General features: G+C 36.4%; 2 protein-coding genes and 2 long non-coding RNA genes across 4 annotated transcripts; 2 read left to right on the top strand and 2 right to left on the bottom strand.

Moving 5' to 3' along the window:
- Positions 1-26,378: 26,378 nt before the first annotated feature.
- LOC121645945 lies at positions 26,379-39,529 on the bottom strand. The gene is made up of 5 exons (XR_006011538.1): positions 39,458-39,529; positions 35,171-35,176; positions 28,667-28,670; positions 27,338-27,343; positions 26,379-26,390 (listed from the first exon to the last, which is right to left on the bottom strand). It is a non-coding gene; the product is annotated as an uncharacterized LOC121645945 (long non-coding RNA).
- On the top strand, positions 37,430-38,531 carry LOC121645938. The gene is made up of 2 exons (XR_006011537.1): positions 37,430-37,562; positions 38,285-38,531. It is a non-coding gene; the product is annotated as an uncharacterized LOC121645938 (long non-coding RNA).
- A 23,494-nt stretch (positions 39,530-63,023) lies between the features above and the next one.
- On the bottom strand, positions 63,024-65,862 carry LOC121641997. Its single transcript, XM_041988444.1, has 8 exons — positions 65,751-65,862; positions 65,619-65,667; positions 65,005-65,067; positions 64,633-64,692; positions 64,479-64,538; positions 64,331-64,393; positions 63,540-64,152; positions 63,024-63,046 (listed from the first exon to the last, which is right to left on the bottom strand). The coding sequence occupies exons 1-8, from the start codon at positions 65,843-65,845 to the stop codon at positions 63,024-63,026; spliced, it is 1,026 nt and encodes a 341-aa protein (XP_041844378.1). The 5' UTR covers positions 65,846-65,862.
- Positions 65,863-66,559: 697 nt separating this feature from the next.
- LOC121645932 lies at positions 66,560-70,599 on the top strand. Its single transcript, XM_041994727.1, has 6 exons — positions 66,560-66,725; positions 67,677-67,840; positions 68,257-68,434; positions 68,551-68,756; positions 69,410-69,620; positions 70,251-70,599. The coding sequence occupies exons 1-6, from the start codon at positions 66,611-66,613 to the stop codon at positions 70,367-70,369; spliced, it is 993 nt and encodes a 330-aa protein (XP_041850661.1). The 5' UTR covers positions 66,560-66,610; the 3' UTR covers positions 70,370-70,599.
- The last annotated feature ends 1,490 nt before the right edge of the window (positions 70,600-72,089 follow it).

Below are 72,089 nucleotides of genomic sequence, written 5' to 3'. Positions count from 1 at the left end.
TCAAACACAGTAGTTGACAGGTGGTAGAAATGATTTATACTTCAGCTATGGAAGGGTGGGACAAGAAAAGTTTTGAAGGGGGGGCAAGCAGGACCACTAGCCAGGAAGAGGGGTGCACAAATGAGACTTTTGTGTTTTTAGCCAGATCATCATGTTTAGCAGAGTTTCTTCATTAATATCAGCTGTTTAACTTCATTTGTCAATATCTGGTGGTTTTATGAAAGATATTATCACCATATGACCATGTGTAGATGGTTGGTGAGATGATGCTCTTAAGAATTCTGCATTGTGATCTAGAACATGGTAGAGATGATGCAGAACAACATACGGAAGTACATTACATGCATTTACTGAGCCTTGGACAACTGATGTTTACCCAAGGGAAGGTCATTTCACTGCACTGGCTTGCAGTAAAAAGGGGCAAATTTCTGGCACAGTGGCGTATAGCGATCAATCATAATTAATCATCATTGTGCTGCCACTCATTCAAATAATGAAAAACAACAAAATATGTAACCACAGTTATGCTGATGACACACAAATCTACATAACCATCTCACCAGGAGACTACAGTTTGATCCAAACTCTGATCAACTGCATCGATCAAATTAAAGACTGGATGTGCCAGAACTTCCTTCAGTTAAATGAAGAAGAAACTGAAATAATAGTTTTTAGATACAAGTAAGAAAATTTAAAAGTCAGCTTCAAATGACTAAGTTCAAAACTAACAACCAAGCTAGAAATCTGGGAGTTGTCATGGACTCAGACCTGAATTTTAGCAGTTATATTAAGACAGTTGTAAAGTCAGCCTATTATCACTTAAAGAACATGTCGATGATTAAATGACTGATGATCAGCAAGATTTAGAAAAACTTTTCCATGCATTTATCTTTAGTAGACGTGACCACTGCAATGCTGTCCTCACAGGTCTCCCTAAAAAGTCCATCAGACAGCTGCAGTTAGTCCAGAACGCTGCTGCTCGAGTCCTCACAAAGACCAAGAAAGTAGATCATATAACTCCAGTCTTCAGATCTTCACACTGGCTTCCTGTCTGTCAAAGAATTGACTTCAAAATCCTGCTGTTAGTTTACGAGCTTCTGGTTTGTTATGAACCAACCAGATCCCTCAGATCATCAGGGTCAAATCTCCTTTCTGTTCCCAGAGTCAGAACTAAAAGTGGAGAGGCAGTTTTAAAACAGAATTTAAATTTTTTTCTATTTGCTGCCTTTTATTAAAACAACTGTTAAATTCCCCACACTGGAACTTTATTTCTGGCATTTTATCCATTTTTTTCTTTTTTTTTTAGCTTTTTCTGTTTTCATTTAATATGTTTTATTTCTTTTTAAAAATTTGTTTTTAAAGCACTTGTTATTGCTTCCTGCACTCCGCTGTAATGCTTTTATTGTTGTATGTAAAGCACTTTGAACTGTCTTGTACATGAAATGTGCTATACAAATAACTTTGTCTTGCCTTTCATTATGTTGTTACAGATGTTCTAGTTGAGGTCAATAAAATGTGGTGGCCCCTTTGGCCAACTTCTTGCCACCTAATAGGGTACATAGCCGATGAAGCAGAAAAAGAGAGAAAAATAAATTTTTCTAAACTGCACTAGGTTTGCCAAAGCTGAAGATTTTGAGACATAATTCATAGTTAAATCATTTGTGACACAAGACAAAAGCTACTTATTTCAGTGGGGTCTTGCACATAATTTTCAAAAACTTTTTTAAAATTAAGTAATTTATTTGCCTCCAGTCACTATTTCTTTAAATCATTGTTTATCCAAACTAAAGAGAGACAACAAAAAAAACAGATAGGAATATTCTACAAGTAGACAAGTGAGCAAAACTAACTTTCTGAAAACTGTTTCCATTAATAATGTAGCACTTATTGATGCAACTGTGGACCGAAGTATTAACAGTGGTCCACCAGTTGGAAGGTCGGGGTTCAATCTTTCTCCAGTCCACATGATGAACTGTCCTTTGGCTAGTTTCTGAACCCCAGACTGCCCTTGGTGTGCTAGGTGGTGTGAGTGTATACAACAAAGAAGAGCACTGTATGCAAGAAATAGATTTGCTGTGTGAAAGGGAGAATGGCTCGCTGTGTAAAGGGCTTTGAGTGGTCATTAAGGCTTGAAAGGACATTATATAAATGCAGTCCATTTAACACTTGCCTTGTAGGCTCATCTCAGGCAGTGGCAGATGGGATGTTAACTGGGTGCATTTACTCGAGCACTCGTAAAATCTAGTTAATCCATAATGAAAATAACTCTAAATTGTAGCCTTATTTAAAGAATTTAGTTACCAATGTACTGTATAGTGGTACATATGTATCTTTATCTATTCATGAATTTTTACTAGTTTGATGAAATTTTTTAATTAAAGTATTTTTATTTAATGATCTTAGTATTTCTGTTGAGTGCTGCTTAGGACATAGAACTGGTTTGGTGTGCATTTGAACCCAAATTATAACCCATTTGTTCAGTGATGTGCGAAAGAAATAGATGCTCTGTGTATAGAATGGATGTGCTGTGTGACTGAATTTGTTGTGGGGGTGAATGTGGTTTGAGTGAATGATAAAATATTATTTAAATGCAGTGCGTTTACTTCTTCGTCATTACACCTTACTGGTTTACTTAGTCTGATAGTAATTTCATATTTGAGCTACAAATGAACTGGCTGACAATGCACACTATATCCTCAGATCTAAAATCTGTAGTTCCGGGTTAAATGGCAACATATACAACTTGAAGTAATTTCACCAAACAAAACAAAACAGACAAACATTAAAAAAACAGTAGACATTTGCAACAACAAATTACAAAACCCACTAACTGTGGCTATGAATTATATTAAACTCCCATATCTTTCCCAAAATTCAAACTCTGTTATGTTTTTATTGGTTTGTGGCATGAAGAATTAGTCCCAACCGGTCTTTCTAGCAAGAGAAGGCCTTTTCTTCATAGGTGTGCACGATGTACTCTACCCTCTAAGTCCTGCTGCACAGAAGCACTCCATCTGAATCCTAACACCATTTTACACTTAGACTCTGAAAGCTCCTGTCAAGGGATATAAGATTTATTTGCCTGTAATTGCCTAATTTTACCTTTCCTGCAGGCTCAGAGGGAGCTACAGCCCACCAATAGACAGCCTAACCTTGCCTACTGAGGAACAGTCCAAGGATGTAATACTGTCAGCGTCACATAGTCCTCACTGGTGATTTATCATCATGCCTTTCGCTTGCTCCCTCCTTCCCTGCTGCACTTCTCCCCACCTTGTGCTTGAACAAACAGCGACGACTGCGCCCATTGAAGGTAAACTCTACTGAGTGTTTGCTTTACAACGCAAAGGAAGGACCTGTTGATAGAGGTAACTTGGAACTGAGACAAGAAGAAAGGTGTGTTGAATGATTGCAGTACACTCTGCATGGGTTGTTTGTCAGGATCAATAGAGTGATCTGAGCAAGCAAGCAAAGGAAGTGTCTTTGTTGTGCCAGGGTGGATTCAGGTCAACGATTATGAGTGTTTACTCTTGCGAGGCGCTTCGAACGGCAGTGCTGGTGAAATGTTTAGGAGTTTGAAAGCATAATGTCATTTCGGTACCAAGGCTTGTGTGATTACTTTCTTTTGGAAATGCAGAATCTGAAAATAAGACACTGATGTGTCCAAGTAGCACTTATTCATTTAACAGTAAACAGCCTCAAAAAAGGCAAAACAATATTACTCAAACCTTTTTTAAAAGCCCACCACAACATTTTTTTTTCTTTATAAAATCTTGCACCTGGAACAGGCTGAAATAGTAACCAAAGAGTACCCAGATGATCACGTGCTGTGGAGATGACTTCTAAAGTATGGTACATGATGTGTAAAGACTAGACAATTTTCAACAGTGAATGGGGCAGAATACACTCAATTTCCCTGCTTATCTTCTGTCACTCACTGGCCTCAGTTGGGATAAGTTTCGGCCAACTCTCTACTCTGCTTGTGCAATTTTAAGATGTTCTGAGGCTTACAGCTTAAATGCAAAATTATTACAAACAATTCAGCTTGATGTCTTTTCAACAATTTCTTCAAAGTTGCACAGAAAGAGAGGAAAAAAATACTTTAGCTTTAAGGACAAATACACAAACATGTTTTCCTGTAAAAAGGCAGAACCTAAAGATGACAGACATACTGTAGATGAGGAATTCACAGTTTGGGTGTGACATGTGTTTGTAAAAATAACCAGTCAGTGCAGAATTTTACAAAAAATGTAAAGATAGTGACCAGCAATGTAAGCTTTAAAAAAACAAGTCGGTTGGAAAATAGTCTTTAGTTTTTTACTGGTTGAGAGAAAGAGGGTTATTACACCTAAATAAACTCTGACAGGCTAGGTCTGCCTGTATGACAACAGTCACTTTTTCTCCCTGTCATATTATTCTCCTCAAAAGCCAATTCATCTTTTCAACCAGGATTTTAATTTGAATTGAACCCAAGATAAGGTAAGCATAGTATCTGGGGTAACAAGCTTGAAGTGAAAGATGCAACAGACCTTTCTCACATTTAAGGCCCCTTATTATACAAAATTCACTTTCTAAAGATTTTCTAACAGTTATATGTGTCCTCATAGTCTGTGTATGAGGCCCGAAAATGAGAAAATTCTGTCACCTCTCTCACTCGCTTGCTCCACTTTTTAGCAATTGTGTACTCAAACGGGGAAATCTGAGATCTTTCCCTTTGTGACCTCACTAAGGGAAATAACAACTACCCACAGTAATGGATACTGCCAATGACCCTCTCCCCGGCTAGCTGAGCCTGCCCTCTAAAATCAGAGAGTGGGCGCCATCGAAAGCCAGATCCTCTCCCAGAGAGGGGCATGGAGTGAATGTGGACAGGCCCCACTCATGAACATTTAAAGGTTCAGACACAGAAACAGCCCGTTCTCAATAGAGCCCACTAGAGTTACTTTTGGCTGGCATTAAGGACCAAGCCTGAATTTGGGGTATTACTCTTTGTAAACATTGTTGCTGGACCTCTGACACCATATGAAATTGTTGAAAAAATTTATAATATGGGACCTTTGAACATTTTGATTTCGTACGGCTGTAAAAGAACACTTTGCATATCCCAGTGGGCCATAACCAGTGAACAAACATGCACAAAACCAGGTATCCAGAGCAGATGCAATAAAATGGTTGCAATACCCTAAAAAATGCTGGGTTATTTCATCAACCCAACTGCTGGGTTATGAAATGTATAACCCATTTTGGGTTATTATGTGGGTTTTGGGTCATTATCTGGGTTGTTTTTGTGAACCCATGCATTGGGTTAAACACAGTTGAGTTATATACAGTCAGTTAAAATGCATCAACCCAACAAACATCAATTAACCCAGCACCTGGGTTGTTTATGCTTTGAATATCAACATGTCAGACATCATTACGTCGACTTCTTCCTTCAACCACCATGAAGCTCTGGGTGGCAATCCAACTGATCATCTTTGACTTGGCGAACGAAGAACTGAAGTACATATGGCACTCGTCTCAGGCCTTTGTCATTGTTGCTGGGGAGGCTTTAGAGCAAAGGACACTTTTAAAGGTATTTTACAAATTTGACATTGAGTACCCAAAGCAGTGTGCACAAGTTTGTGAGTTCCTCCAAAATGGAGTGTATGGAATAGATGGCGATGAGTCAAAGCCTGCTAAGTTTTTTGCGTGCAGCAATACTTGCTTGCAAGTAGACTGTGAATGTGACTTTTTTTTTTCTTTTTTCTCCTGCTGAGAGTTGAGATCTACCTTGTTAACTTTTGGGGGTGGCATGGCTCAGAAGGTAGAGTGGTTGTCCTGTAGCCCAAGCATTGCCAGTTCAACCCCCAGCCAGAGAGCTCATGTCGAGGTTACCCTGAGCAAGACACAAACTCCTAATTGCTCCTGATGGGTTGTGGTTGGTGGAAAATAAAGTATAATTTGCATAATATTTAATCAGTTCATATGGTAGAATGTACCCAGGTGTGTAATTATTTGACCCAGCATTTGAATTAAACGTGTGACCCACTTAGTTGGGTTAAAATGGGTTTGTTGGGTCAAATTAACTACTGTTGGGTTGGTCCAATAGTTACCCAGGCGTAACCCAAACTTGGGTTGTTTTTAACCCGGGATATTTTTGGGTGAACAATTGTTAATATTAATTTCTTATTATTGTTCATTATCTCTGTGCCTGACAAGTTAAATTGTCTATGGTGAGAAAAGCTTGTTTCAGACCACCGCACAGCCGTAATACACCTACAGTTACATGTTTTAAGATCCTGCAGGAATGCATGCGATTACAATATTTCTCTCACTCTCCTGCTGCAACATGGGAAATGGCAATTTTATTATTCCTATTCTCAGTTTTTAAATCTAATCAATTTATTTTAATTAAATTATGATAATCAGATTGTTTGTGTGGATTTCCACAAAATTTGAATGTTTTTAAATCCTATTGTTTACAGGTGACACTTGAACTGAATGAGACCCACTGCAGCCAGTCTGCATGCTTGTTAGATTCACTGTAAAGTGAAACAAAGCAATTTAACTTTTTAATATTTTTATATTAAAACTGTAAGTTTTCTCAATTTCTTCTTGCCTTAAAAGAAGTGATTTATAACTACCTATTTTCTCAACAACAAGGCAATTACTGGTTCATAAACTTTGGTGATCCTAAGTACTTTGCAGCATATAGTAACCAGAATGCAATTTAAAACCACCAGTGTAGGTCTGCAGGGTCTCTAATACAGTCTGCGCATTCAGACTCTGTTCATAGTAATTTCTGGATGTTTATGACTCATCATTCATCTTATCTATCTATAAATGTTGCTCAGCAAAAGAATGTTTTGGTTTCTCTCCCATATAGTCAGCTTGGCTCTTTGCGTAACGGATTGATTTCCTGGCCAGGATTAAAATAGATAAAATGCAACTATCATATGTTACTTCAGATCTTTTTATTTGGCAGAATTCTCACCACATAATCTATCTGGAAGTTGTGTCAGATTGTGTCAGATGTTGCTTTTAAGAAGCACTGCCGAAACTTTATAAACCCCATCCAAAAGAATGTTAATCCCACCCATCAGGGAATTTAGAGAGTGGACATTTTAGGATGCTCTGTCTTAATATATTATGTGTCCCGGCTCCCCAAGCTGCCACCTCAGCATGACCTCTCATTTTACCTTTATGTAGATAATGAGTTAAATCATCAGTGTGAAATGGCTAGGTTATTTTTTCTTTACAAAGCTAAATGGGAAAATTAGCTGTATAAATTAGAAGTGATGAATGACCCATTATAAAAATCAAGCACGTTGATTATAGGCTGCTTTGTCTGCTCATATCTCAGTTGTGTGGTCAGTGACTGAGCTGAACTTCTACTGAGTTTGAAACCAACATCGATCTGAAAGCAGTAACCTCACCAGTGAAGCAATAAAGCTTCATTTTACATGCTTTCATCTGGAAACAGTCATACCGTTTTAACATGTCTATGCAATGGAAGAATTAAGTTAATTTGAACAAATTCTAATTGATTAAGGTGTGAAAGTCGCAGGACTCATTTGAATCTGTATGATTAACTGAGATTTTCCTTATAATTCACCTCCTAAAAATCTTAAAGTTTCTGTCAATTTTTTAAGTCTTTGGAAAGTGCTTATCATTTTCAAGACACAAAAGTATTTTTTTAGTCCTGATTAATTCAGATCAATTCGCAAAATATCACAAAATTTAAATTTAGCAAAAACTCTGTTTACTGAATGAATATTTTTTTTAATGAATAAGCTAAAAACACAATACCATGTAAACACTGTATATACTTAATAATCTGTAATTAGATCCGGTTTTAAGTTTTTAAAAATGTCCCAGTTAGTTATAAATTTATATATAAATTTTAGTATTGTTAGTATAAAGTAATTATGAATAATAATAAATAATAACTTAAGTATGTATTTATTGACCTATAAAAGAAACCTGATCAAGCTCACCAAACTGTTATAATAAATGGTTTCAGTAGAAATGATTAATAAAATCTGGTGATAACTGCCACGAAAATTCAAGACTACAGTTCATTTTCTTTTATTAGGATACTGAGTTTTGGAAAGTAACTTGAACAGGGTGGATGAAACACTTTAATCTTGTACTGTAACTGTGGTGATGAGAGGGTCTTCTTGTCTTATCATAGTGCTTCAATTATGATTTGTGAGCAACTCTCCATCATAGAATGAGACCTGAGGAAGAGACATCACTGAAACACGTTTTGTAACAAAGAAAAAGTCCTTAAAATTGCACAGAAAGAGATGTTGCAGACTAAGTGGTGTTCCAGTGTGACATACTAGAAACAATGTCATCCTGAAACCCAATTAAAAAGCTTGCGTGTCATGTGCTTTATAAATTTTTGGCAAAAACTATCATGAAAAGCAAGTGTTGTATTTCAGTAGACAAAGCCAGACTACCTAGGTTGGAATGGATAGCACTATGTATTAACTTCTCCTGCTGTGTTTGCAGCATCACTGCAGGTGCCACTTTCAATAAAAGACATTTAAGCTTCTTTTTCTGACAGAATGTTACCTGGAAATATCGGCAGTCTCTGGGTTTGTTTTTCCAGGCTTGTTTAGAAAATGTACTTGTTTTTTTTTGCAGCCTTGTTATAGTTCACCTGCTTAATACAGAGAAAACAAAACAGACAGGCAATCTCAGATAAAATTCACACTGCCAATCATTACCACCCGCTGCCCGGCTTTGATACGTGCTGAAGCTGGAGGACCTGTCTGCAGCACTGTCGCTCTGTGATGCTTTGTGTCATTTTCTTACCTTTTAACTCTTAGAATGTAAAACTACATAGCCAAAAGACCTTTGAGCATGATTCTTGTTATTGTTAATAGCAAAATGAGTAAAAAAAACTCCATAAGGCTTTGAGATGATCCTTCCTAATCAACATTTTAAGTAACAGAAAATAAGTTTTTGCAACTTTAGCACCAAGCAAATGTTAGACATCCAAAAGAAGGATTTTCACCACTTTCTCAGACCTCTCATGTAGGTTCAATTAAATATACTGACAATTACCAGCAGCAAACATCACACTGTGTGTAAGAAAGCTTAAGGTGAAAAGAGGAGGCTCTTGAATCAGGATTATGATTCTAAACACACCTTAAAATCCATAGTTAACAACCTCAAACAGAAGGAAGGTGAATCTTTTGCCACAGGTCCTTGACGAACATCTTCAAAATATTGGTTTGGAGTAAGAAGCTCTTACAGAGCAGTAGGTCTCTTTGAAGAAAACTTTAGAGAAATTTATTAATTGACAACTGAAAGACCTTTTAATTGCTACAGCGTTTACAAGCTGTAGTGTTGTGTTGTGGTGGTATGCGTGGGAATAACAGCTTTCAGTTGTGACCACAAAACTTAAAACTTTTTCAATTTCTCCTTTAAAACTTACTTTAAATATTAAAAACATTTTGTCAGCTTTAATGTTTAACTTTTGTGGAATCAGTTAATCTTTTACTTGTGCTGCCATTCACATCACCTTTTGACCAAGGGGACAGCGTTTCCATGCCACAACATGATGCCAAAGAGGACTGTATGTTCAATAGAAAAATACTGCATGTTTTGAAAATGCCCGAACAGAAACATCAATAGAACATGAATAAATTAATAGCTATGGCCAGCTGAAGTCGGCTGAAATGGAATTGCTTCATTAATTAGTAATCAAACTGATTACTAATAGGCAATTAAAATCAGATCAGGATACAGCTGGTGTATTTTTAATGGCTCACTAAGCAGCTTCAACGAACACTGCCAACCTGATTCCAAATAGATTAAAGACATATTTATATTTAAATGCCTTATTTATACTGATGATTTTAACTCATGGCATAATTGTCTGCATTTTTTCTGCATATGGATAATTATTTTTTAAAACATGCATTTGTTTGGGGCGGCTGTCGATCAGGAGGAAGAGCAGTCGTCTACCAGCCTGAATGATCGATTCCAGACATCTGCTGACGGGCAAGGCTCTGACTCTATCGGGGTATAAATGTGTGTGATAGAGCAGTAGAAGTGGTGTATGAGTGTGTGCATGAATGGATGAATGTGACATGTGGTATAAAGTGCTTTGATTGGTCAACATGACTAGAAAAGCGCTATATAAGTACGGTCCATTTACCATTTGTATTTATAAATTACTTCTATTATTAATGAAAATAAATAAATACTAATAATTCTGATGCGACTGTGGCTACTGCACAGTGTCTGACTTCTGTAGCCTCTAAACTAAATCAAATACAGCTAATTTGGATTGACTTATATATTTTGTAGACAAGAAAATGCCAGAACATATTGGAAGGTATCATATTAATACTGACATGGTTTGTAAACTCATAATTGATTCAAAGTAACACTTGAGATGATCCATGTGTATTACATGACAGGTTTTGGGCTTGAAAGGTGCTAGGCTATATATCAAATATCAGAAGAAAATGCTTATACAGATTTTATAATACTGTTTATCAATTATCAAATGGCTGATCTTGTTTTAATCACCAGAATGAGGTCATTCCAACAGTGTCTTTACATCTGATTCTTATGTGATACTGAAAATACGAAGAAAAACCCTTTCCAGAGGTGCAGAAGAGAATCCGAGCTGTTATTAAAAAGAAATGAGAGGAAGAAAGAAAATCAAAGATAACACCTTGCATCTGATAATTGACTCCCAAGACATCGGTCATGAAGCTAATTTATATTTCACCACAGACTTGGACTTATATGCTTCTAAAAATAAAGCATCTCTACATAACCAGCACTAAAATCATGCACATCAAGTCCAGACTTTTATTAGAGATTAGATGATATCCAAACCGAAGTGAAGTATAATCAATAAACATGGTTTTCTTCTTAGGTTTGTGTTTGAGATTCCCTTTTCCATGTCATAGATGTCTCATCATGTATATAATATCAACTGATTATCATAGGACCTCTATGTGAAAGAGAAAAGAGAGAAACTTATATTTTGTGTGCATATGGTAGTCACCATATTTTTAACTTGACTAGATTTTGTTCCAAAGCTCTTTACAGAAAAAAAAACAACTTTGTGCAGCACAGTTGATTTGGGATTAACAGAGAGAGAGAAAAAAACTGTCATAATCCATAACCTTGATTTATAGACTAGATTATTGGATTCACAATTCATGCACATGGATCTGTCGCTATGTTCTCGGTTTTGCCGTTCACGCACACAGATTTGTGAACTGTCTACGTGGAGTTGGAAATGGCTTCCTGCTTTTGCGAGACAGAAACAATGCTGGTATTTGCACGCTTCAGAAAAGCTCTTGATACACCTACAGATGACAATTTTCTCAGAACAGTCAGTAGTTTCATGGATTTTCAGATCATCTTTTGTTCTGGCTCAGTTCACTTAGAACTTGGGCACTGAAAGAACACTGAACACTGCGACAAATACTTCTTTCAAGGGCGTCAAAAAACTTCAGTTTTGTCAAAGCCTCTGGCATTTACGATCTTTACAAGGTCAGCTTTGGTGTTAGTGTTTCAACACTTCATCTCCAACAATTATAAAAGCTGACAACAAAATAAATAACATCATTGTGGAGGATTCACTTACAAACAAACAAGGTTTTCAGAAAGTTGCTGGAGTACTGCAAAAGGAACGTAGCCCTCAATGACACACTTGTGTTTTTTAAATTTCTTTTTACTTGTGTTTTTAACCTCTGTTTCACCTGCTGTTTAGTTAGGGTTAGGCAGTCATAGGTTTATGAATTAAAATGACTTGATTAGGTTTGTGCTTAAAACACAACACTTGATGATGTTAATTTGATCTCTTTGTTTATTTGACACCAAGAGCTCCCGACAAAACAGCAGCATGTTACACTGTTGGGTGCTATCTACTACTGTTTCAATATGTTTCATATTTTTAGTATTTTTTTACCTCACTTTTTCACTGCACGCTTTCCATTTAGATTTTTGTTGTGTTAAGATATTTTATATAGGTGTAACCTTTAGTACTTTTAAGCAATATAGATATCAATTGTGTTGTATTTGTTTTAGCACCTCCATGCCAGGAGAAATTCTCAAACTTGGCAGGAAATTCTCAGTGAGATTCTTTTTTTTAAAAGAGAGCTAAATCACATCATTCACTATAGAACAAAACAAAACAAACAAACAAAAAAAACCCTACATAAGGCCCTTGTTGGCTCTTCCTTGTGATGAACTGCTCTTGTAAGGGCTGGTGGTGTTTGACATAATGTTTATAGTTTCTTCTCAGCATATTTGTATTAGAATTCCACTTCTGACCAATCAACCTTTTGAGTAATCCCTTGTGCTTCTGTTTCACACCAGAGTTGGTGAGGGGGGTTACATGCATGTAATTTTCAGTTTAAAGCACAGCAAGTCAAGTTAATTCTGATTTTCCCTTTGTAAATTCACCTGCTGCTGTCATACCCTTGTTGAGTTGCCCTTTATTTTTTAGTTTGGCCTTTTGTTTTGATCGTTTGGTCATTGTTTTGCCTGTATCGTTAAACCCATTGGGCTGTTTATTTCTTTGCAATTCTTGTTCTATTACCTCCATCTTTTCAGTAAGCTCAGCTCCCCTGGTGAGTTCACTACACTTAATGCATGCCAGTAAAAACACTAGGACACTTTAGCTTTCAGCTCATTTTGTTTTCTGTGAGAACTACTGTGCTATACATAAAGGGAGTAAGGAGCTGCAAACCCGGCGCTCCTTAGCAAACTCTAACTCTTTAACAACTCGGCTTCTGCAGGTTTGCCCACAGTTTTATGGTTTGTGATTTAGATTTCTTTTTGAGGCCCTCAAATAATGGTTGTCAAACCATTCTGCTAATTTCTTTTATTGATTTTAGTGATTTCTTTCTTTGATTGTCTTTTCTTAGCTGCAAATCCAGTCTTTTCCTTTTCCTGGATGAAAATGTCAGTTTTTGGACACATGAAATTCCAGTTCACTAGATGAAGGGGGGCACCTCTCCTGCTGTTTAAGGGATTGGAAACGTTTGTCCATTTTCATGTTAAATGTTTCACGTTTTGTCACCACTCCCTTCCCCCAGAGCATGGCTGGTTTCAGAAAATGGGGAATTCATGTATTCAGTTCAGTTGTCTGTTTGTTGTACTGGGATTTTTTAATAACTTAATTTTTCTCATTTGTTTTTAAAGATTTCTGAGTGTCTCAGAAATCAGTTTTCAACACCCCGGACAGAGAACTTTGGTATTTCCTGGGCTGTGATCCCCAACATTATCAGCTGAAAGGTTGAGAAACCTGCTGATTCTGACATGCTACAGGTGTAACATTTTTATCGTCAGCAGATGAAGAGTATTATGAGGAAGGTGGTGGATGAATAAATGAGTGACAGCATATTCTGCTCCCAAACCCATATACAGTATATTTTTCAGAATCAGTGGTGTCTTTACAGAAGTGCAAGTTAACCTAAACTGGATGCCAGTTTACTGCTGAAATCTTTCAAACTTCAGGTCCATGTTTAACTATGAAACATGTAGCGTCTCTTAAAGGTTGTTTCCTAACGCCACCTGGTTACAGTCAATTATAAGTTTTAAGATGGTACAGTAGATTTTTTTTTTTTTAAGTATAACACAACTTTTTGGGCCTATTGTTGCCTTTGTTGCAGCATTTTTTTAAGTGCTGCTGGCAACAGACTTAAAATAAGCAGATATTTTCCTAACAAATTTAAAGTTTCTCATTCCCTGCTTTGGATGCTTTTGTACTATTTTCAGTTACACATGGGGTTTGATTGATTTGCAAATTATTGCTCAGCTTCCCAAATTTAGTCAGCGGAAACCACACCAATCGCCTCCCACAGTTTATTTTGAATGTCTAGCTGTTAATGTGGGTTCATCTGTTGTTCAAACAATCCTTCTCTGTATCTGTTGGTGCTATCAAGGAAGGGGGCCCTGGATTGATGGTGTAAGGAAGTAGCCAGGGCTTCATGATGATTCATCATCCAGCAACTGTGATTAAAAACACAACCATTCAATAATAGCTTTGTAATATCAGGCATGGAGATCATGATGGGTGAGCTCATGTAAAATATTGCACTTCACAATTACTGTTACCAACCTGATACACTGCAGACACTCTAAATAAACTATTGAGGGACGCATTAGTTTTTTCAAAGCATGATAGAGGACAGAGAAATAAAAGTAAGTGTGTGATCTTTTGATTTGTTTCATCTTTGTGAGGAATTTAAAAAATGTTCTTAATTCATCAAATATTTTAAAACAAATCAAGATGAGCAAACATCGCGTTGCAGTCTTTCACAGGTGGTTTGTTTTGGTGTTCGAGGATTCTTTGAATCGAGCCTCATGCAGAGAATTCAGACTTTAATGACTAAGCAGGTTGAACATTTAGATTAAATAACTGATTCTGAGTGGTGTCACTGACAGAGTATTTACACGTTTCAACTGCTCAGCTTTAATAGCTCTTTTACTGACCACTAAATTTGCCTCCTGAATGAATCAGAAAGGGTAATAAAAAACTTTCAGTGAAAATCTGTGACGTCATATTAAACCCCTTCAGCTGAGTTTCAAGTATCATGGTGTATTTTATTCATACTATATGAATTGCTATTCTTTTTAACCAGCTTTCTTTAATTCACATTATTAATCAGTGAAATGAAGCAATAGAAAAAGTGTTCAGCTTTATGTGTGAAAATGTATCAAGGTAAAATGGCACCATAACAAGCCTTGCCCGTACATTGCTCTAATCCTACTCTCACACATCAGAACTAAATTTGAGCCTTATTTGGTCAGAAATCTATACATAAGGCCGGGTTTATCATCGTGTCTCATAAAAAGTAGATATGCACTGATCTGCTTTTTTGGGGTTCCGATCTGATACTGATATCTGAAATTTGGATATCGGCCGATACTGATCCGATACCAAATCAGTTTATGTGAACATTGTTGTAGTTATGGTCATTACTGCTGGTGTTATTGTGTAAGATTTTGAAACTTATAGTAACCTACACATTCCTTCTTAAAAAGGAGGCAAATGATAAACTAAATTAATCCAAAAATATTTATAAATCTTTCTAAATCAAAGACAAACTCTGTAGCTGTTTCATAATCTAAATAAAAACAAAGGTAGCTATTATTTATTATGAGTTTTTTTTTTATATTTAAGGTCCAAGAGAATGTGTTGACAGTGAAGCAGAATGTGAATAATCTGGAAACACTGGCTAATCTGACAGCGTTGCAGACAGATTGTGGTCTGCAGTATCGGCTAACAGGGCTAACTTTTGCTGAACATGGACTTTCATAGTGGCTGCTGTTCACTCTTGCTGGAAAATCATCATGGAGCCGATTTGCAATAACTTTATATTCAGTTTAGAGATCCTACAACTGAGACTGTGGCAGTTGTGAATGTTTAAAATGCCCCACAGGTTTACATGTATTAGTGAAAGCATGGCTAATGCTACGCTGTGAAATAAGCCTGTCATGCTCAGCAAGCTGCAACTATTAGCAAAACAACCCAAGCTGGAGATTACAACGTTTCCATTTACCTTCATCATGTGAGTCACATTGTCACACAGAATTGCAGGATTTTACTTAGAGGACTTTTCCAGAATTATCCTTGACAGATAGACTGGCTGTCTAGAATGATAAATTGGAGAAACTTTTCTGTGGGCTAATCACTTCAGTTTTCACTTGTCTGCTGCAAGTTTACCAGTATTCTGGAAAGCTTGTCTCTTCCCTTCTTAGCTGAACAATGTTTTACCCTGGAAACCTTGCCTGTACACATATTTTAAGTTGCCGTCTTGCTTTTACATGTTTCTAGACTGAAATATATCCAACTTAGTTACATTAAACTTTGGCAAAGGCAGCTCATTCCACATCAGACTTGTCAGAGCAGGTGTAGCCTATGCTGTGTCTGAACTAGAAACTCTGAGTAAAAACCTAAATCATACATAATAATTTCAAAATACGTGTTCTAATTGAAATATTTCATAAGCTGATTTTGCATCAACATATTTTGTTTACCTTAAACCTACATAATACATATAATTTGTAAATACGGGACCATGAAAGCTCTCTTTGTGGATTGGTCATGTGGATTCAGATATCTGATATCTGATCCATGAATCGGAGCCCAATACCTTTGTTAGATCAGATTGATCCCAACTCTAATAAAAGTGCCCTGTGCAAAGCAGTACACAACTTATAAGTGAACCATTTTGCAATGTTATTCTTCATTGTGACTCTGTTACATTTTTGTACTGTGGAGGAGCCATAACATGTTAGGAAGTGACACTGGCTTCCGGTTTCAGTGTAAGGAGTGTGACACTGTTGACCCATGGTGCATGTGAGGTGTAATCTTTATGTTATATAAAGTAAACCAGGACTTTTTAATGTTGAAGCCAAACTTGACCCTTTTGACTGTTGAGCCTCCAGACATTTTCCTTTGCTTAAAGACTAAATGGGTTAAATATCATATAGTTAGGTGAGATTAGAGACATCTTTGGCAGTCAATGCTGTTTAAATGTCAGCACTTCTCATTCATCAAACTACTTGGCAGAATTCAATTTAAAAATGTACATACTCACCAAAACATTGACAACTTACATAGAAAAATAACTTAAATAGCTTAAAGTAGATACTCATTTGATACAGCCAGTTATAATTGCATCAGTCCTTAATGATTGTATTTAACAATAGTTTTGTGTTTGCTGCTTATCTACTTTACCTGAGAGCTTTGAGAATGTGTTATTGCGACACATGGGTATATTTTTGTTACACCACTGGTTTTTAAGCAAGGTTAAATTTTTCACTGACGTGCAGTAAATGATTTTAAGACAAGTTCTCATATAAATGACTGAGTTATCCTTTAGTAACCTACAGTTTCTGAAGTACTTAAACTAAAAGAGAGAGAAACCTGATTGTATTTTTTTTGCGGGAAAAGTGATGATTTAGCTTTTTGGCTGGAGGACTGCTTCCTGTTCTGGACCACATATATGAGGAACACCACCTATGTCTAGGGGTTTTTGTCACAAAGAAACCCTCACTAAGTTATGTTCAGGCACTTCAGGATTTGAATCGTTTAATACATATTACCTCTCTCAGAGTGGAATATGACATATGTCTATTGGATTGTAAGAAAGAGTTGTGTGATTGGGCACAGCATGTCTCTCCTCACTCACCATGAAGCTGGGCTATTCAGAGTGGTTATAATGACAGCCCAAACACGGAGCCTTGTCTGGAAATAAAGATAAGACGGAGCTGGCTTGGGTGTGTGCAAATGTGTGTGAGTGTGTATTAGAGTACAAGGAGGGTTACATGAGAACAAACAAGAAGGGGAGGAGGCAAGACAGATGGACAGAGAGGAGAGACAGAGACAGATGGAGAGAAAGAGGATGAGGAGGAAAAGGAGATTGCATAATAGCACCCAAATGGCCAGGATTGCTCACTGTGGCATAATTCAAAGTATGGCACCCATCACAATTCATCTATTCCTCATTCTCTTTATCATTAATTTAGTCTGTTCTTCCTGTTTGAAAAGCAAATAAATCTAATTTATTTCCAAAACACTTTAAAAAGAAGAGTAATTCAATTTAAACAACAAAAGTTCTACCCAAAAAGGTCAAAACTAATAGACTTGACAAAGAGTCTAAATAAAAAGCAGAATGCAAATCAACCATTAAAACAAAACAGACGGCTGCTTTTGCAGTACAACGTGACTCAGTGTGGAAGTGACTGAACAATTTGTGCTTAAAGAGACTACATCTGCAAATGCTCTATAATTATCAAATGCATATTGAGTTGTTGTGGTCACTGGAACAAATTATGGTCTGTTGTGTGAACTTTAAGCTAAAGCTTTGTTATATTTTCACACCCAAAAGTGTGATAGCAGAGGTAGGAATAGTTGGAGCATTGCAAAGGCCATGTATGAATACACAGAAGACCAACTGTTTTGTTTGTCCCCATATGAGAACAAAATAAAGAAAAACAATGCTCAGTCTCCTTTTGGTTTTGTGAACTCTTCAACAGAGATTCTTTTACCAGGGTGTCAGTCTCTTTGTTTACGTAAAAGCAGCACTACACAACTTTCCGACCTTAAAACTCCATGCCTCTGAGTAGTTTTGATGGCACAATGACATTCATTAGGCACATTCCTGGAGCCATCGTTGCCCTGCAGCATTCCATGGCTGAGAAACACAACTTTGTTTTTTTTTTTTTTCCAACAACCTGAAAGCTGCATTTAGCTTTCCAGCACTGCGTCACACACCGGCAACTAAATATCAACACACTGGCTGTTTTAAACACCCATCATGGCTGATTCAGGAAAGACATGAAAAAGGATTAAGCAAAAAGGAGATTATCTGAGGAAATAAAAAAGAGAGAAAGAGACAGAGCAAGAGATAATAACAAGACTTAACACTGAATTGACTTTTACTGGCTGGAGAGAGCTCAGAGAAGAAACAGATGGTGAATTAGCCTTTGTTAGAGGGTGCCGCAGCGACAAAATCTGACAAAGTTCTAAGAATTTTTGACATCTAGTAGTAAAGATGGGCAGAGCAATTACATCAAATGCCAAGAACATCTGTAAATGGACGGTAACTGTCAGTGGTCAAAATTCTTCCAGACAAAAAATGTATTCATTTGTGAGTGGATCCAGGGTTTCAGGTGCAGCTTCAAAATTGTGAAACTAATATCGTGTATGTGTTCTGTCTTCTTCTATGTGTTTTTTAAGGCATTACTCTGCACCTATCAAACAAAAATGATTACCACAGTTTTAAAACGCAAAGGATTCTCACTTCACACACAATATGAAGTTTGTCCATTCTGTTTGTCCACTCAGAGACACCGTAGTAGAAATGTGTGTGGACACATGGCAAGTGGATATAAATGACTCAATCTAAGAATAACAACACAACAGTTATTTTAGCAAAGTGAATAGATAGCAAGAGAAGCACAGTTTTTAATGTTATATGACATTTTTCTACCATTGACCTTTGATTTTGTTACACACTGCACCCTTAACTTAAGGCGCATGTCCAAAACATTGGTGTGACTTTGCATTACTGTTTATCTTTTTAAAAACAGATCTAAAATTCAATTCCCCCATTACAGTCTGATTCTGAAAGATTGGTTTATTCTTTTATAGCGAGCTTATTTGAATTGAAAGCGTTTATTCTGAACATTGCAGTTAGAGTACTAATTAAAACCAGTATGTGCACAAAGTGAAACAAAGAACAAAGAATTGATTTCTAAAATAATAATGTTTTAAAGCTATGGAATGCCTGACTCTGTCCTGTACTGTGACGTGCTCACTGAATACCTTCCTATTACACTCTTAGGAAAATAAGTAAAAGGGTCCTCTTCAGAATGACCATATTAAAATATGGCATATTCAGCCTTCAGCCTTGTCATCCTGCCTCCTCTAACTGTCTGACACAAAAAAGAAGAAAATAAAAGTTATTTTAAACTTTTTTTTTTTTTTACTTTACTGTAGTTAAAATTTTTATTTAGTAATTTTACACGTGGTCATGAATGTTTTATACTTATTTAATGTTTTATGATCTGTATTTATTGTTGTTTTATCTCTTTTTCAACCAAATTGAGTTTGACATGTGAAATATGCTATAAAAATAAACTTGACATGGCTACTGAATGATTTGTCAGGGTGTGGATGGGGGACAGTTGGAACTTAAGCTACAGTTGGGTGAGAGGAAAAGAACATCCTGGATTGATCAACCCATTTGTCAAGATCTCAGGTTCTTTATGATAGTCTGGGATTTTGATTTTCTCTCTCCTTTCAGTTTCTGTGCATGAGTAAGGTAACGTGATGAACCAAACGCAGCTCACAATATCATGTTTAAAATACAAATATAAGAACGTAATGGTTCCTTTCAGTGGGCACTACATCTTTTTAACATAACAAAAAATACCTATGGCTTTGCATGTGCAGGGTTAGGATAGAAATTTAGTTTTATGACAGATGTGTTCCATCCCACAAATGTAGGGGGCACCCAAGAGCATAAGGAAATGTCCAGGTTCTCTCGTGTTTCTTTAATAATGATGTTACAGGTCCTTGTTGTGAATCATAATATAATTCTAATATAGTCAAGAAGGCAGAGATAATTGCTTCAGCATTTCACTCTCCGAAACAAAAGTTTGAGATCTTTTGACCTGAGTTTAGAAATTCAACAGAAATATCCAAATTAAATTTCCAGTTCAGTATGACAGCAGAATAAAGAAATCATATTAGCAATAACAACAACTACAAATATACACATCAGCTTTTTTATGATCCTTTTTATATTCTGAAACCAAGTCTCTTGACTGGTCAGTACCTCATCCTTCGGTAGGCACAAATATACTGTGGTAAAAAGCTCCTGCTGGTTTCAGGCAAAGAGAAACTGTGCAAGGCCCAGTGCTGCATGGTCAGGGCAGAGGCTGGGGCTGGACCTATAGGTGGATATTATAATTCATTCAGCTTTGCACACCAGCCAGGGATAAGCTCACCTCAAGGTCAGGGAGCTGTGAGTGGAATACTCATTGGGAAGTCTGGGCTTATTTTCACATCTCTGTAGATTCCTCTCCATCTTCTCACAAATGGGGAAAGATTCTGTGATGTGTGCTAGAGGCAGTGTGTTAGAGCTCTTGCCAGGAATAAAAAGTCCAGCAGTAAAGACCCGATGGCTGTTTTAGATGTGCTGTTTTATGTTTTTCCAGTAAAAGTGTGGTAAATTGCCAGAATTAATTAATTCATGCAAGAACCACTCGTGTTTAACTGCAAGTGAAAGTAAGTTTCACTGTTTATTTTTTTTACAAAACTAATCTTATCATTCCCTATTATTTAAAATTTTAATGCAATTTTTTGTGTCAATATATGCTTTCATTTTTTCTGTAGAAGTGGACATGTGGGAATTTCATTCGCATTGTATATTTAGAAGATATAATGAATACAAAATGCACATTCTGTAAACTCATTACAACCATGTTTAAATGTCCAAAAAATGCACACGCACAAATGAAAGGAGGTCCCATGGATCCCTGACCAGTGTGCTTATAGCCTGAAGTAAAACAGAAACAGAAAGAAAACACAAGCAGTCCGCTCTCTGGATATCCATGACAATAACAAACTGATAGCATTTACCTCTCATTTATTATTTATGTTATTGGTAAGGTTGTTGGTAATCTACATGGTAGAGAAATTCTGCAAAGAATACTGGATGTTTTCATCTGTTATATTTAAATGTAAGCAATATATATTTATTTGTTTTCTTTATGTTGGGCAGTGGTTAATAAGAATCAAAAATGCTAATTATAAACACACTAAACATTAAAATTAAACAATATAATGACAATGGCAAAGCAAGTTTATTTCTATAGCAGATTTAATGTACAATACAGTTGAAAGTGCTATACATAATACATGAAGAGCATTGCAGCGGTTTGCAATAAATAAATATAAATGAAATATATAAATAAATTAAAAATATAAATGTCGTATTTGCAGTACTTGTGATAAGTTGATTTATTTTTGTATTTTTTTAAATTTCCCCACTTATTAGGCAAGGCTATTTTTTTTTTTGTGTAGCAAAATTCAATGACAGGGTGATTCAAAGTGCTTTATAGAAAACAAGAAACATAATTTAACATTAAAAACAAAATAAAGACCCCAGGTGCAGGCTATGCAAAGATGCCCCTGAAACAATCCAGCACCACACAGCAGACAAAGAATATATGGGCTGGCATGGTGTACCGAAGCATCTGTATAGACTACGTGCTGGAAGTCTGGAAGGTGAAGGCAGCATTAGTACCAGTGGTCATTGGAGCGCCGGGTGAGCGTGTCCCCCACACTGGAGAAGTGGCTCCAACAGATACCTGGAGAAACATCAGACATCTCCATCCAGAAGAGTGCAGTCCTAGGAACAGCTATGATACTGTGTAGGACCCTCATACTCCCAGGAGTCTGGCAGAGGACCTGAGTTTGAGATGAACAGCCAACCAGCCTACCCAGGAGAGATGGGAGGTTGGGTGAGGAAAGAGTTGACATAATGTAAATGTATATACATATATATATATATATATATATATATATATATATATATATATATATTTACATTGTATCTTTTTTAATTTTTTTTTCATTTCTTTTTTCATATTTGCACAGACCAGAGGTCTGCTGTATTTTTATCTTTTTGTTTATTTTCCTGTAACTTGCCAGAACAACCAGCACAAACTTATTTGTTATGTACTGCTATATCTGGATAAAGACATTTGTTCTACATGAACAGTGCATTCGTGGATGCCTTTTTTGTGTAATTATTCACAACAGGACTGTGTTTGTCGGTATTTTTGGGTTTTAGGGAATCAAATCTTGATTACCTGCAGGGATGTTGTATTATTGTGTGTGTGTGTGTGTGTGTGTGTGAGTGTGTGCATGTGTGTGCATTTTGTGTGTTTGAGTCTGAGAGAAATACCACCTGCTGCTGATATAGTTACCTATTTTGTTTAAAGAAGTAATTTGGATTTAATCCACTGCTTTAATTTTGTACCCCACTGATTACAATTCCCCTCCTACAGTTTTACTCAGGAGAGTCAGATGATACGTATGAAAGACTAAGCTGTGAGAGTTTGTGTTATCCAGACTGCATTTTATTATTTGGATTGGAAGGTTTTCTTGGCACATGTGAAAATAAGGTGACTCGCATCTTGCTTGGAAAATTCTAATCTGGTTCCAAGCATGAATTAAGACATTTGATTTTTAGAGAATTCATTTGATACTGAAGGGGAAATGAATTATAAGATAAGCAAAAAAGAAGAAGAAACAAACAAACTAACTAAAACAAACAAAAACAAACAAACAAACAAAAAAACAAAGAAACATAATTGCTATTTATGTATGTGGTGCCCTTACCCTTGTTCTGCTGTAAGATTTTGCATTCATATTTGTCAGTGTTTATGATGTTCATGTTTTATTTGTCTTATGTTTGTGTAAAGAGTCTCCAGTCAAAGTCTTGATGAAACTGAGGAGGAAAACTGTCTGTGGTGCGTTTTCATGTTCTAGTGCTATTTCTGCCTACTCTCAGTATATAATTTGGCCATCTGTATGCCTGTTCTTCTCCTTGGGTTTATTGCTTTTCTCATTTAAGTTTTTTTTCCTAATTTAAACAACAGAGGATGTGCCACGTCCAGACAAACTTATGATTTCTGGCTGCATGATTAAAACTGGATTGTCTTGATGTGGCCCCGAGTACAAAAGAACAGGCCTACCATCACAATTAGGTTTGAGCTCTGTTTGCCAGGTAGCAGCACTGGCCAAATGGATTTGTACGAGCCAAACTGCTCTTCCTCTACTGCCACATCAGGCTGTTTGCCAGTCAGAAAGTCAGTGGACTGTCCTCTCAAAAACATTACAAATTGTTTGTTCATGCAGGCAATTTCTGTAAAATTTATTTAAGAATTCAAAGATATGTAACCTCTAGTGGTGGTGAGAGGAACTGCATGTCTGTAGTATTAACATGGTGTAATATGTTTACCAGTCACCCAACTTAATATGTACTTTCAAATAGCGTCTTTTAAAGTGCTGCCCCCTACAAGCTGCAAGTGGTAACTCAGAGGAAATGTTATTTTTGTTTTCAAATGTTTCTTTCAACAAGCTACAAAATTGTTATTTGGCAGTAGAAGAGGGAGTCGATGGCATTTTACACAATGCTATCAATCATTTATGTGTTCAAGATGAATATTTGAGACCAACCTTAGTGATGTTACGTGACGTTTAGTGATGTTAACTTAATTTCACAACTCTTTTCTGAAACTTGCAGTCACTTCCTGGTTGAGTCAATACAATAATTTTGTTAGAGGTAGAAAACTAAAACTGCGTTTTGACTCTCATGAGTAAATAACCCATGGCCTGAAATCTGACAAAGCGGCAACCCCCGGTAATAAAATGTGAAGCCTATGGGGAAGTGCAAAAAAATTGCAGTTCACATCTCATCCGTTAGGAGCTGGTGCCAAAACAGAGTCAGTCCCTAAAGACTCCCATGTTAAAAACATCAACTTCACAGTAGAAATAAACATGTTTAAAGCCTGATACAAAAAACATTTTAAGATTATTGGGTCAAGTTTATGTTCATGACAACTGTGAGGAGGTGAAGTTTTTTCTAACTCATCCGTTTGAATGTTATTTAATCTTGAAATTCGGCATAATTAAGGGTGTGTCCTTTTGATTGACAGGTATCCAATATCTGTGAAAAGAAGGGAGAGTGCAGCACAAACGCGGTTTTCAGCCGGCTAACAGTGCACCTTAGCTTTAGCCCACCTACCTCTGTTAGCTGGTTAGCCACTGTTAGCTCCAGGTTAGCTCTTAGCTACAGGCAGCTTGGAGTTTGATGGGTGTCAGTCATCCACCCCCACCTTCACAGTCCTCCTCTCAGCTCCACCAGTTTGCCCATTTTTGGATTTTCCAGGAATAACAACACGTGTGACACGCTTCAATTCAGCTCTTCAGAAACCTAGGGGTGATGTCACAGTGGTTCTGTCCATCTTTTATATATAGTCTATGCGTTTGACAAGAGAACAGAGTTAATCATTTTCAAACTCTGGCCAAGTGATGTTACTTTAACATAGCCAGGAAGTAATTTAGTCATTTAGTAAGTGTTTAAGTGTAGTGTTTTTTGACTGAACACAACTCTGAAATAAAAAAAAAAAAAAATCATTTGTCCTATCTGAGAACTCATGGCTGTCCATAATCCCATCATCCATCCATCTCTTTCCCTTCACAAGACAATTTAGTGGGTTGTTAAAAGATTCTCTGATGTACCTCCTGCTTATGCTAACAATAACTTGTGCTTTGAACTGTAAGGGGATGATTATTTATTTTAAAATGAATATTTAGAGATTAAACAAAATGTTTTTAGCTTCATTAGCGTTGACAAAAAATAATTAAATAATAAGTAGAAATGAGTTATATCAGCTGAATCAAACTAATAAGAAACATTTCTATGCAACATTATCTCAAAACAAGCTAACCGATCGATATGTCAGATATGCTACAACAGTTTTCCCATTACTGTCCTAAAACAAACAAATAATGAAAATACAATAAATAAAAGCATACAGCATACATAACTTTTTTGTAGTGTTTCTTTCTTTGCCTTCTCTCTGATAAAACAAGCTGCAAACAGTTGTAGTAAAGATTTTTTTTTGGGAATAACAATATTTTTGACCCTGCTACTTGCAATAATATGGTGGCCTAGAAGCACCTAATTTTCATCACTATCACCTGGAAAAATAATTACAGTATGCAGTGAAATTATTCCTTAAAAACAATCACAACAATTCATGGATAAAATTAAAAAGGTACCAAATGAAAAAAACATTTCACTTTCAGACTTTCAGGGACAACGGATGAAAATGTTTTTTTTTTTTTTTTTTTTTTTTAAATATGCTCTGGACCTGTCAAATTAAGTTTAAAATAAATAGACTTATCTTTCTGTCAACTTCAATCAAGAAAACAAACTACTTTAAAAGCATCACAATCAAATCAACTCTGACAGCCTGGTGGAAAGCAAATAAAATCATAAACTCAGCATCAACCCTAAATAAATACATACCATTCTGGCACAAATCCAATTTTTAACTGCACAACAACCCAAACCACTTGGCATATCAGTGGTATTATTCATCTTCACCACCTGTTTCAAAACAATCAATTTATATAATTTAAAGTTTTAAAGAAACTTAAAGTAGAAAAAAGTGTTGAATGTGATGGCAGTAAAGTTACTCATCTAATTTTGTATTGTGGCATCACAGGCTGGCAGCTGTATACACACACACACAAATAAATATAATCAGTATTTATCAAATCTTTTTTTTTTTAGAAGAACTCAGATGTCTCATCAAAATGTCTAATCCACCTGTTAGGTAAAGCCTCAGAGTTGTCATCTCCCAGATGTGTTGTTTCAGGTACGTTATATTTATGGACAGAGGCAATGTGATTGCCCACAGAAGCATCACTTTTACTGTCACTAGACGACCAATCATCATCCTCAGAAGACATATATTCTCCTCCAGAATCAGAGATGACTATTAGCTGAGAAAGTTCTTCAACAACAGTGAAATAGCTTTTTGATATGTTGCTGCTTTCTCTGTAATCCACTGCATCACAAACTATGAGAACTTCCTCATCAATCTATCTATAATCAGTCAATCTATAATCAAAGATACTCATTTCTAATAACTTCTTTTTTACCCTCCAAATTTAGTAAAGAATTTATTAAGATGACAAATTTCAGAAAATGAATATCTAAACTTTATAAACTTATATGAAATATAGACAAAGCAGCAACAATCCCAGTTTTGAAATGGGAAAAGGACCTTGCTCTCTCCCCATACTTTGAATTTTGGACTAAAATCTGCAGAACTACCTTCTGTAGAACCACAAACATAAACTTACATTTCATGCAATACAAATCCATCCAGAGATACCACATCACACAAAGGAAAATGTTTCTAATGAGGTTTTCAGACACTGATGCATGCACACATTGTACCCAGGGGAGAACTGATGATTATTTTTGTGGCTACATGCACAAATTTTGGGAAACAGTAACTGAAAAACTCTTCACCATTCTGAACTGCAGAATCCCATCATCCCCATCACTTTCTCCGGTGACCTCAGAGATGTAACCAGTCTTCCAGTTTAACACAGTGAAACCCTTCCTCATTTCTCCAACTGTCACCAATGAAATAATTCTCTTAAATTGGAAATAAAAAACTCTGTATAGATCAATCACTGGACTAATACCCTCCTAGAACATATTATGTTCGACAAAATACACAGAAACACATTCCATTGTTGATGACATCTGAAATCCATTTTTAATCTATTTCAATAAAAATAAATAAAAAAAGACATCCTGGATTGAAGCCATGAGCAGTACTACATTAAGTATTTACAGAAACAGGACTTTTAATCAAACTTATGCACTTACCACATTATATGGAAGAAAAGCTGAAATCTAAAGCAATAACCTAGGCGAGAGTGTCAGAGGAATTAGTTAATTAATTTATCATTTTATATGACGGATAGTGTTTGAAGGCTTACCCAGTCAATTCTCTTCAGCAGCATTAGAACAGAATATTGACAGATTTAACATGTTAGTGACTGGAAACTCTACAAGCCATTGATTGAAGTCAATAAAAAGGCCTTTATGGTAATTTTAATAATATTTGATAATTTAACATTCAATTACTGCTTTTATTCTTTAACACCTACAGTGCTATAAAGAAATTGGAACGGTGTGACAGCTTATTAATCTCATATTTTAATCTCAAACTAAAATAATTTATGCTGTTTTACATGTTCCTTATTTAATTAGTACAGTTTACAGTGTCTCAAAATGTGAACAAAGTTATGGCAAAATGGCTTTGAGCTACCTCTGTTGACTGTAGCATAGTTCTTGTAACACATTTTTTTAAACACATTGAGGAGTGCTGCACACTAATTGGCTTTGTCTCCGTTGTGATTCCACAGTCCACTGAAGTTGTTTCAGAAATCCAGCATCTGTTAGCAGTCAACAACATTCCAACTCTTGTGGCATTTGTTGTGAGATGCAAGCTGGTCCTGCAAAAACAGAGTTGTCGAGTTAAAGATAGCACAAAAAAAAAAAAAAAAAAAGCAAGATGCTTTGATAACTTGTGCGGTGGACACTGGCTAGATTGTCTCTGACTGCAACAGTAGAGCTTGTACAAAGTTGTTATTTCTGGAAGCTTACTACAACCTGTAAAGACACATTAATCGTATCCATATCACAGCTTTTTATTTTTTTTCTTTCTTTTTTTTAACTGTGCATTTGTTGGCTGAACCTTTTTTTTCATGAATTCTGCTTGTAAGACTATGATTGGTTCTGTTGTTTTTCTAGCATCTAGGCATTTCAGAAGCCTGTAGAGAGGCAATTCAGATTTTCTGCATTGGTATGAAGGAATATTAACCCTAATTTTCAACAAGGTACTCACATTTCAGAGCAGAAATTGAATTAAAACATGTCCTTGGTAAAAATGAAATCCCAGTTATTTAGTTGTAGGCAACACCTGTTTTATTCCATCCCCTAAATGGTTTTTTAAGCACATACAATGTCAGCGCTCCTCAGCCTCTTAATTCACAGGGGATACAGTCCCTGGCTTCTTATTCTTTCATCATTCAGGTTTGATTTATAAAGTTCAGGAAGTACCATAAATACATGTCAAGAACTGAACAGATGACAAATACTACTGCAAAGTGAAATGTCGGATTTTGCAGACAGAAAACACTTAGATGTAAATGTGTCCATGCAGTAATAAATTATGTGGCTTTATGTTATTGAGCATGTGCAAAGCTGATGTGGCTCAGAATAAAAAGCATAAAGTGACCCCTGGTGTCCACTAGGGGACAGAATGTCTCCTGTAGCGTTCTCCTCAGCTCATCCACTCTCTTCATGTCTCTTTTGACCCTCTCACAGAAACAGGCATTTCTATAAAATGCTAAGCACTGGCTGTTTAGAAAAAAAAAAAAAAAAAGATGGACACGTGATCCAACTGCAGACAGGCTGCCACTTTTTTTCCCCTTTGTTATTTCTTCAGTGTATTCCTAACATTCGGTAACACCTTTTTATCCCCAACTCTGTTTTTATTTTATATTTTCCACTTTTACAGTGCTAGATACAATTCAAGTTTTAGTACACACCGATCAAAACAAAGCAGGGAAAATTATATGTTCTTTGTTCTCAGCACTAATGATGACTTTATATCCAACAGTACTGTGAAAAAGACCATCTTATCTGCAGAATGACTATCTGCCATCATTATACCAAGCTGGTGGCATTGCTGCAGGAAGAGAGCAACACTGAATACTTTTATTTTTTTTTTTATTTGATTTTACTTTTTGATTACACAAAGTATAAACTTTGAAATTCCTTTCTGTATTATTCCCCCTGTTGTTTCTGAGTATTTATTTATACAACTTCATGATGTTAAAAAAAAAACAAAACAAAAACAACAACAACAACAAAAACATTCAAATGGTCCTGCTTTTTGCTTATGGTAGACAAAAGCAAACATCAGGTATAAAAATAAAGCTTTTGTCTGGTCTTGTCTTGGTGCTCTTTATTTTTTATTAACTCTAAACACAGATCATCCCACAATTCAACATAAATTAATCAGTTATGGGAAAATGTGATGCAGCAATGACTGGGGAAAATGCACAGCATTTTAGATGCTTTTCTTTCATGGGAAACACTGGCCTGATGAATAAAATAACAGCACTGAATGTTTATTCAAACACTTCACTTGCCTCCATTTTTTAAAGGGGCCTCACATGGCTTTGTAAATAATGACATTGCATGCCTAACCATATGATTTTACTGCCTAAACAAAACAAAGACTTTACTTAGCTGTGGCACACAGGAAAATATTTGAAACTTTAGCTTTGACTCTAATGGCAGCCCCATAAATTATTTAATAAAAACAAAACAAAAAATAATTATAAATAACTTTCTAGACTCATGTCTTTTACTCAGTAGAGGTGCAAAGGATTCCTCTGCCAGTATACTTCTCTTGCTTCCTCTTATTTTGTTTTGCAAGGGACATTTCTGTTATGCAAATTTAGTCCCAAAGGTTTGTAAATACCATTCAATGTTAGTCTGCAGGTTTGACTAAAATCTTAGCAAAAATCCTTTACATACTTGACTTTCAGAAAGTTATTTCACATAAAAGCAATTGATCTAGATCCTTTTTATAACATGTAGATGTGTTTGTTTGTGCTTGAGAATAACCTTGCCAACAGAAGTGGTAAATTACATGTTAATTCTCAGATTCATCACTTTTCTCTGCAGTTGCTTGCTGACTTCTGTTGCATTGCTGCATTCCATGGCAAATGGGATCTCGTATGATCCAATGTGTGATAAAAAAAAAAAAAAAAAAAAGTAAAAAAGAAATAAAAACCCTAAAAGCTCACATTTTCTCATAGATAACTTGGTAGGGTTTTCTAAAATGGCAGCTTACGCAATAAAAATGTTCTGTTTGTCTTGATTTTCTGACTTTTATTTCCGGGGTACATTGAATGCAGCATTTCTTTGCAGCAAAAAGGAGGCCATTTAAAATACTGTGACTGCAAACAGTAGCAGTTCAGTAACGCTTTAATTTGTGACGGAGATGTGAAGCTCACATACAGGAAACACAGCTGAGAAAGTGTTTTTGCAGCAGAAAGTCAAATGGAAAATGGTCCATTGAATAAGGGGTGTCTGCCTCGTCTAGTGTCTTGCACTGCTAACCCAATGCTAATTCTCTCTTTAGACCTCTCGAGGTCTGTGCTACAAAGCAGGATTTATTTTCTCAGTGAAGCAAATTCAGGTTTGACCAGTGTGTTTAAAAGCAGAGAGGTGGTTCACTTTTTTAAGTAGTATACAGCCATGGTAAATTACACTGCACACATAGCCTGGTCCCAAGGTGGGTTAGGTTGGAGATAAGAGATCAACATTTATAAAAGCTTCACTTACTGACCAGTCAGTCCTCTTTGAGGATGCAAAGATAGTGAGAGGTTCTCCTCACTCTTCTCTCTCCAGTGTAAACCCTTTTCCTTTCCCTGATGAGCTTCTCTTTGACAGGAAGAGATTCTCAACAGGAACAAGATTTATGTTCTCATACTGCTGCTCTACCTGCCTGTTGTTTGTGTACGTACACTGATTTTTAAAAGACACCCAGGTTATAAATTATTTCAACTGAAAACACTGAAAGAAGCCTAACAATTTTTATATTTGGTTTTAGAAATGTACATCCTGGATGTCATCAGAGCTGATTGCAGTATAAGATGAGTTAAATCACTTTAATATATTCATGTTTCTTTGTTCTTGCTTCCATGATAATTTGACACCACCAGGTTTGCAGCTGATAAATTAAGGCTAAAATGGGCGTGCATGCTATAAGAATCCACCTGCAACACATTAGTTCAATACAACACAAAAATACCCAAGTCTGACAGATGCTGCAATAATACTTGATAAGTCTAATTTTATGCATTCGCTCTAACATCTTACTGGTTTTTCTGTAGTTTTGACTGTAGAGGCTGCACTGTAGGATTATAATTTGTTCTACCTGTGAGAAACATGCCACGTTAGACCTCTTCATGTTTTCAATTGTACATCAGTTTCAGACACTGCACATTTTAAATGACTCTGCCCTTAGCTGAAGTTAGGGTGAGCTTTGTAACTGTTACTGTTACTGTGAATCCAGACAGTGAAACGATTCTGGATATGCTGAACTACAAGTCCATGTTTTTCTGCCTTCTTGTTATTTACTCTGTCTTATGTCCTTGTTGTTTTGAATCATCTTTGGTTGCCTTAACAGAACTGTGCTTGTAAAACACTGCCTGGATGCTTTACCGCCAATCTAATACAATTTGTGTCGTTCTCACTCCAACATGATTCATTTAGTTCTGCAAAAATATTTTATTAATAGACAAAATTTTGATCAATGAAATTCAATTTCTTGAACTTTCTGGCAATAATAGATTTATTAATTAATTTAGCCATTAATGGGAGGAATAATCAGTGGATTAACAGTTGCTATTCAAAGCTTTGTTAGAGAAACAAGTGACTGGCACATATAAAGACACAATATCTTCAGAATTAGACAGAAATTATCCTTTGATTTGTATTAGATGTTTATTTTACATACTCTTTCTGTGTAAAATTTAAATAGTTTAATTAATTAGAAACAATAATAATAATAAAAATGCAAATAGGTTTTTAATTAAGAGTATCTGTCATAATGACAGTGTGCGCATCTTTTGTTGTGATTAGAATTGAGACAGTCTGTGTTCCAGTGTTGAAACAGTTTTTCTAAAAATCCTGGAAAATAAGCAGTAAAATTCTCTGGTGACCAAAGTAGAAGGTGAACACATCACTGAGTTTTTTTATTTTATTTTTTTTAAACCTCTTCCTGAACTACTGTATGATTGCACACAGTTGTGCTACAGCTATTTACTGGTGCAGTTAAAAAAAGGTATATGAAATATACAATAAATCTGATTTGTACTTTTTAAGTTAATTTGTGAGTTTTACCCCCAATTCCCACCGGCGTTTAGGCTGCGCTGCGGCCTCCATGGTTGATTGCAGCCATTTGAGTTGGTTTGGCTGCGCCACTGTGTGTGTCAGAAGTGTCCCTGAAGTGCCCTGTCATGGCTCGCGCTAAACATACACATTGAGTCTATTTTTGATGGAACACACATCCAAAAAATGCATCAAACTCAGCAGTTCAGATAGGGGCAGACAGATAATCAGGCATGGAGCAGTATATAAGCTTCCGGTAATTTTCAAATGAAAAACCTGCAGTGGAGATTTACGCTCGCTGAACCATTTAAACATGCCGTCATTAATTGGTCAGGGTGTCTTAGTGTTTTTTTTATGGATGGATGACCAGATGTTTATCCTGAAAATGGAGAATCACAAGATTCACCAATTCTCCTGTTATTTCATGATCTTGCAGATGCAGCTAGGTGGACTGCACTCAAGGGCGCTCTGCACCCGACATGCTCCCAGTGTGGATTGACGTGATGAAGGTCAGATCAAAACTGCAGTGCAGTCGTAACGCACAGGCATCCGGTGGAAATTTGGGGTTAAGGTTTTTTGTGAGCCCTTTACTGGATATTTGCACTGCTCCTCGTTTACAGACCTCCAAACAGTGGTTTAAGGTTAGATGTAGGCTAATCAGGGTTGGGGTTAAACATTTAGTTATGATGGCTTAGTCCAAGTGGATCAAACTGAAATGAATTGAGTGATACTTATTAATCCCTCTAGCACCCTCCCCCTATTTTTTTTTTTGTTCAGTGACATAAATTAAAATAAATATTATATAATAAAAAAAAACAAAAAAAACAGAACAAGCATTTAAAAATGTCAAAATATGCTATACATGTTAATGACGTCTTAATATTAGTCCAACATACAAGTAGAAATTTATGTGATGGACACATTTACAAAGTTTTTTTTTGTCTTGTGCATACATCTTTGTTTTTTCACTGTGTAATCAGCCTCAGCATTAGTGTTGTGTAAAGCTTGTAAGAAAGGGAAGCTGTGATTAAAGAGGCTTTATAGCGTCAAATCTGACAAAGGTAATACCAGTCATTACTATTCAGTGGAAGACTGTGAAAAGATGGACATGATCAAAGACTGGGCCAAAGAATTACAGTACATGTACTTGTGAGTCAACAAAGCGAAATGTTCTGTTATACTATCTCAGCAGTTTGAAACTCTTTTAAAGTGCTCATCTGCTGTCAAATGTTCTGTTTGACAGGAAAATGTACAAAGTGAGGCTCAGATTAGACAAGGAAAGGAAAATAAAACCAGTTTTTGACAACACTAAATGTTTTCTTCTTACTGTGACACAAATTAAAAAGATTTATAATTCAAAATTAACCTGATTTAAGTTACAAATTGGCAGACTATGACTGATATTTTCATAATCATGAGTATTATAGTTGACAGCTCATCCAGGGAAATTTTAAAATCTTTGCAAAGCAGGTAAGTAATATAAATGAATTTCATATTTAACCAAACGAGGTAAGCCATTAGTCTTCATTACTGTCTCATTTTGTTGTATTAACTGAAAACAAATGCTAGAACAGAAATGCCACTTTAGTAGGCTTGACTGGCAACACATGCCCTTTTACTGAGGCTGAACTACATGTTTCACAAACAGGACTAAAAACTGTATGGAGCTTAAAAAAGGCACCGTAATGAAAAGCATAAAAAGCCTGCCTGCGGGGATGGGATTAACAAGGTGAATTAAAGTACAGAATGTGGGCACCATCCCACCATCTCTTCTCTATTTTTGCATCAAATGAGATCTTGCACAGCCCCAAACGCTCATTTGTTAATCCTTTGTTTAGAGGTGTGATTCAATGATGCCACTTTGGCTTTCAAGGCCACATTTTCAGAGCCATTTATGTTGATTTGTCTCTCAAGTGCCGCAATTAAGGAGCACCCTTCATTGGCAGTTTGACTTACGTCCACTTAACTGCAGTATCTGCTCTTCTGTCGCCCTTCCGTTGCTTTAGATTTGTCAAAGTAAGGCCATCAGTGCCAAGGAGAGGGAAAAGGATGAGGGAACAAGACCTGTGAATTAAGGGTGTAATCATCAATATCCAGGAGTACTGACTCACCCTAAGCTGCACAGCTATAGCACCTTCCTTCCCTCTATTGAATTTTTTGTTCAATACAGCGAGCCATTGTTTGCCAGGTGGAGACTCTCATGTCTTTCTGAACAAGAACAACATGAAACACCACACTGTTAGCTACAAGCAACAAGCAAGTCTGGCTTCTGTAAAGCAGGTGATTTTTTAAGGATAAGCTGAATATATTGAGAAAAAAGAGTGATGGACAACTGTAGGACAATAAGCTTCTTAAAAGAGTAAAAATACAACCAAAAAATATGAACACTATTTAATTTTAGATTAACCTTGTTAAGACAAATAACTTTGAGATCACAGTAAACTCATGATGAGGTGGTGTTTATAAAAATACTGCTGTTCAACATTTTTCTTACTTGTGCAACACTGGAAGCCTTGTCAGCCCCTGTTGAGCAGCCTGCTGAGGTCAGCATTCGCCACATGACAGGTCCTGTTTCCCATCTCCTGTTGGGGCATGACATTACCATATAAACTGTGTTAATGACCTTGTCATTTACACAACTTAATTACTGGAGTTGTGTCCCTGCACCATCTTCCCAAATGAATTATACATCAGAAAAGTGGTTTCAGATGAGAAGCTATAGGATTTTGTAAGTGTGTGTGGATTCAGTGCACAAGCTGAATTATGGTTTAAGCAAAACAAGTTCCTCAGCTTTAAACATTGTACAACAGGTATTATCAACTATATATATGTATGTATATATATATACATATATACATACATATATATACATACATATATATATATATATAAATTATCCCCTCGCCCTCCATGGGCGGTCTCTCATCCATCCAAGCTCGGGTCCTCTACCAGAGGCCTGGGAGCTTGAGGGTTCTGTGCAGTATCTTGGCTGTTCCTAGGACTGCACTCTTCTGGAGCAAGATGTCTGAGGTTTGTCCTGGGATCTGCTGTAGCCACTCTTCCAGTTTGGGGGTTACTGTCCCGAGTGCTCTGATGACCACAGGCACCACTGTTGCCTTCACTTTTCAGGCCTTCTCAAGTTCTTCTTTCAGGCCTTGGTATTTCTCAGTTTCTCATGTTCCTTTTTTGATGTTGCTATCGCTTGGTATTGCAATGTCAACCACAACGGCTTTCCTCTGCTGTTTGTCCATCACCACAATGTCCTGCTGGTTTGCCATTATCATTTTGTCGGTCTGAATCTGGAAGTCCCACAGGATCTTAGCTTGGTTATTCTCTACCACCTTCAGAGGTGTTTCCCACCTTGACCTCGGGGCTTCCAGTCTGTACTCCGCACAGATGTTCCTGTACACTAACCCACTTGGTTATGACGCTCTTTGTAAGCTTTCCCTGCCAGCATCTTACACCCTGCAGTTATGTGCTGGATTGTCTCAGGGGCCTCTTTGCACAGTCTGCACCGGGGGTCTTGTCTTGTATGGTAGATCTGGGCCTCTATTGCTCTGGTGCTCAAGGCCTGCTCCTGTGCAGCCATGATCAGTGCCTCTGTGCTGTCTTTCAGTCCAGCGCTGTCTAGCCATTGGTAGGATTTCTCGATATTAGCCACTTCATTTATCTGTTGGTGGTACATCCCATGGAGGGGCTTTTCCTCCCATGATGGTTCCTCCATCACCACATGTTGTATACGTACATATATATATATATATATATATATATGTATATATACCATGGTCTGGGTGAATACTCAATTCTGATTGGCTGTAGGGTGTCCATTATCACTAAAAGAAGTTCCAGTCAAATAGCCTTATTGTTGTAAATTATTGCGCTGACTAAACACTAGTTGGTAACCGTGGCAACAGAAACTCAGACACCAGGCTGCAGACACGCCAGATCATGTCTGTGACGGCGCATTGCTGTGAAAGCAGGTGCAGGCTTATTGGGCTCCCTCAGTCCAGGAAAGACAAGACTGGAGCAACATTTTGTCGTCCCGCAATGTTCCAACCAGCAGTGGTCAGGGTCCACAAATGTTAAATCTCCGTCCTTCAAACGCCACTATGGATATGCCAGTATCTTTATGAAATGTCATGATCAACAGCAATGTTGCATTTCATTTTAAATAGGTCACCGCCTGTCTTTCTCTCTTGATTACCTTACTTACATACTTGCTTGAAACAGTGAATAGTGGACAAAATTATAAAAATGATTTAAGATAGACTTACTTGCTTGATGCAGTTTTAATGATCAGAGTGAATGGTGGATAATATTTCTTGCAATAAAAACGATTTAGGAAACTCTCTGTGAACTTTGATTGTTTGACCCAAAATGTTGCATCATCCTCTGGACACACACAAGCTGTAAGAGGTGCACCCGCCCTCTGAAATGATATTCGTGTCACGTAACATTACGTTAAGCAGTCATCTCACTTTCCTCCACTGATAAGGTCTAATACAACAGCTGACCAACCGAGCTGCAGGTTCTGTGTCAGAGCTGGTTGTCTTGGCAACGCGTCACAATGAGATATTAAATAATCCACTAAGCCGCTTCTTGTCAAAAACTTAGGATTTTAATAGTAAAAAACAACAATAACATATTAATAATTGATTTAATTTTTATTTCTTTCGTAAGTGACCATGCCCCCACAGCATGGAACACTCTACAGTCCAAACTGAAACTTCTTGAAATTATTCCTCTTGGAGCTTTCCGCTCTATATTAAAGGACAGACAGAGTGAGACTATTGGATATGAGGGACGAGAAATGACAAAACAAGAAATAAATATAAAAATAAATATATACACATATAAATAAATAAATGCACAAATAAATGTATAAATGCATAAATAAATAAATATAAAAATAAATAAATATACATATAAATAAATAAATGCACAAATAAATGTGTAAATGCATATATAAATAAATATAAATACAAATAAATACATAAATACATAAATATTTTTATTCCTTTTTGTGTATTTATTCATTTATTTATTTCTACATTTTTTTATTTCTACATTTATCTATTTCTACATTCATTTATTTCTACTTTTATTTATTTATTGCTACATTTATTTATGTATTTCTGCATTTCTACATTTATTTATTTCTTCATTTCTGTCTCCGTATGTTAATTAGGTGGGCGGTTCTAACATTTCTCTGCAGCGCGATAGGTTGGAGAGGTGCGTATGCTCCCATCTACTGCTACTGCCTAGATTCGAGTGTATGAGTTGTTGTTTTGGTTGGTCAATTTGCTAGGCCTACGAATGGAAAGTTCTTTTGCAGCCGTCGCCAATGACTTAAGGTCATTGCGAATGATATCGAACAAAATGAAGCAAACGACTACCTCCAGTTTCGTTTGGCACGGATCATGGAGGATTTAGTTCAGCTCCAAGCTGAGATGGATGTGGAGGTTGACTCGGCTGCATTGGACAGTCTGGAGGAAGTTCCATGTACGTTCAGGCAAATTTTTCGTTTTAAACCAAAATCGGAAAAACGGAAGTATCGTCGTTTTTCTGTTTTTTCATTTACAATCAAAATTGGAAAAACGGATAAACAGAACCAATTTTCCTCTCCTATTACCAGAATTCAAAGACGACAAACAACAACAACCTAATTTAAAATCCACCCTGTTTTTGGATTTTGGTAATTCCTTTTTTTTATTTTTCCTTCTGAATTGAAAGATGATGACATGTTAACAGGCGGCCCGGAAGTTAGAATATTTCTTTCAAATTAAAAGCCTAGATTAACACGTAGCATTGTGCAAGCACATACGTTAACTCATACAAAACAATATTAATATGTTCGTTCGGGCAGACAGCGACCCCGAGATAATAATAATAATAACAGATAGAAATTAAAGCCTAGTGGGTAACAAGTAACCAGGATTATAATGATTGTTAACAGTGATCACAGTGCTGTGAACTATTCATAGCTATTATTCCTTGATGGCTAAGTTACGTTGAACGTCTGCAATTTATCTGTGCCAAGCCGTCATATAACATGGTGAACAACTTAATCTGCCAAAGCGGAAAATCAGCATTTTCATTCAGATTTTTTCAGTGGGTAGGTCATTTTGTGTAGTTTTCTCAATAGTAAATGTAAATGGAGTCTAGAAAAGTTGTTTCATCAGTACAGCGCAGGAAAACTTCTAATATTCTATTTCTTTACACAGCTGCTGTTACTGAATCACCACAAGGTGGCAGAGGAAGGAAATGGACTGGATTTTTGGCAGGCTACACATACTGAAGACTTTATTCCATGTGGGAATGCCAAAGATTGAACAATATACCATCCAGTCTGATGTACAAAGAAGGCTGTTGCCACAGTTTCCACAACAGTGCCTGATATGGAGCCTGAGTGAAATTAGGGTGTAATCAAGACCTGTTTCTATGTTTATGTCACCATAGAATAAGCGTGGAGCTGTCACCCAAAAAAAAAAAAAAAAAAAAAAAATCGGACCATATCACGTTATAACGTGATAAGTTTATTATAAGAACATAGCCTGTACTGTATGCAGATGTTGTTACGGCCTATATTGGAGCAAAATACATTTTATGGAAAATATACTCATCAAGCAGAAACATTTCAGTTCTTTTTGACAACGATTAATTGTTCTACTCTGGTTTATTGTTGTAAATGTGGGACAGTTATGAGAAACACGTAGGTCACCTGCCTGCGCACAGTGAGACGGTGCGTGCCTGTGTGTCTGAATTGACACAGAGCAGGCATCCCCAACTGGGGGGGCTGCAGGTTTTCAGTATGTCCATACTGCAGCACACCTGACTCAAATAATGGGTCGTTAAGAGGCTGGTGCAGAACTGGTTTATTATTGTACACAAGACCGTTATAAGCAACACGGTGCGTCACCTGCCTGCACGCAGTGAGACGGTGCGTGCGTGTGTCTGAGTTGCAGTAGAGTTTAGTTAATAACTTGTTGTCTCCTGACAATAAAAATGAAAATTATGAAGGCTATATGCACCGCTGGGACTGGGAGAAATACGTTGCCGACACAAAGACGTGGTCCTGTCTACTTAAAGGGTGCAACGTCAACAAGTGTCCTCCAAGCTTCATCAAATCTCTCCAATGAAGTAAAACGTAATCCTATGTAGTAAATTAGGAATTTCTCTGGAAATAATAAACCAGTCTTAACGACCCATTACTACATGGTTTGGAGGACACTCAACAGTTCACAGCACTGTGATCACTGTGAACAATCATTATAATCCTGGTTACTTGTTACCCACTAGGCTTTAATTTCTATCTATTATTATTATTATTATTATTATTATCTCAGGGTCGCTGTCTGCTCGAATGAACATATTAATATTGTTGTGTATGAGTCAACGCAGTATGTGCTTGCACGAAGCTACGCGTTAATCTAGGCTTTTAATTTGAAAGAATTATTTTAACTTCCGGGCCGCCTGTTAACATGTCTTCATCTTTCAATTCAGAAGGAAAAATTAAAAAAAGGAACTACCAAAATCCAAAAACGGGACGGATTTTTAATTTAGTTCTTCTTATTTTTCGTCTTTGAATTCTGGTGATAGGAAAGGAAAATCGGTTCTGTTTATCCGTTTTTCCGATTTTGATTGTAAATGAATAAACAGAAAAACGACGATACTTCCGTTTTTCCGATTTTGGTTTAAAACGAAAAAACGAATTGCCTGAACGTACACGGACCCTTCTGTCATTTCTCTGCTAAGTTTCGCGGTTAAATCTGGCAGCAACCAGCGAAAAATAGGCTTCACTGCCACACCGTGGATGAAAGCGTGAACAGGCGAATGCATTCATGTGAATCCTTGTATGAATCCTTTGCTTCTGTCTGATTGTCACAGTTAACCAATCGTGCTGCAGAGAAATGTTAGAACCGCCCACCTAATTAACATACGGAGACAGAAATGAAGAAATAAATAAATGTAGAAATGCAGAAATACATAAATAAATGTAGCAATAAATAAATAAAAGTAGAAATAAATGAATGTAGAAATAGATAAATGTAGAAATAAAAAAATGTAGAAATAAATAAATGAATAAATACATAAATGTATAAATACACAAAAAGGAATAAAAATATTTATGTACTTATGTATTTATTTGTATTTATATTTATTTATATATGCATTTACACATTTATTTGTGCATTTATTTATTTATATGTATATTTATTTATTTTTATATTTATTTATTTATGCATTTATACATTTATTTTTGCATTTATTTATTTATATGTGTATATATTTATTTTTATATTTATTTCTTGTTTTGTCATTTCTCGTCCCTCATAATTGGACAGTGCCTGTGTTATAAATCTTAATTCGTTGTCTGTTGTTGATTTGCTTGGATGGTACATGCACTCTATGTTGAAAATGCTATTGCTCTGGTGATATTGTATGTTTTAATTTTGTTTTGTTTCTTTGTTTTGGTTCTCATACTGTTTTGTTTGTCTGTTTATGACGTGCTACAGACCTCTTGGCCAGGTCACCCTTGTGAAAGAGATCATGATCTCAATGGGTTTTTTTCTATCTGGTTAAATAAAGGTTGAAAAAAAATGCCCTTCGAGGTGTCCATTATCATAAATTAATGGACTTCGCATAAGCAACCGTCGCATAAATTAATGGACTTCGCATAAGCAACCGTCGTCCATTAATTTATGATAATGGACACCTCGTCGGGCCCTGACCAGCCCATTCACTATCGTGCACAACACAAATCTTTGTGCTCCTATGAATGTGAAAATCAGCTGTGAAACTCCTTAAAACCACTAGAGCCATGTAGGCAGTTAGCAGGAATCAGTAAGTATGGACACATTGACACAGCGTCACTGTTTCTTTACTTTGTCCAGGAACAGTTGTCAAGTAGAGAAACAGTGATTCTGTGTCTGCTGTCTGCTTTGCTCTTCCAGAGCCAGTCAGTCAGGTCCAGAATTATTGGATTCTCTGGTCAAGAGGCAAACAGCTGAATCATTATAACATGGACAAAATTGTGACTCAATGAATAAACAATCTTAAATACTCACTATGGAACTTTTGCAAATGTTTTCAGTGACACCCTGATTCTCTAGACAGATAATTCATCGTGCATCCTGTATGGTGAAGTCTCTCCAGTAAGAGACAGTCTTATCTAGACTCCTATCTTATCTCTTGCTCTGTCCCTTCCTCTCTCTATTTTCTTTTCTTCCTCATACTGTATAATGTCTTCTTGTGTTTTTCTGCTGAATCAGCTATAGTGCGCATTCAAGATTGATGCTGTGTTTATATCCACTTGTAAATGAGTGATGTGATACATAAAGCAAAACTCAGCTGCAATGTCACATGAAGTCCCAGAAGAAAAAGTTGTGAAATGCTGTTTATCAGCCTCGAGACAGCTCAAAAATGTGATGTCACTGTGCCATGAAACTAGTCAGGAACGCAGAGTTTTACAGTCAGAAAGTTACATTGTGTGTCTTTAAAACGTGTATTATTTTTGTGTGCATTGTCCATAAACACCCACACAGAAGCTGCTTCTCACACATTTTGTCTCAAGAGTAGCTGACTATCAGCCAACATCCATTAACACACAGACTAATAAAGAAAATCAGAAAGCTTTTTAAGTTTAGAATGACATAAAAAAACTTAATCTAAGATATGCAGTTTTGCAGTTTTAACCAGTGTTCACTACTAACTCGTATGACTAAGACTTACTGGGTTTAATAAGTCTCTTTATTAAAGACGCAATATATAACTTTTCAACTAGCACTGTTATTTATGATCGGTTGGATCTCTTAACAACAGATCAATAAGCCAAATTAACCCACCACTACTCTGTGTGCCTGTCTGTCAATGTGACTTCTGCAGTTCTGGCTTATGCTGTGTTGCTAGTGTGATCATGTGGCTAGATCAAACTAGTCAGAAAGTTGCCTCAAAATGTCACGGAAAAGCTCAGGGATGGTTCCCACATAGCACACACATGTTCGGTAGCCACCAGATTCATGGTAAGCAGAACATGTGTGAAAGAGGCTTCTGATTCTGAGCCAATGGGGAGTTGATGTGAATGCATTGAAAAATGCTTGTTAAATGAAGGTGTTGAAACATTTAAAATAAATTGTAATGCTGGAACTGAATAGACCATTTTTGTAACTTTCTGAACAATACAATAAGTAACCCCACCTTATCCACAGCAGGTTAGGATTAACCAAGGTGAAAATCCTTTGTTTTTGTTCTTGTTAGGGACCAAGCAGTCAAAGGTCTAATAGGCAAAACAAAACATTTTACAGAGAAAAAGCACCTCTATCCATCAGTCCATTGACTATACTTGTTAATTCCAATCCAGGGTCTTGGAGGGGTAGCAGATCCCCTCCCCCCCATTAAAAAGTAATGACTGGACCTTTAAAAGAGGTGAAAGAAAAACTCTGAACAAACAAGCAAACAAACAAAAAACAAGACTTCACAGAAAATCAATACCTGAACTAACTGACCTCACACAATCACAAAATGGGACAAATGTGAGATGAACTGCTTATAGTGGTTGATCACACCATTAAATACAAAAGGGTAAATAATAATAATAATAATAATAATAATAATAATTTAATGTAATATATTTTCTTATTTCAACTCTGACTTCAGAGAATGAAAACCAAATGTGCTGATGAAGAGAGAAATTTAAATCTTTACTAGACTGGATGAAAATAATCTATATGTTATTGATAATTTCAAAACAACCCAAAATAGTTCTGTTAAGTCTTATTTTTTCTTTGTTGACAGGGTGGCTTGAATGACCAGATAGGACAATCTGCTTCTCTCTCATGACAATCTGTCTTACCCTGCAGATGTCTTATCTCCATACAGCCTAGTGCTCAGTAGACAACGGGATAGAAAACAACTTCTTTTGTCTTTGCTATTCAGAACCTCCTGTGGGTCAGATGTGACATTCTTTATTTTTTCTTTTTGTAATAAACTTTGTCAAACTTCAATCATCCCAACTCTTGGTAATTCATTTTTCTACAACAAGTTGCAGCTGATAGTTTGTAGACTCACAGGTTTTATTCCATCTGTTTGTTAAATGGCTGCAGGGACATTTAATGATCGGTAGTTTTTAGATCCTTGACAAGTGTGAGAACTTATACCCAAAGCAAGGTAAACACCGACGTCTGAGAATGAAACCAGTGTTAACGCATCTAAACCTGAACTTCATTCATTGTTAGGCAGATTGTAATGAGTAATAATTAGTGTTTCTGCATCGGAACAACTCTTCACTTCTCTTGTGAGCTCATCATGGTCAGGATGTTTATTTACAGTTTTTATTAGAGCTGTTTTTAACAGTTTGCTAGTGAGAAACCTGAACATGTAGACTTCTATGGAAAGCCGTTTTATTGAAAATTAAATAAATAGAAAAATAACTAAATTATTGAATATATATATATATATATATATATATATATATATATATATATATAAATAAGTAAATATATATATAAATAAATATATAAAAATAAATATATATATAAATATATATATATATATATATATATATATATATATATATATATATATATATATATATATATATATATAAATATAAATATATATATATATAATTTATTTAATTGGGATCATGAGGACACTTTTATTTTGGAGTAATTTTTGGGAGCAACATATAGTGCAGCACCACATTGTGCTGCGCCTATTTCGTGCTTCTGTTTTATTTCGGATCCTTATATTCAAATTAAGGGGCGGGGCTTCTAGACGTGGGCTGAATGTAGTAGGGGCAGAGCAGAGTGACTCTAGAGAGAGAGTGGCGCCACCGGAAGCTCAAAACGCTTGCCGATCACGTGGTCCACGTAGCCTCCAAAAGTTCCAGGAAGTGCTTGGCGGCCAATACAAAATAATAAGAAAACTACGATAATCGGTAAATAATGATCAATGAAGGCTTTGCTTTGCAATATTTTTATAGTTGTGTTCATTGATATGAATCATGTTAACTAAACCTGTATGACATCAACAGCAATGTAAATCGTAATATTTTGTTTTTTTAACTTTATCTTTCAGACTGAGGCATACCAACAGGTGATGACAATGATTTACCAAGTGACTACACAATAAATCTAGGCTCACAGCATAATGATAACTGTTCTTACAGGAAATCTATATCCAATAAATAAAATTTAGATCCCAATTCATTTCAAATAAATGGGTCATCTATTCTTACTTATTACTATCTACTTGTGTGAATTGCTTTTAAGTCTTAAGACTTATTTTGACTGAGGCAGACTGATAACTACACAAGTCTGGACTTACAATATAATGTGTTATTACAGAAAATCCATGGCAAATAAATAAAATTTTGATTTCAATTCATGGAAAATACATGGCTTTCTATCACTATTTGTTAACTATCCCAAGACTTACTCCCTACATATACACAATAAATCAGACAAACACCCTTTGTTTTCCAAATGCATTTAATACCTAAAAGAATTCCTTTACAATAAAACTCGACTAGATCAGCATATCTAGCCATTTCTTTTCTCTGCTATCCTTAACCATGGTACAGTCTTAACCATGGTATGCTGTGCTGCATGGGGATGCTCCACTCGCTCAGAGAAAGGCGTGCATATGTATGGCTTCCCCAAAGACAGGGACAGAAGGAAAATATGGATGGCCAAAGTCAGCAGGATACATTTGACCACCATCAGGGACTGTAAAAACAAAAAAATATGTGAGGTAATCATATTAAAACAATGCATTTACACATTTTCAAAGACCATATCATTGGGAAGTTTAATATTTTTAAATTAAACACAGAGAACACATCACAGGGAGATTTATATGGTTGAGGTTGCAGAATGTAGAAAAAAAGACAGGAAACAACACTTAAAAGTGGCCAAACCAGGAAGGTGAAGAAGAACAGTATCCCAATTAACGTCAGGCAACCCCAGAACTGCTGAAAGTTCTTCAGGACAATGCTGCACGAGGGAAGAGTGATATACTTCCCTTAAGCATCTCTCTGCTTCTCTGCTCTCATCCTGCACACTGGGAGAGTGCTGAGTGCTGTCTAGTGCAGCAAATGCACTCAAGTACAATCAGCCACTTATTTTGTATATGTATATTTTGTTAAGTTCTTAAGGTTAACATGTTTGTTACATTTAACAGGTTAGGTTTTATAGTTGCAAAGATTGTAAACATATATACTAAGAGTATTGTGCTATCTAATACTGTGTATTCATTTTCATATCTTTGTCCATTATTCCACAGCCTTATAAATACATTAAAATTAAATAAAAATGTAACTACAATCGCTCTCCCTACACATTAACCTCGCTATCAACGGCGTTGGATCAATTTATATTGACGAACAGAATTTACATTCATCAGCCTGTGGCATCTGTTGCTATCAGTGTGCTAGCATAAATTTTTATCGGTTTATAATCTCTAAATATATTAATCTAGACGGGGACAATCCGTCGACATATTTAATTACTCCTGTCAAGTTGATTTCGATGCACAACTGATATGGAAATATGACTGTTAAAACACCTTACCTTGAAGAAGTGTAGCTCCGACAATCTGCTCCATTGAAATACATTGACCGTCGCTTAGCTTTTGCTAACTACCGGGAACTTTTGAGGGGCTCCATACGCCGCCATTGCTATGAAAAAACTGAACCATTGCAGTGAACGGAGATGGCGCCACTCTCTCTCTAGAGGCACTCTGCTCTGCCCCTACTACATTCAGCCCACGTCTAGAAGCCCCGCCCCTTAATTTGAATATAAGGATCCGAAATAAAAAAGAAGCACGAAATAGGCGCAGCACAATGTGGTGCTGCACTATATGTTGCTCCCAAAAATTACTCCAAAATAAAAGTGTCCTCATGATCCCAATTAAATAAATTATATATATATTTATTTATATATATATATATATATATATATATATATATATATATTTATATATATTTATATATATATATATATATATTTTTATATATTTATATATATATTTATTTTTATATATTTATTTATATATATATTTACTTATTTATATATATATATATATATATATATATATATATATATATTCAATAATTTAGTTATTTTTCTATTTATTTAATTTTGAATAAAACAGCTTTCCATAGACTTCAACAGTAGCCGCGAGCCCCCAAAGTGGTGAAGAAAGCTGTGGTGACTTTACGTGCGCATTCTTTATATAGGCTGGCAAGCTTAAATGATTGGCTGGCATCTCATGCAATTAAAGGGGCACTGTTAGCCGAATTTAAACAAAGAAAGGAATGCAACATGCCTCTTACTACACATTGTTAGCAAGGAAAGCGGTGTGTTGCTACAGGTTTACATAAGCATTTTTAAAATGCTGGGTGATAAAAAAAATGCATTGTTTCACTATAGAGCTTAATATAACCAGTGCGACAATGTGTTGAAGGTTCTAACAATGGGTATGTGATTTTCAGTCCATGGAGCAATAGAAAAAATTTGGCCTAATTAAAAGGACCACATTTACATGATGTGGACCACGAAGTTCATGCGCTTTGTTTAAAGACTACTGTAGGAGGCTGCATGGCAGGAAGGAAGCGGGTTAAGACTGGGAAATAATAATGAAAATAATTATTATTTTTATGCCAATTTTTCCTGAACAAAGTGCTTGATCAAATGTCGAATGAACAAAAATAGAGGGATAAAAAGTTTCTGGTATGTATCAGACATTAGCAAGAGTGATATTAAGCTCAGTTCTGTTTCACCACATCTGTATTGGGTCCCTATAAGGTATTAACTGTCTTGCTTTGATTGCAGTGATGTTTGGGTTTGACCATTTGCTTTAAAACACCATTTATAGTAAAACGTTTAGTGTTTCAACTTATGTTGTTGTCATCAATAAAGTTTCAAATACAACATGACTTACTATACATAGAGTCTCAGATATGTCTAAAAAAACAACTAAAAGGTGGATGAGAAACAAAGTCAGCTGTCACAGTCTGAATAATCTAATAATGCTAAGCTATCAATAAAACAGTTGAGCTCAGCGCACAGTACATTTGGTGCCCCTGAACTCAAAATCTTATGTTTTTGTTTTAATGAAATTATTCGATTTAATGACTGAAAGTAATGAGTAAAATACTGAAACAAACCTGTTCTTTTAATGAGCTATAACTAAATAGCAATCCCTAGAAAGAATTAAAAGGTTTTGTGATTTATTTAGTAACCACCAAGGCTGTTGATCTGCTGCTGAGACATTTACTGTCATCCTCCATCACACATGCTACAATGAAATCAAAAGAACACTGAACATCCTTAATATTTAAAAACTATCCAGCAGTGAGATTCATCCACATGTTGGAGGCTTTTTTGAAGATTCTCTCATCAATTTAGGCAGTTAATGGTGAAAACTTCTCAATATGCCAATTTATCTGTTTCTTCTATCTCCTATCTGTAATGCTTTGTGTTACAGAAACAGAAGATTACTTAATTGCTTATAAGTTGTTCATGCAAAACTACAGCATTTTTTCAGTATCTTTCATCTTTTAATAGACCTAGACAGTGGGATAACATGCATCAAAAGGCATGAGCTGAAATGCAACACAAGCCTCTGAGGCTACATCCACACTGGCATGGAACCAATTTCCATAAAGATGGAATCATTTCTTAAACACAGCTGGAAGTCTGCAGAAACAAGATGTATTGGAGTCGGTCTCACAATGTCTTTAAACTTGAAATTATAAGTTGTCCAGTCAAAGTAGCAGTGATGCAAGCACAAACTACAATTTGTCCACCACTATTAAGTCTCAAACTAGCTAGAGTAAAAGGTCAGGGATATATTTAATATGATACACAGATCAGTTTAACCCATTAAGGCCGACCCATGAAATGGTGGTAATACCACGTATTACCATGCGATATATTAAAAATATTATAATGTGGTTTTCTGCTTCTGGGTATCTATTATGGGACAAAAGACATGTACCAGATTGTGTTCAATAGGATTTTGAACAAAGTTTGTACCATAAATTGAAGCAAAATGTCTCAGAAACTGTATGTGACAAATATGTGATGTCAGGCTCTTATGGGTTAAATTCTTTGCCTTCATCTCAGCATTTTTTCTTTCCCTCTTTCTCTTTTTTGCTGCGAGCTTTAGAGAGCTCTTCAAATCTTGGCATGATAACAGAACGCACTTCGGCAGCAAAGAGAGCAGTACACTCCAGATGTAGATTCAATAACACCAGGTCCACTTGCCATGCCCTGAGGAGTTTCTAATCATGAGAGTTTAATTCAGAACCTCAGATCAGAATTTCATGAGTTTGAAGGTGTGATGAATTCCACATGAATTTCATGTGTGTTCTTGTGTGTAATTCATGTGTGTCATCTGTATGTATTCTAGTTATCTGATGACACGATTTCATAGAGGATCAAATCAAGTATGGTCAATCACAAAGTTGATGGCAATAATGTCCTCACAAGAACACCTCTGGTTAATCTATAATGCTCATAGAGCCAAAACAAAGTTCTCACTTCAATCCAAAACATGACCTAAAAGTACATCATTATACAGTAGAAGCAAATCTTAACTGGAAGAGTAACTGAAGAAAAGGCTTCAAGCAGCAGGCTTTTGTAATTTAATTTGGGGGGTTGTGAAATGTGTCTCGGAAATGTTTTCCACATAGACCTACAATGCATAAAATCATTCTTACAGTGCAGAATCTTTATTTTCTCCTAAAAGCTTGCAGCACTATCATGATTGCAGATTTACACTAACATGGACATTTTTACACACAATTAATGCATGAAAACGTTGAACTGTAGTTTGCACAAGCAGAAAGGTAGACTAGACTCAGAATGCATCCAATAATGTCAGTCAGGGAAAACACCATTCTTAAAAAAAATCTAGAAACAAATAATGATTCAAAGTGGTGGATATGGTAACCTTTGGGCAGGTTAGCAGTCATGTCTGCCTGTTTGAAGACTGGTTTATAATCTGGTTGGATACAGCTTTAATGTCTGCATGAAGCTTTTGTTGTTGTTAAACAAGAAATATAATGATCTTCATGCAAAACTTTTCAGTGCAAGTGAAATATTTGTTTACTAACCGTGTCATTTACCATATCTCATCTCAGCTGCAACCTCACTATGATTCTGAAGATATAAAACCTTTTAAATGTGTCTGACAGAATTTGACGTTGCTCCTGTGGGTTTGAAAGAAAGGTTGACTGCTAGAACTTTTCAGTGAAAAGGTCATAGCACTCTAAATAGTCAATGTTTCTGAAGCCATTCCCATGATAGAACGGCTGATAACTCTCTAAAATAAAATCTATCTGTCCCTGTGATGCATTGCAGTTTCACCGCCACTGGCATTAATTCATTACAGAAGAACCAGGCAGAGATTACAGCTTTGTATTCCTTGACAATGTCACGCAGGCCTGTGCCATCCAGATAATTATGAGCTGAGAGTTGCGGCCTCAGAATGAGAAAGCTCTCTGAGCTCATCTCATTCTTCTGAATGGGGCTCTGTCAGATACTGACAATGAGTGACCTTGTGTTTGGAAAATCGCACTGAATTAACCATGGAGCAGATATCACTTATGCACCCAGGCTAGCTTCCTCTTGAGGCGTCTAGAGTCATCTTTCAAAAGTGAATCAACTCAACTGCCTAAATTATACCCCTCCCACTTCCACCCATTCCCATGCGACATAACAGAGAGAGAGAAAAAAAAAGTTTTCATGATGACTGTCATCAGTACATATTAATAATTCTGAAACTGTGGTACTTATAAGCCGTTAGATCTTTGTAAATTCTGAAAATGGAAATGTTACATAGCTGTGTAAGACTGGTGTCATTCCTGCTGCCAGTCCTTGATTTATTTTTATGTGCAATGTTTTTCTGATGTTTTTGTTTGTATTTTAAACATCATGAGCAAATTATAAAAACAGCAGGACTCTAAAAACAACTATGCTCAGTTGAATATAAAAAAGCTGGATAGATTTAACTCTAGCAGCAGCTTTTTTCAATATTTCAACTTTTCTGTCAAACATCAGTGTGAGTGTAACTAGCACTTATCCCCTGATGTTTAGCTTCTGCCCTAAATTATTTTAATTTTCTTTAAAAGAGCTCTCTCTAACTATGGTTGACCAAAAAAGATAAATAATGGACTAAATGATCACTTTGGCTAATGTTTTCCTCACTGTTAAATCTGAACACGGTTCCCTGCAGAGAAAGATTCGCCTAATTTAAACTGAGTTATATAGCAAACAAGTTGACCCTCAAACTTCACTAAAGTAAGCAACTCAATCATAAACATTAAGGTGAACAAAGAACAAGTAGAAAATGTGAAGAAATGCAACGTAATTTAGTTTAGAGGTGTAAGGAGAGGTGTTCTTTGAAGAGATGAATACACAAGAGATTCAGTGAAGGCAAAGAAGGATGCACCTGTTCTAATATCATTTGTTAACTTGTTCTACCTTCACAGGGCCACAGATGAGAACAGTCTTGACTGAGACTGCCACCAGAGATCATTATCACTGTGGTCCAGAAAGAGCACAAGCCTGTATGATTAAGTTTAAGGAGCTGTGTGCAGACCCTGCAGCCACTCTGTAGGCAAGCTAAAGTGACTTGAATTTGATATCGGGTCACCATGGGTAGCTTGTGCAGTTCATTGAGTAATGGAGTGATGTGCCCTTTTTGATTGATGGAAGATGAACTGCTGCTTTCTTTAGAGGTTTCAGCATGGTTGCTAGTAGAACTGTAACAAGAGCATTGCAATAGTTTAGGCAAGAGATAATTATAGGCTGCAGGAGCCATATTGAGACAGATTTGGCAACAAAAGAAGAAGAAGAAGAAGAAGAAGAAGAAGAAGAAGAAGAAGAAGAAAATATATATGTTTTACAAAGTAAAAAGTTAAAAAGTGTCTGAAACATCAGACATGGTCATGACAAGGATAACTTGTTAGTCATTCCTAAAACTAATCTTTTTTTCTTGTTCCCCTGTACCCATAAAAAATGTTATTTGGATATTTGGTGATTCTAAATTGACCATTAAGAAGTGTAATGAGTTTGCATTGATGTTTGTTTAGTTTATTTCTGTGTGGGCCCTGTCCAGTGTGTACCTCACCTTTCACCATGTGCCAGCTGGGATAGGCTGCAGCAACTCTGAAAGGGAAAAGCCATTATAGTAAATGGATGGATTTATTGTTAGCGTAGGTATCCACTGTTTAAACTAGTCATTACAGTAAAACTGGGATGGATACAGTTTTGTTTGTGGGAGTCAAAGCAACAGAAAATCATATAAAACTCAAAAGTGATCTCATACAAACTGTTCTCAAGGCAAACAATGTGAAGGGTGTTTTAACATTTGTTTTGTTCTTTGTATTTTGTGCAACCTCTAACTATAGCTTCAAATGATGCTTGTAGTCATAAATCAGAGCAGCCCACTATTTGCCCAACATGCCATCCCACACTATGACCAGCTGATTGAGGCTGTTGACTGAAACCTGCATGTCCTGTGTATAAATTGAGCTAATATTGCTACTTGATTGAACAATCAATAAGAGCTGTGGTCATTCATTTGTTTATTCATTTGTTTTGTGAATTTCTTTTGTCTGTTTGGTCATGTGTGATATTTTCCATCATCGCTCAGTTAGTCAAGTCATTACTGAAGACACCGGCAGATTTAGACAGCAATATTTTTCTCATTTGTTTTTGTGATGTGGGGCTTTATTAACACTTGTTGAAGAGTCCTGCACATCATTATGGTCGTTGCTAAGTATCCACACCATGCTGTCTTAGGCACAGAATCTTATAGATGTAGAAATTTTATGCTAGTATTCAATTAATTTTAGTTCAGAAGTTTTCAGTCACAGAGCGGTTTGATGTAAATGGGAGGAGTGGGGTCACATATCATTTTCACTTCTTATAGTACTGGATAAGGTCAAACTCCAATAAGTAATGGATGAACTGGAAAAGTTTAAATATTACTTCATACCTGTATTCTGTTTCTGACTGTGATTTAGCTCTGGTTGTTGTTGCCTGAATGCATGTTTTTCGCTTTCACGAAAAAAAAGAAATTCTCACTAAGCTAATCGTAGATTACCTTCATTCTAAATCACAACCAGATAAAATGTTTTTTTTCGTTGGTCAGTATGGCCGTTAAGGTTTATTTTAGCCATGATTCCAAAGCTAGCCTGGGCAGAAAACCTACTAGCTTGATACTGTGATGCAGAGAGCTAGAACAGTGGACTTACACAATACTGTATATGCTGGCATACACATGTTTTCATTCTTAAACATTACGGAGTCAGCAGCAGTTAAAAAAATCACAAATATCAGAGTGACTACTTGAATAAGAGAAATTATTCATACTTGCATTTACAAACATACACAAACTTTGTTAAAATGTCTTTCATTCACCCATTTCCATCTATAGACATTTTAATAGGATTTCAGTCAATTGAACATTTGGATTTTCATTTTTGTTTATTTTGTTTCTCCTGTCCGTTTAGATCACTAATAAACATTTTCAGACATGTTTAATAATTTGTTTCCTAGGTGAACTTAGTACTAAAGAACCTATTTAAAGAAATTGTCTATGTTATTAAGCAAGTTTCAGTGCAGTATGGGGATATAAAGAGTGCAATGCTTGAAAGGAATAAAAAACATGGGTCATTTCATGAAAACTTAGGCAACATGATTGTACAGTTAAAAAGTGAGTGATTCAGAGAGCAAACAGGCTCGTTCAGGAAGTCTTCATCAGGCAAATACATTGTATATTTAGAGCAGCTGTTTAAAAGACACGTAGACACGTAGTGCTTATATAATCCCAAGAATCTCTCAATGCAGGATACCCCAGAGACCTGTAGTTGTGCATAAAGCTATTTTGTCTACCCCTAATCAATGCTCACAAAGAGAATGTGGAAGTATGATCCTGCACTTACTTTCGTAATGCTCTCAGAGGGTGAGAGTAGGCCATCACACCTCCTCAACCAACAGCCTCAGCATGGGCTCCCCTCAGGGCTGTGTGCTGAGCCCCCTACTGTACACCCTCTACACCTATGACTGTACCCCCACCCATTCCAGCAACCCCATCATTAGGTTTGCAGATGACACCACAGTGTTGGGACTCATCTTGGAGGAGGGGGACGAGTCTGCATACAGGGATGAGGTGGAGCAGCTGACCGGGTGGTGTAGGGAGAATAACCTGGTCCTTACTGCCAAGACAAAGGAGCTGATCATAGACTTCAAGAGGAAAGAAAACAGACATCCAGCAATTACTCGTCAGTGGGGACTATGTGGAGAAGGTCTCCACCTTACAATTTCTGGACGTTCAGATCAGGTAGGACCTGACCTGGAGCTCTAACACCACTGCAGTGGTTAAGAAGGCACTGCAGAGACTTTACTTCTTGAGACTTCTCAGGAAGAACCAGCTGACACAAAACCTGCTTTAGTCTTTCTACAACTGCTCTGTAAAGTCTGTGCTGATGTACTGTTTGTGTGTGGTATGCCAGCTGCACAGTAGCACAGAGAAAATTGCTCCAGAAGGTCATAACCAGTGCCCAGAAAATCATCGGCTGCCCTCTCTCTTCCTTGGATGAACTGTACACCTCTCGGCGCCTCAAGAAAGCCCAAGATATAATTAAGGGCAAAACTCATCCAGGACATTATCTGTTTGAACGGCAGAAGATACAGGAGAATGAGAAGAAAAATAAACAGGTTAAAAGACAGCTTCTTTGCTAAAGCAATCAACTTATTGAATATAAAGAAAAAGAGTACAATTAAGAATGCAATAATGACCACGACACTGTGAATTATTTGTATATATATATATATATATATATATATATATATATATATATATATATTTATATATATATATATATTTTTTTTTTTACATGGGAAAACACTATAGAAATGAAACTTTGATATACATAATATCACATTTTAATCTCTATAGTTTGATATTATGTATGTCAAAGTTTCATTTCTATAGTGTTGTCCCACGAAAAGATATACTAAAATATTTGCCAAAATGTGAGGGGTGAAGGCTTGCGCTTCCAGTTCCGTTGTACTATGCACAATGACAATAAAGGTCTATTCTATTCTATTCTATTCTATTCTATTCTATTCTATTCTATTCTATTAATTCCATTAATCTGATTTAGGTGCCTCAGCAGGAAACATAAAAAACCTGTAAGAGAGCGGCCTTCAAGGACAGACTTTGGACACCCCGGACTTACAAGTCCACAAGGTGTGTGGATGAGAGTTGGTAAAGTGATGCCAAAGAAGATCTTCTAACATGAGACTTGATCTGTAAAAATGTTTTTTGACTTGTTCTTAGAAAAAAAGATCTACATAATACAAAAAATTCAAAAGTTTACATTTTCAGTTGTTTACAGCCTATTAAATGTTTTGAAACTGTATGCTTTGGAGCACTTTGTTTTCATCAGCAATAGTTCAATAAAATTCAGATCAATATAAAACCTAACAGAATTTTTGATAGTTAAAATAAATCATGTTTCTGTTATTTTCGTTGATTAATTAGGAAAATTAAAAAAAAAAGAAAATACAGACAAAAAACAGTTTATGTGTAATAATCTGGAGCAACCTGCTGGAAGAGGTTAGGCATGCCACATTTATGTCTTCAGTTTAATTTCTTTTAAAATCTCACTTTTGAGCTTTTGCTTAACTTGTGAAAGGGTATGTTGTGAAGGGGGTTATTGCATAATATATGTGCCTTAATATGCACATATCTGTTTTTGTACCTGTATTCATAAATGAATGTATGTGCCTTTGTTTAGTAATTCTCCTGTCAGACTGCCAATTTATTTTCATTGACCTCTATAAAGCACTTTGGGTGGAATAGAGCGTTAGTGAGCAAAATAGACCAAAATCAAGTATTTGCTCCATGTGGTTCAAGAACAACTCTCAATTTACTTTTAAAATGCCATGGATGGGCATTTTAGACTAATTTTCCCGGAAGGGAACTTTTCAGGTCTGTCATCTTCTCCACAAGCGCTAAACACACTGAGGCTTCTCCTCTTTGCTCTTGCTCCCTTCTCCACCAATTTTCTTTTTTTCTCTAAATTTTCCTCATGGTTGGAACTTTCCTATAATTTAATAATTTCTTCACAGCACATACATAATAACAGAATGTATGAACTCTCCCCTCAAGCAGTAAGCATTGATTCCCCCAATCTTTTAGGTAAAATATACAGACCTATGTCACACTTTCGCACTCAAGCATAGGAGGTACCTGTCGTTTTGGTGTTGTGTTACGTTTTCTCTTCCTAATCTGAAGGTGGCAGCAAGGGTGGTAAACTCACCAAGACAGAATTCTTTTGATGGTTCACTTCAGATCTGTTAGGCATTTCCTGTTTTAAAACAACAATTGCGTTCAACATGGTGAAGAGTGTTCATGAACTTGTGAACGCAAATAAAGAAATAATTTGATCAGCCTCTCGTCAACTTGATTCATTGGTAGTTTTTGTAAAAATGGCAGTTACCATACAAAATTCAGGGAGAAAATCCAGACATCTGGAAATGCATAATCCCAAATTGACCAATCACAAATAGTACTTCTGCATAACCACCTGCATAGCAGGGGTGCACGTCAGGTCTGGAAGAGGTCGAGCATGGGCCATGCGAGTAAAGATCCAGCTATAGTGTTGATGGCTGAATAGCTCATGATATGTCTTATAACATATCATAGGCAAATTTTCTTGTCTTAGAACACATGAAAAAATAAACATCCTATGGATATGGTAACAAAGCTAAAATTGTCATCCAGGCTCTTTCCAAGCGTGGTGATCCCGTCTCTACAGTTCCTGTGTATGCACAAAATTCCATTAGAAACAGATGACTTTCTCCTGACCACAGCACTTCCTCTCTAGGTCTGTGGGCATCTCCCTGCAATTTCCAGACACATCATGGCAATCCTTGAACCCCTGCAGATGAAGGAGTACCATGACGACCCTGATGCATCGTCAGAGAATCGAAAACCAGTTCAGGTTGTTGTTCAAAGAGCCCATCGCCAAGCTCCCCCCATTCATCCAGGGTCAGTTGCTAAAGCTGCCTCTGTAAAAGATGAACAAAAACACTGATATAAATCATTGTTTGGCCACAGTATCCTGATATTTTTAGAATTCATTTCAAACAACAAAAACAAAAGACAGAGGCACAGTTAATGCATACCTCTGTTTTCTCTGTCCTGCCAGCATGGAGGGCATCTTAGTCTTTGCTGTTGCTGTCCTGCTGTTTCCACCTGCTCCCCTGCGGGCTGACCCCCGGTGCAGGTTCCGCGTTGACTTCGGCCCTTTTCCCCCTCTCTCCCGAGGTGGCAGACAGCCTCAGCAGACAGGTTGCTGCTGGTAGTTAGATCAAAATCAAAATGTAACTTGCAGTCAAATGTTGGTGTTTTAGTATAGTTTTAGCATATGTTGGAAGGTGAATATAAGTTATACATAGTCTAAAATTAAAGCACACAGAATAAGTGTACAGGCGCTACCTTATTTTTATTTAGACAGTTTTAGCTAATGTTACCATATCCATCAAATTACTCTTCAGATATTAACAGATAACCTAAATTGTATTTGAAGGAAAGCTACTTACTGCCATCGTATTGCAAATACATTACTAAACTGTTAACTCCATTAGCGGCGAACAGACACGTTTTGATGCTAATGTTGACACACTAAATTAATGCAAGATGAGGCAAGGTGAGGGGGAGCAGAGGTAAAAGAGGGGAGGTGTGGCTAATGACATACTTTGTTTTGGTCTACAGGCAGTGCACAACCACAAACCTTGCGGTGAAACAATTTATCTTTTTGTCCCTTTAAAAAAAACTGTACCAATGAGGAGCATGTTATTAGCTCTCGATAAATCCTGATAAGAGATTTTTTTTACTTTTTATCTTAATCAATTTGTCAGTGTGTTTATCTGTTTCATGCTGTGAAATATGTGATTGCAGCTTCATAAACACCTGCTGGTTAAATGTTGATGCCTGAGGTTTTGATCACAACTATGTGGTTGTGTGTCTTTTTACATGTTAATGTCATGACTCTTTTGAATGAATTTAGATATAGATATAAAATATTTGGTGGGCCCTGCTGGGCCAAACATACCTCCACATTTTGGGAACCCCTCTTAAGGTTGGACGGTCTCCTGTCTGTCTAAATTGAGATAAGTTGAGGTTGCTGTTGACCACTTCTTGATTTATTGTTGCAGCAAATATTGGTGTTAGCGTATTATATTTACTATGGTAAACTGATGTCTGAATGATTTGCTGACAAAATGATATAATAATGTTGTTAAGCTCAACATAATACCATGTCAATAACATAAGAGTCCTGTTGTGACTCTTGTGTTGAACTTTTTGATGAGAGTAGTGGAGAGAAAATCACTGGACTAGTGGCTTGCAGTTATATGTAAATATTGGTTAACGTAGAATATTTAGCTTTAGTGATTATTTAGTCTGTGTGTGAGCAATTGTGTGAGCATTTCTGTGTATTATGCATTTAAGTTGGAGTGGCCTGGATGAATGTTTGACTCCTAGCCTGACTTTTTGTCCCAGTCTGGCCCTGACAACCTATACAACTTCCATCTATATTGACCACATCCTGCTACCTACTGCAGTGTATAAATATAGTGGTTCATCCACAGAGAAAACAGCTGCATTTACATGAAATCGAGCCGTCATTAGTTTGCAGCTAAAATAGATTTGGCAAAACAATTAAGTTGTATGGAAATGTAATTGCAGCATTCAGCATGCAGGTGTACTTCATATGCAACCTTCCATGTTAAATGCGCTTACTTAAAGTGAATTAGATGATTATTGAGCAAAGCCTGTTTTATTGGTTTCAAGGTAATAATCAAAGCTGCCTCCCTAAAAGTTGAAAAGAAGAGTGCAGCTGTGTGCGCCCACTTGAGAGCAAATCATTTCGGATTGCATGTGTTAAAATTCAACAGGTAAGCAGTTGCATTACTCACTTCCTGTTACCTCAGTATCGCAAGAACATCCACCCCCTGGCCTGCTGTCTGCTGTGGTAATTCACATTACTTTCTGGAGCATACTCCAATGCTTGAGGTGAGACTATCTCTTCAGAAATCATGTATGGTAATCTACACTGAATAGTCAAGCATCCCTGCACACATTAAATGGAGAAGAAACAGCTTTACGTAATACAATTTAGACAAAAGCACTACTCACATACTTTCTGCTCTGTGGCATCATTTCATCTTTTTTCAACAAAATTCATTCTGTTCTCAGACGTCCGTACACCTCTCTTATCACTCTCTTGTTTCTTAGAAACAAAAGTCAGGTAACGCGTCACCATCTAGCTGCAGCACAATCTCTTTGAATTGAACTGAATGTATGAAATTGCTTAAATTGACAAGATGGAATAAAGCTTGAGCTCATAGTGTGGAGTGATGTTTTGAAGCTCTTTAATGATTTTCGTTTTATTACATTTTACACACACTGAGAAGTTAACTGACTTGTTGATTTGCTTTTTTAGGTAGAGAAGTGAATGTGCATTCATTGTAGGTGAAAGTCAAAATTTTCATAACACACTGGATCTTCAGGTATGGTTTTGTGCTGCATGGATTAAGTCTATTTCAATGAGAGATAAATTGTCAGGAAAGCTATTGATAGTTTATATTATTGTAAAATTGTGTGAAAATGACAACTGTTGCATTTTTTTAAACTTTTGATTCATTTATATTTACAAAGACCTTAGGTCTTCATCAGTATACACTGCCATGTTGTTCCACCATGTTTTTACACCAACTGAGAATATAATAAAGTTTGATGATGATGATGATGATACAAACTAGAAAACAGCTTAAGAAAAGACCTTTATTTTGTCCTATATTGTAAAGGTTGGGATGAGTGGTGTTAATTTGATTGAAATTTGCAGCTTCACCACTAGATGTCACTAAAACCTGCACATTTCCTCACTGAAAAGATGCTTAATTCTCCAGAGAGGGAGAGAGAGAAAAAAAAAGAAAAAACGAACTGTCCCCAAAAAACAGAAGCAAACTATGCTAAAAGTCAGGAAAAACACACTGTCTTAACCGAATAGCTCGTACCTTCTATTTTTTATGAACTTAAAACCCAAATCTTCAAATAGACCATATGTGCATGTTTTTATCCTGCTGTCAATACGTGTAATGAACCAAGCATGAATATTTGTTTAAATGATTATTCACACCTGGGCTGTAGTGCTCAGGTGTTAACATCTGCTCTATAAAGTGAAAAAATGGCTATTTTCTCTGTGGAATACATCAAGACTGGGCTGCCAGCATCAAGACAACCCTGTTGCATTCTTTCTTTCTGCTTTGTTGACTGCTTAACAAAACAGCTGATGTGAAAGTAGGAAGCGTGTTCCTGTCAAAGCACTGCTGCTCAGTCTCTGGAACTCAAACAGTTGAGCGTGTGTATGCTGAAGAATGAACTATTTTCACATAAGCACTTTGAACAACTCAATTCAAAACATCAACAAAGATCTGGACCTTTCTTCATATTTTTACAAGCAGGTGGGTTCCTGTCAGACATATCTCTGGTGCATCATTATTTGACATCAATAAGTGAACACTCAAGTCTTCTAGCTTGTTATCAAAGTCAATTATTATGTTCAGGATGTCAGACTGTTCTTTGTAAACTAAGACATTCAAAGCAATTGAGCTCAAAGGGAATTTCATACAACCAGAACAAAGGCCATGCATGAAGTTCTTGTCTGAATGAAAAATGGGATTGCTTTGTGTTTGTCCCAAGGCTTGTGTACCAATAACTTCAAAACATGAGAGAAACGGTAAACATAGCCGCTCCCAAAAGTGCCTCTTTTCAGTAACCAAAGAGGGAAAATCTCTATAAAACACAGAAGCAAACATGCTGTAAGATGTTTTATTCATTTATTAAATCCATCAGCAGCTCACCGAGACAACATCAAAGATGGACACAAACATGCAATAAATGAAAAAGAATCTAAACAAGTTGCAGAGTTTTGGCTCGGTAGATTGCTCAAGTGCAGTAAATTCCCAATATGTTATTTAAGTGAAGTATCTGCATGAAGGAAAAATAACTGCTTTTGAAGCCTTTAGTGACCTGCAGTAGAAAACTAAAGAGGTGAACCTTTGCAGCTGTGAACACACAGCAATGCTGTAGTTAAATCTTGCTTACTGAATTCTCTGGGTTCCTCAGACTCATATTCGTGCTTGCGTGCTGCTCCTGCTTTGATGTTTTACACTAACAGCATTTGTTACCTAAAGCATAAAGGAAGCATTTTATGCTTAGAGACTAGGCATTTCACCTACTGTTTATTGATAACATTTAATAATTAGTGCATAGTGTCTGCAAAGGGGGTAAAACTGAAGTTAAACTGTATAATTTGTTGTTTAGCCACTGAATAATCCACCAGTATATTCATCCTAAAATATTATAAAACAAAACACCGTCTGACTGTTAAGAATGGTTTGCTAAACATTCTCTCATAAAATATTGGGATTTAAGGTATTATATATATATATAAATATAGGGCTGAAATTACCGATTTCCCATATGGAAAAGATATATAAAAATAATGTAAAGTTTGTATCTGTCTTGTGTGAAACTTGTATGTAATGCATACGAGAAAGAAACCATATATAAGATTCATAGAAAAAATGTATAAAATGAAACTTGTATGATTTGTGTTCTTCTAAAAACAATATATGACAATAATTCCACATACAATACCCTTAGAAAAAAATGTAATATCAAACTCATATGAATCATCAGTATCCTAGAAAACACAGGATTTGCTTGTTTTGCCACAAATGAGACATACAACTAAAACACATTACGACAATAAAATTGAAGGGAAAAGTGTGAATTCAGTAAAAGTAGGGTTTTAAAATGTAATAATAAAATTTGGCTAAATTTAGCTTTTTTATTTTTTTCGTAATGCCAGGCATCATATTCCTAACTATTAAATAAGGCTTTTCCTGTTATTGCATTGGTAATAATAATAATGGATTAGATTTATATAGTTCTTTTCAAGGCACCCAAAGCGCTTTACATTGTGAATCCATTATTCATCCACTCCTCACTCATACCTGGTGATGGTAAGCTACGTGCGTAGCCACAGCTGCCCTGGGGCAAGCTGACGGAAACGTGGCTGCCAGTCTGCGCCTACGGCCTCTCCGACCATCACCAAACATTCATACACCAGCGATGCCAACACTGGAGGCAAGGAGGGTTAAGTGTCTTGCCCAAGAACACAACGACAGATGACTGCGGGAGCGGGAATCGAACCGCCGACCTTCCGATCATTGGACGACCTGCTCTACCTGAGCCACTGCCGCCCCAATGATACTGGCTGACATTTAAAGAACAAATACAGTACCAGTCAAAAGTTTGGACACACTTTCCCCTTAGATTTGATGAGACGTGTCCAAAATTTTGACTGGTACTTATCCAATAAGTTTGACAAATAATTAAATAAATATAGCAAATATTCAAAATATCTTTCTAATGTATTCAATATTGATTGAAAAGATAGAAAAGACCACTGATTTCATTCTTGTTAACTATTTTTATTTCTGCACAAAATCTGCAATTACACAAATTCCACATAACTAGAGATGTCGAAAAAAAATTTAGATAAATAAAATTCATTATGACAGTGCTTTAAAACTGTTTTGCCACCAATTTCTTGTTCTTTTGAATTAGCATAAAAATACATACATCCTAATAACATGCATTGCAAAATGGTTAATTTGTTGCATCGGTAAGAGTTTAGACTGAAATATTTTCTTTTTCTAGCTCAGAAACCCAAAATCATTTACTCCACCTTCATATTCAAATTTAATCATTTACAATAATGTGTATTCAGTAGCTGACATACAATCGAGCTGGACTGTGGACATTGTATATACATACATGGTCTAACTATCTGAGAAGCATTTATGGCTTTGTGAAAGCCTGTGGGAAAGTGAACAGTTGACATGTAGCTCAGTTGAGTTCTGATAAGAGAACCTCTGGCTAACTTCTGCATTGTGCAATTACCATATTTTCCTATGGCATATAAACACTGATCACCAATGTCAACAAAGTGTGAGACAGCAAAAATACTTCCATCCTTTAAAAGCACAACAGAGTTGTTTCTTTGTTTTGTTTTGCTGTAGGTATGACCATGAACAACGTCTCCATTCACAGCTATTCTCTTGTAGTAACTCACTACAGAGTTTATGGGAACCTCTCTGACTGTGTGGAAAGCAGCTTGGTCACTCAGAGATATTATTCTTACATTTGGTGGACCAAGGGCAGTCACCTCAGTAAACTTTTTATACTTCTTGACATGCTCGTTTCCATGTCTCATTTCACTGCAGAAATCTTTAACTTCTGCAGGCGCATTCATTAAGAACTGCTTTGCTAAACTGGGGAAAGCACGGGATAACGCCACTCGTTTGCATATTTGTTGTGGTACAGCTTGAGTACTTTTTATTTGTTTCAAAAGGTACCCATTGAAATTTTCAAACATAAAGGCTGAGTGAGCCCATAAAGGACCCCACTGCACAACACTTTTACTCAAATGTACCAGTGAATGAACATTGAATGTCATGTGCTCTTTCCCATACAGTGACTGTACACCTCCAACAAAGTACACTAATGCCTCATGTGCATGGTCTATCAGTTCAGTAGTTAATTCAGAACCCAAGAGAATGCTTATGCCCTCTGCCAGTAATGCCCAATGAGAGTGATACTTCTGTGGAAGTATGCCTTTCAGAACTGGCAAGCTATAGTACAAAAGCCAATGCTGCCACTCGTGAGCTTTCCAGAATTTACGTTCTGTTAAAGATCTTGGAACACGAGCAATAATACCTGGAGGTTTAATAGACAAGAGGTGTTTGTCTATGCTTGCCATTTGTGAACCAATATACCATGGCTCAGAAGTGTTTTTAGAGTCTATCCATAAAGCTGCCATGTATCTGCACACACCAAGCAGTACACAGTGCATGTAGTCAGGGACCATCCCATTGATAAGATCAAACACTGGTAAATCTGCAAGAGGAGATGTGCCCTTTATGCCTAATATAGCCTTCCCTTCTCTTGCAGCTATTTGTCCTATTTCTACTGTGGTTTTATGATTTCTGTCACTTGGCTTTTCATCAGGACACGAGTAAACCCTTGTGTTTCCTTTTCCTTTTCTTGTTTGCATTCCCGGGTGAAGGCAAATTCCGCAGCCATACTCACCATTAAACTGCTTAAAATTCTGCAGCAATGGCCTTGCTACTGCATCACACACACAGCACAATGCGTGCACTTTTACATGTCTCAATGACAGATCACTAGGATCTTGCCACTCAAAACCAGCTTGAGAAAGATTTGCACACTCCTCAACAAATGGTTTAAAGAAGCAGGACATGTCTGGCTTTTTGGATCCAAACCATAAAGAACATAAAAGTATATGTTTATCTCTACTCTCAGGTGGTATCTCGTTAACACAGCACAATATTGGCCAAATACTAAATCTGGAGGACTGAAAAACTGGTACACCATCACAGTTGAATGTGAGTGATAGAAAATCCTCTTCACTGTTAGCCTTTATGGTCTGGTACAAGCTGCCATCACACATGTCATTTATTACATGCCTCCCACTGGCATCAGCACAAAAACATAGATCATGCATACCGTGGTTTTCAAGAATATCTTTCAGCTGATCTTTTAATGGTATACTAATAAAAAAACTACCTTCCTCCAAACTGGCTTTCGCAGTTGTGAATAAGGAACATGAGACACATTTAAGTGTTTCTTCTAAAGATTGTGAGGAACCAATGTACTTAGTACAAACTCTACAGTAGTGATGTCGTCCAAACTGCTCTGTAATATCAGCTAATGGTTTTTCCAGAAAATACTTGCTTGTTGGAACTGCAGTAGTCCCACCAGAATGTAACTTGAGCAGTTTCAGCAGGTCCTCCAATAATACACCTGTAGTGTTGTGTCTCAATGCAAATGAGAGAATTGAGATGATGCTTTGCTCTTCTGTTAGTCCATGGGAGGAGTGGACATCACCTCCTTCTTGAGGGAAATTCTCCTAAATGGTTGAAATAGTACTCGGTTATAATTGAGCAGGTTTCACTTGTTTTCAATTGTAACCTTTTTCTCAGACTACGCCTGACAGAGAGCATAAACAGAAGTCATAGCTAAGCTTGTTAGGTTTGTCAATTGATGAATGAATCAATGTTAACATTGTAATCAACTTTAAGTCTCACCTGTACCACTGTGAAAGGTTCAGTTCTTTGCTCCTGCCTTTGGGTGGCAACTTCAATGTAATCCTGAGGAAACAAACGATCCACTTATTAAAAAGAAGTAGAAAAACGGAGGGGGAGCAGATTATGTGATGCTGCAGTTTGGTCTTACCTGTGGAACTCTGAAAGGTTGTGCTCTCTGTTCTATCTGACTATTATCTTCCACGCTTTCCTAAGAATGACATAAAAGAACAACAGATAGTTAATCCAATTTCCCTGTAAGAGTGACGAACAGAAGTAGAGTTTTGTCTGTACTTTTGTCTTACCCATGGCACTGTGCGAGAATCTGCTATCTGCTCGTCTCTCTGGGTGGTATCTTCACTTTCCTGAGAGAGACAAGTCAATATCTGAATAGATAAAAAAATTTAAAGATGGGACTGATATGATCCTATATAGTATTGGGTCAGACGCTAACATAATTCACATTTCTGAATGGTCAACTGTGCTTCTCATTTCTAGATGTGATGGAGTTGTGTAGAAGAGACTTGGTATGCACAGAATAACATGAGAATAAAAGTAAGACGCAAAATTATGGCCTGGTTGTCTGTTTTTTAAAGCCAGTAGTAGGACACAGAAAGAGAAAGAGAATGAGAGACAGAAATGGGTGTGGCTTTTAAAATAATGTAGTTTTGGCTTACCTGTGGAACTCTAAGAGTTTCTGCTCTCAGTTCTTCTCTCTTGCCATCATCTACATCACTTCCCTTAAAAAGATTAAAATGAACTTGTTATTAGACAGATTTCACACAGCTCCCCCGAAAACAATTAAAATGCAGTTTTACTTTTAAAAGTTGTTTTTTTCTCAACTAAATAGAAAGGTAGAGCTTAGCTTATATGTTTAAAAAAAATTACATTTTCTCCTTCTATTCGTCATTTTACAGTTACATAAGTAATGTTTCAGATCACTTTCACTGCAGAAACATTATGAAGTCCAGTCTTGGATCTCAAATAGTTGAGATTTCCTCCATAACTAACGTACACAGAATGCACCATTCAAGTGGCAAACATAATACAATATGTTGCATGCAATACCATGTTAATATGGTAATATGCGCCAATTCACAATTCAAAATACACAATGATAAATGTGTATGGAATTTCATTCACTTAACATTTTAGCCCACATTTGGTACACATATCACACAATAACTGAAGCCAAAGTCAAGGTTATGTGTACCAAATTAGTGATTTCATGTTCCATTTTTAACATCATTGTGCAATTCCATACACTTAATATTAAATAAATTACACTTACGTGTTGCGTGGTGTGCTTCCCGATGTCAGTCAAAGCTCTGTTGATTTTTCTAATAAAGCAATGGAGAGGAACTGCTAGTAACTTTAAAAACAATGACATAACTTATGAGTTGCACAGCATGAGCGGGCATACCTTTTTTTCCATCTGGTCAAAGTACGTGTGGGAACGTTTTTCCGCAGCCAGTCTCTTTCAGTTGTGTCAGATGTAACGAGTTTTCTTTTCGGCATTTCTGTCTCTAAAATTACATTCGTCAGTTCAACCGTCGGATTACTCAATAATCTCTGGAAAAGTTATGCTAGCGCTAAAAACAGAAACAGTACTGGCGTAGCCTATGAAGCTAAACGTTTGATTTAAGCTCTAAGGGCGATGATTGGTTAAGCGCTGGGTCAAATATCGGTATACGCCAATCAAAGATAAAGTGGGGCGGGCTACCTAGCAGCTATCAACGCGAGGGTAACGGATGATTTGCGAGATTTAACTAAGAGCGGCAAGTTGGTCGGTTAATCTCGTCTTTACCATGGATCTGCGACTCCCAAGGATGGAAACTATGCAGACGAAAGCACCTAACGTTCGAGGTAAGTACATTTAGGTTTACCAATTTTGAGGATTTAGTTACAGGTTCGGCATAGATGGTTTGCTAAAACTGGTTAGCTGAATGCTTAAAGGAGTAAAAAATAAATAAATAAATAAAATCAGAAAATTCTCACTTGACAGAATTACGCAAATAAAGTTGCACTAGCTGGAATTTTTTCTAATGTCCTGCATGTAAAATAGAATAGATTTGTGTGAGAAAAGCAATGATTAGCATAAATAGCACGACAGGTGTCATATATCAGTAAAGTTTTCTTTTTTTTTTTTTCAAAAAAAATTTCTCACTCTCTTCAGAACACAAGGAGAGGAAATTTGCAGTGGTGCGGTGGAGTGAAGGCGAGGATTCTGGAAAGTTAAGTGAAGTTAAAACAGATAATATAAGGGGTTATGATGACTTCAAGATGGACCAGCATGGCAATCCCATTTCCACCTATTCAGCCGTTATCGAATGGCGCCATGGGAAGAGACAAAGAGGAGGGTGGCCTCATTACAGGGGCACTGTTGTTTTTGTCTGCGGTAAGTTGTTACTATGGTTTTAATTGACAATTGTGCTCTCTTTACTTGAAAATAGTTCTTTAAGAATAAGTTTAATTTAGCCTGTTTAAACTCATGTGCTTACTTGCCTTGCCAGGTGGTTGAAGACTTTATTACATGATTATTGCTTAATTTGAAATGTTGAAACAGTTTTCCCACCATTTTTTTATCATAAATAAGCGACTGCTATAGAAAAATCAAATCACACTTTATTTATAAAGCAACTTTCCTGCCACAGGCAACACAAAGTGTTTTACATGGTTAAAAACATGTATGCATATTAAAAACAAAACAAAGTGAAAATACATAATAATAGAAACACTCACCAAAATATTTCACACAGCTGTCTCGAACTGAATGTTATTATAAAATACTAAAAGTGATGAGCATCTGGCCTGATGTTGCTGTGAGGAAACAATATCAGTGTCATGGGGATCCATCCACACCAGGGGCCAGTCCACCTGTGTCTAACAGCGGCGACCACCCCCATCTGGACAGACCGGGGCCCACACCACAGCCAAAAGGCCACAGTGCAGGGCCCAAGCCACCCCGATAAGTGTAATCACCACGACAGCAGCCCCCAGACTGAGCAGGCAAAACCCCCGGCGTGGAGGATCCTCAAGAGGAAAATACTGGAGTTAAAATTAAAATTAAACAGCCTTAAGAAACAATAACAGCTAAGAATTAATGAGTGAATAAGTAAATGAATAAATAAATAAGAAGTAGTACAGTTGAGTAAAATAAGAATAAAGTAACGTGAAATAAAATTATGTAAAATAAATTAAGATCAAATAAAATTTAGTTTGAAGCTAAGCTAAAAAGGTAGACCTTAAGCCTCTTTTTAAAAAACATTGTTATTGTTATGATGTAATTTTTATGTAATTGTAAGATTGTAATTATGTCTCTTTGTTTGTATTCCTCTTTTTTCTCTAGCTACTCGTTTTGAGGCAGCTTGTAAACTTAATGCACTGCTGAAGGAAAATGAACTATCAGATCTGACCAAGAGGGAATCAGTCTACTCTAAAAACAGTCAGGATGAGTCGGATGACTCAGATCCAAATGAGACTCAGATTCTGTCGCAACCGTTGCGAGTCAAGGTGACATTGGTTTACCATGTTTTTCTGTTGTTATCATGTTTAAGTGGTTGACACTACTGTATTATAGCTTTTACTTTTTAGAATTGAAGAAAATACATGAAGATTGTTTATACTAGCTGTGTCCCAAAGCATTGGCTGAAGCCCTCAAAGGATCCAGCCAACAAAGTTTGCAGAAAAATAAACTGATTTTTATTTATTTTTTTAATTAATTTTTTTTACTGCATTCAAGGAAGTCTAACATCAGGAACAGGCTTAGTTGCACCTCTTTATTGTATGTGGCTGACAAATCAGCTCTTCAAACTAGACTACACTTTGGGGCAAAGCTTTACACTTTAGATTCTAAACTCCACTTACAGCTTTGTCTTTGTTTTTCATATTGGTTTTTCTTATTTCTCCCTCTCTTTCCATATGTCCAGAAATCAAAGGCTCACACAGGGAAAGACCCTGCAGAGGAATTTCTTGCCATGTACAGTCATTCACCACCTTCAGTCCCTCAGTGTGATAAAAGTCCAAGAAAGACAGTAGTTGATCTAAAGCGAGAGATCCAAGACCTGAAAGAAGAGAATGCTAAACTGAGGGATCTGCTTGTCCAAGGTAGCACTTGCTACCACTCTTAACAATTAAACAGCCAATACACTTTAAAAAGTCACCTTTGCCTGTGTTTAAACAATTAGGGTAACAATTTTTCATTTCTGATTTACCCTGTATAGATGTGCCAGAACTCATGAAGACGATGAAAAATGTGATTCATTTGGCTGAACCTAAGAGATCCAGTTTGCAGCTCTGCCAAAGTTCTCCGCAGTCCAGGCCAGGTTCATCATCTGATGATTCACTCCTGCCCTTTCCCAAAGCTACTCCATCCTTCTCCACATCAGAGTCTGTCATTGCATCATCAAAGGAGTCCCAGTCGTCCAAGGTAAATAATTTTTAAAGAATAAATAAATAAACTGCATACATTGGATTTACTGTTTATCAGGACAAATTCTAATACAGTACCAGTCAAAGGTTTGGACACATTTTCCCATTTGATTTAATGAGAAAATGTGTCTAAACTTTTGACTGGTTCTGTATTTATTAATGTGGCAGATCTAATTTGTTTCTATGCACTGAAGCCCAACTACTGAACTTTGACAGATGTTATTAGAACCCCCCAAAGGTTTGCTTATCCAGCATCATCTTCATCCTGTCTCTTTTCTGAGATCAATCCAGCCAGGATATGTCAGTTTGATGTTGACTTGTATTATCTTTTTCCCCTTCTTTTTCTGACAATGTCCTCTTGGGTGTCTTAGCTGAATTATCCATGGTGTGTGTTCAAAACTGTGTTGATATCAGCTTGTGCAGTGCGAGATAGTGATGTCACATTTTAGCACAGGTCACAAGCAATGCACCAGGATGTTGCTTCAGGGCAACATTGGCTTCAGGAATATACATAAATGTCACTGTGCTGTCAAAAATTAGTCAGAAACTGAGTTTTAGGTTTGTTAAAGTTATTTAGTGTTGCTTTATGTCTCTGATGCTGATCAAATTGTACATATCAGTGTCCTAAATGTTTACCATGTCTTTGAACAGGTGGAGATCCATCCTGGGACTGGAGTCATGATAGAGAAATTGGCATGGGCCTATGCTTGTAATGCAAGTTCAGCTACAGTATTTGTGAGGCATCTGCTCACAGCAGTCTTCCCTACGAAGATACTGCTTGTGAGCAATCTTCGGGGGGGAAAACGAGGCAGAGGAGATGCACGTTTACCTCTGGATAAGAATAAACTGGATGCCATCTACAGTAAGTTTTTAACCTAATATGGCATGTGTTTAGGCAATAGTCCATACTTTTTTGTATTTACTGATTACAGACAAAAGACAAATAAAAAATTTCTCATATATTATACCAGTATCTCATGGTGCCAGACTTTAGTGTTAACTTGTGTTGAATTCTCTGAAAAATGTATGGCGAACATATCTACTTGATGTTTCTACATTGTATTATTGTTAGTGAAAAAATGCCTCTGCCAAATGCAGGAACCTAATTTAGAGATCAAATAAAATTTAATTTTATAGTACATTTAAAAAACAACCAAAGTTGGGCTTAACAATTATCAGAAGCAAAAGAAAAACAATAAAATTGGAGTACTGTCTAATCTTTTTATTATATACTGTATTATGTCCTGGTATATTATTGGTCTTCTCATAATATGCTATCATTGGCTACAGATTTCTTTGTTGTTTCAGTACCTCTGGGATGTATTTTGTTTGTTCAGCAGCAAATGAACAAATTTAGGGTAATATGTATATTGTAGTATGAAGTATATTTTTGCGTTTGATACAGTCATTTCTTCATCAAAGGTTGCACTATTATTGTTATATTTAGAATACTTATACTCTGATCCCCCACCTTATTTTTGTACATATATAGGTGCAACTCTTGAGAGGTGGCCTGGGACCCAACCCTCCAGCATTGGTACCACAATCAATGCCAAGATCACAGAGCTCCGAGCCAAAAGTAAAAATGTTTCTGTTACAGAGTCCCCTTAAACTGAGCTTTAATGTCTTGTGTGGCACATATTGTATTATTGTTATGATATGTCATGCCAGGTTTATTCTACTCTAGAGGAACTGTTGTAAGTGGGTAGGTTTTATCCCACCCTGTTTTTGCCTAAGTTCAAACCTAAGCAGAAAAAACTATCCATGTTTAGATTGCTCTTTTACTAAAAGAGCTGGGGTAAGGTTAAATATTTTGATCTAATATCAGTGTTTCATGTTAATATTAGTTCATTCTAAATAAAAATTAATTAAATTTAAAATTTGCCCAGTATTCATGTCTTTTTATCAGTATTACAGATTTGGAAAGACAGCATTTATAAACTGCAGCCCTGTAAATGTCATGTTAGACAGTAATTGTTCTGTTAGCTGACCAGACAGTCTGTGCATTGTTAGTTTATAACTCACATTGATCCAGTTTTAGTAGTACAGGGACAAATGGAAGTTTTGTCACGTTCATTAATTTGTTTAAGATATTAACTTGGGCCTGTATAAAAATGATTAATTAAATGCATGTTTTTTATAATCTGAGATTTAGGAATTCTTACAGGACAAATATAAAAAACATAGTTTACCATTATATTGTTTTGCCTTCACCTGCAGATAAAAAGCATATGTAATGGTACATATTCCTATACATTTTTATTAGATGACATATAATATAACTATAAAAAGCATATAAAAAGGGATAATGGCCCTGCAAACTACATTTACAATTTATACAAAAAAAACTATATTTAAAAACATTTGTTGATATATGTAAAGCATATGTCTTTATGACAGACATATATTAAAAAATTGCAGAAATTATATGGAACAACTATGAAATTTATACTTTGACATATATGTTCCTTATATACCACATACATAGTTTGCACATGATCCTTATGTGATCCTTTTTATTATTATGTATGAAAGAAATGCAAAAGTGGCCACTTTCAGGAATAAATCATATAAGACTTATATGATCCACAATACATGAAGCCAACTACATGTGACATAAATTTTTTATGAGTTTTTTATATTTCTTTTCCATATGGGTTGCTAATGAATGTTATGTTTGAACTAACCTCGATTTTAGGTAAACTTCAGATGAATACAGTCCTACCTTTTGCTGAAAAACACTGTCATCTACTCATGTCACTTTAACAAGGTTTATATTTTGCACTACCATTGACATTGTAATTGTGTGTATATATATATATGTGTGTGTGTGTGTGTGGGTTATTATATATATATTGCCTTTTTAGTTTATTACCATGTTGTTGTTTTTGTTTTTTCAGTAGTGGTAAATGGGTCTGCACAGCCTCAGGTGCATGTACGACTGTATTTGACTGCCATCTTGCATATGCATGTGACAAATAAACAAACTGAAACTTGATGTATTGGAGAGCAGTTGGGTGCTTTGTTTCAGTCATTTGGTCTGAGGGGTGTTAAGAGTGAATTTGTTCCGACAATTGGTTCTGAAACGGGTCGTGGCCGACAATTGGAAGTATCAAACATATTCAATATTGACAACCAAAAGTCTTCACGTGTGTGTGAAAAGCTAACGACTCTTGAGTTGTCACTCTCTGGATTGTGATGTGGTAGCGAATCAGAGAGCGAGTTGACTGGGGAACAAGGAAGGATATAAAGTTTGTGTTCACGCTGTCTCCAATCTGTTATTTTTTTCAGTTCTGTATTTTTCTGTTAATAATAGTCACAAGACCACTAT

The sequence above is a fragment of the Melanotaenia boesemani genome, chromosome 1 (assembly GCF_017639745.1).
Source record: "Melanotaenia boesemani isolate fMelBoe1 chromosome 1, fMelBoe1.pri, whole genome shotgun sequence".
NCBI classification, from domain to species: Eukaryota; Metazoa; Chordata; class Actinopteri; order Atheriniformes; family Melanotaeniidae; genus Melanotaenia; species Melanotaenia boesemani.
The sequence above is the reverse complement of the archived record's forward strand: the minus strand, read 5'-3'. Positions and strand labels throughout refer to the sequence as shown.

Excerpts from the sequence above, each read along its gene's own strand:
- LOC121641997 (XM_041988444.1), bottom strand. The coding sequence starts at position 65,845 with ATGCCGAAAAGAAAACTCGTTACATCTGACACAACTGAAAGAGACTGG. Across the intron at positions 64,153-64,330 it reads AACCTTTCACAGTGGTACAG|GAGAATTTCCCTCAAGAAGG; the intron begins GTGAGACTTAAA and ends TCAACCATTTAG. Across the intron at positions 63,047-63,539 it reads TAACGAGATACCACCTGAGA|ATACATGGCAGCTTTATGGA; the intron begins GTAGAGATAAAC and ends TGGTGTGTGCAG.
- LOC121645932 (XM_041994727.1), top strand. The coding sequence starts at position 66,611 with ATGGACCAGCATGGCAATCCCATTTCCACCTATTCAGCCGTTATCGAA. Across the intron at positions 67,841-68,256 it reads CGCAACCGTTGCGAGTCAAG|AAATCAAAGGCTCACACAGG; the intron begins GTGACATTGGTT and ends CCATATGTCCAG. Across the intron at positions 69,621-70,250 it reads TAAACTGGATGCCATCTACA|GTGCAACTCTTGAGAGGTGG; the intron begins GTAAGTTTTTAA and ends GTACATATATAG.